Source organism: Calonectris borealis, unplaced genomic scaffold (genome assembly GCF_964195595.1).
Source record: "Calonectris borealis unplaced genomic scaffold, bCalBor7.hap1.2 HAP1_SCAFFOLD_68, whole genome shotgun sequence".
Lineage (NCBI taxonomy): Eukaryota > Metazoa > Chordata > Aves > Procellariiformes > Procellariidae > Calonectris > Calonectris borealis.
In genome coordinates, this window is record NW_027441472.1 from 748,640 (window position 1) to 819,647 (window position 71,008).

At 45.3% G+C, this 71,008-nt stretch overlaps 3 protein-coding genes and 1 pseudogene across 3 annotated transcripts; all 4 read right to left on the bottom strand.

Annotated features, from left to right (window-relative positions):
* Positions 1-7,825: 7,825 nt before the first annotated feature.
* Positions 7,826-14,810, bottom strand: LOC142076596 (E3 ubiquitin-protein ligase RBBP6-like). The gene is given in 4 exon segments (XM_075138890.1): positions 7,826-7,836; positions 13,254-13,448; positions 13,451-14,373; positions 14,710-14,810. Coding segments are annotated over 4 exon segments (1,230 nt in total).
* Positions 14,811-16,845: 2,035 nt separating this feature from the next.
* LOC142076597 (E3 ubiquitin-protein ligase RBBP6-like) lies at positions 16,846-33,999 on the bottom strand (annotated as a pseudogene).
* Positions 34,000-36,754: 2,755 nt separating this feature from the next.
* LOC142076599 (E3 ubiquitin-protein ligase RBBP6-like) lies at positions 36,755-39,802 on the bottom strand. Its single transcript, XM_075138892.1, has 3 exons — positions 39,466-39,802; positions 39,314-39,371; positions 36,755-37,838 (listed from the first exon to the last, which is right to left on the bottom strand). Exons 2-3 carry the CDS (start codon positions 39,361-39,363, stop codon positions 36,833-36,835), a joined length of 1,056 nt encoding a protein of 351 aa, XP_074994993.1. The 5' UTR covers positions 39,364-39,371; positions 39,466-39,802; the 3' UTR covers positions 36,755-36,832.
* Positions 39,803-60,485: 20,683 nt separating this feature from the next.
* On the bottom strand, positions 60,486-62,666 carry LOC142076598 (E3 ubiquitin-protein ligase RBBP6-like; the record flags this gene model as incomplete). Its single annotated transcript, XM_075138891.1, has 2 exons — positions 60,486-60,490; positions 61,543-62,666. Coding segments are annotated over 2 exons (1,129 nt in total), but the record flags the coding sequence as incomplete, so codon positions are not given.
* Positions 62,667-71,008: the final 8,342 nt, after the last annotated feature.

A 71,008-nucleotide genomic window follows, 5' to 3' on the forward strand; every position in this document is an offset into this window, starting at 1 on the left:
GTTTTCTTCCTCAGGATCTGGTTTTCTTCCTCGAGCTCTGGTTTTGTTCCTTGGGCACTGGGTTTGCTCCTCGGGCTCTCATTTTGTTCCTCGTGTTCTGGTTTTGTTCCTTGAGCTCTGGTTTTCTTCCTCGAGTTCTGGTTTTGTTCCTTGGGCACTGGTTTTGTTCCTTGGGCACTGGTTTTTTTCCTCGGGCGCTGGCTTGGTTCCTCGGGCCCTGGTTCTTTGCCTCGGGCTCTGGTTTTGTTCCTTGGGCTCTCGTTTTGTTCCTCGGTTTCTGGTTTGTTTCCCCGGGCCCTGGTTTTATTCCATGGGCTCCGGTTTTCTTCCTATGGCCCTCGTGTTGTTCTTCAGGCCCTCCTTTTTGTCCTTGGGCTCTGGTTTTGTTCCTCGAGCTCTGGTTTTCTTCCTTAGGATCTGGTTTTGTTCCTCGAGCTCTGGTTTTCTTCCTCAGGATCTGGTTTTATTCCTCGGGCTCTCGTTTTCTTCCTCGGACTCTCGTTTTTTTCCTTGGGTTCTGGTTTTGTTCCTCGGGATCTGGTTTTGTTCCTCGAGCTCTGGTTTTGTTCCTGGGGCTCTGGTTTTCTTTCACGGGCTCTGGTTTTGTTCCTCAGGCTCTGGTTTTATTCCTCAGGCCCTGGTTTTCTTCCTCGGGGTTTCGTTTTGTTCCTCGGGCTCTGCTTTATTTCCACGGGCTCTCGTTTTGTTCCTCGAGCTCTGTTTTTGTTCCTCGAGGGCTGGTTTTGTTCCTTGGGATATGGTTTTCTTCCTCAGGCTCTGGTTTTGTTCATGGAGGGTTGGTTTTGTTCCTCGGGCTCTGGCTTGGTTCCTCAGGCCCTGGGTCTTTGCCTCGGGCTCTGGTTTTGTTCCTCGGGCTCTCGTTTTGTTCCTCGGGCTCTGCTTTATTTCCACGGGCTCTGGTTTTGTTCCTCGAGCTCTGTTTTTGTTCCTCGAGGGCTGGTTTTGTTCCTTGGGATATGGTTTTCTTCCTCAGGCTCTGGTTGTTTTCATGGAGGGTTGGTTTTGTTCCTCGGGCTCTGGCTTGGTTCCTCGGGCCCTGGGTCTTTGCCTCGGGCTCTGGTTTTGTTCCTCGGGCTCTCGTTTTGTTCCTCGGGCTCTGGTTTGTTTCCCCGGGCCCTGGTTTTGTTCCATGGGCTCCGGTTTTCTTCCTATGGCCCTAGTGTTGTTCTTCAGGCCCTCCTTTTTGTCCTTGGGCTCTGGTTTTGTTCCTCGGGCTCTGGTTTTCTTCCTCAGGATCTGGTTTTGTTCCTCGAGCTCTGGTTTTGTTCCTTGGGCACTGGTTTTGTTCCTCGGGCTCTCGTTTTCTTCCTCGGACTCTCGTTTTTTTCCTTGGGTTCTGGTTTTGTTCCTCGGGATCTGGTTTTGTTCCTCGAGCTCTGGTTTTGTTCCTGGGGCTCTGGTTTTCTTTCACGGGCTCTGGTTTTGTTCCTCAGGCTCTGGTTTTATTCCTCAGGCCCTGGTTTTCTTCCTCGGGGTTTCGTTTTGTTCCTCGGGCTCTGCTTTATTTCCACGGGCTCTCGTTTTGTTCCTCGAGCTCTGTTTTTGTTCCTCGAGGGCTGGTTTTGTTCCTTGGGATATGGTTTTCTTCCTCAGGCTCTGGTTTTGTTCATGGAGGGTTGGTTTTGTTCCTCGGGCTCTGGCTTGGTTCCTCGGGCCCTGGGTCTTTGCCTCGGGCTCTGGTTTTGTTCCTCGGGCTCTCCTTTTGTTCCTCGGGCTCTGCTTTTGTTTCCCCGGGCCCTGGTTTTATTCCATGGGCTCCGGTTTTCTTCCTATGGCCCTAGTGTTGTTCTTCAGGCCCTCCTTTTTGTCGTTGGGCTCTGGTTTTGTTCCTCGGGCTCTGGTTTCTTCCTCAGGATCTGGTTTTGTTCCTCGAGCTCTGGTTTTGTTCCTTGGACACTGGTTTTGTTCCTCGGGCTCTCGTTTTCTTCCTCGGACTCTCGTTTTTTTCCTTGGGTTCTGGTTTTGTTCCTCGGGATCTGGTTTTGTTCCTCGGGCTCTCGTTTTCTTCCTCGGGTTCTGGTTTTGTTCCTTGAGCTCTGGTTTTCTTCCTCGGGCTCTGGTTTTCTTCCTCAAGATCTGGTTTTGTTCCTTGAGCTCTGGTTTTGTTCCTTGGGCACTGGGTTTGTTCCTTGGGCTCTCGTTTTATTCCTCGGGCTCTGGATTTCTTCCTCGAGCTCTCGTTTTCTTCTTCACGTGTTAGATTTGTTCCTCTGGCTCTGGTTTTGTTCCTCGGGATCTGGTTTTGTTCCTTGAGCTCTGGTTTTCTTCCTCGGGCTCTGGTTTTCTTCCTCAGGCTCTGGTTTTCGTGCTCGGCCTCTTTTTTCTTCCTCGGGCTCTGGTTGTGTTCCTCGGGCTCTGGTTTTTTCCTCGAGCTCTGGTTTTGATCCTCGGGCTCTGGTTTTGTTCCTTGGGCACTGGTTTTGTTCCTCGGGCTCCCGTTTTCTTCCTCGGCATCTGGTTTTGTTCCAAGAGCTTTAATTTACTTCCTCGGCCTCTGGTTTTCTTCCTCAGACTCCCTTTTTCTTCCTGAAGCTCTGCATTAGCTCCTCGGGCTCTGTTTTGTCCCTCTTACTCTCGTTTTGTTCCTTGACCTCTGGTGTTGTTCCTTGAGCTCTAGTTTTGTTCTTCGAGCTCTAGTTTTGTTCCTGGGGCTCTGGTTTTCTTTCACGGGCACTGGTTTTGTTCCTCGGGCTCTCGTTTTCTTCCTCGGACTCTCGTTTTGTTCCTCGGGTTCTGGTTTTGTTCCTTGAGCTCTGGTTTTCTTCCTCAGGCTCTGGTTTTCTTCCTCAGCATCTGGTTTTGTTCCTCGAGCTCTGGTTTTCTTCCTTCGGCACTGGTTTTGTTCCTCGGGCTCTCGTTTTCTTCCTCGGACTCTCGTTTTGTTCCTCGGGTTCTGGTTTTGTTCCTTGAGCTCTGGTTTTCTTCCTCGAGCTCTGGTTTTGTTCCTTGGGCACTGGTTTTGTTCCTTGGGCTCTCGTTTTCTTCCTCGTGCTCTGGTTTTCTTCCTCAGGCTCTGGTTTTCTTGCTCGGGCTCTGGATTTCTTCCTCGGACTCTCGTTTTCTTCTTCACGTGCTAGATTTGTTCCTCGGGCTCTGTTTTTTTTCCTCGGGTTCTGGTTGTGTTCCTCGGGCTCTGATTTTGTTCCTCCGGATCTCGTTTTGTTCCTTGAACTCTGGTTTTCTTCCTCGGGCTCTGGTTTTCTTCCTCAGGCTCTGGTTTTCCTGCTCCCGCTCTTTTTTGTTCCTCGGGCTCTGGTTGTGTTCCTCGGGCTCTGTTTCTTTCCTCAAGCTCTGGTTTTGATCCTCGGGCTCTGGTTTTCTTCCTGAGGTTCTGGTTTTGTTCCTCGGGCTCTGGTTTTGTTCCTTGACCTCTGGTGTTGTTCCTTGTGCTCTAGTTTTGTTCTTCGAGCTCTGGTTTTGTTCCTGGGGCTCTGGTTTTGTTTCACGGGCTCTGGTTTTGTTCCTTGGGCTCCGGTTTTCTTCCTCAGGATCTGGTTTTGTTCCTCGAGCTCTGGTTTTGTTCCTTGGGCACTGGTTTTGTACCTCGGGCTCTCGTTTTCTTCCTCGGACTCTCGTTTTCTTCCTCGGGTTCTGGTTTTGTTCCTTGAGCTCTGGTTTTGTTCCTGGGGCTCTGGTTTTCTTTCACGGGCTCTGGTTTTGTTCCTCGAGCTCTGATTTTGTTCTTCGGGCTCTGGTTTTCTTCCTCAGGATCTGGTTTGTTCCTCGAGCTCTGGTTTTCTTCCTTCGGCACTGGTTTTGTTCCTCGGGCTCTCGTTTTCTTCCTCGGACTCTCGTTTTGTTCCTCGGGTTCTGGTTTTGTTCCTTGAGCTCTGGTTTTCTTCCTCGAGCTCTGGTTTTGTTCCTTGGGCACTGGTTTTGTTCCTTGGGCTCTCGTTTTCTTCCTCGTGCTCTGGTTTTCTTCCTCAGGCTCTGGTTTTCTTGCTCGGGCTCTGGATTTCTTCCTCGGACTCTCGTTTTCTTCTTCACGTGCTAGATTTGTTCCTCGGGCTCTGTTTTTTTTCCTCGGGCTCTGGTTGTGTTCCTCGGGCTCTGATTTTGTTCCTCGGGATCTGGTTTTGTTCCTTGAACTCTGGTTTTCTTCCTCGGGCTCTGGTTTTCTTCCTCAGGCTCTGGTTTTCCTGCTCCCGCTCTTTTTTGTTCCTCGGGCTCTGGTTGTGTTCCTCGGGCTCTGTTTCTTTCCTCAAGCTCTGGTTTTGATCCTCGGGCTCTGGTTTTCTTCCTGAGGTTCTGGTTTTGTTCCTCGGGCTCTGGTTTTGTTCCTTGACCTCTGGTGTTGTTCCTTGTGCTCTAGTTTTGTTCTTCGAGCTCTGGTTTTGTTCCTGGGGCTCTGGTTTTGTTTCACGGGCTCTGGTTTTGTTCCTTGGGCTCCGGTTTTCTTCCTCAGGATCTGGTTTTGTTCCTCGAGCTCTGGTTTTGTTCCTTGGGCACTGGTTTTGTACCTCGGGCTCTCGTTTTCTTCCTCGGACTCTCGTTTTCTTCCTCGGGTTCTGGTTTTGTTCCTTGAGCTCTGGTTTTGTTCCTGGGGCTCTGGTTTTCTTTCACGGGCTCTGGTTTTGTTCCTCGAGCTCTGATTTTGTTCTTCGGGCTCTGGTTTTCTTCCTCAGGATCTGGTTTGTTCCTCGAGCTCTGGTTTTGTTCCTTGGGCACTGGTTTTGTTCCTCGGGCTCTCGTTTTCTTCCTCGTGCTCTGGTTTTCTTCCTCAGGCTCTGGTTTTCTTGCTCGGGCTCTGGATTTCTTCCTCGAGGTCTCATTTTCTTCTTCACACGCTAGATTTGTTCCTCGGGCTCTGTTTTTTTTCCTTGGGCACTGGGTTTGTTCCTCGGGCTCTCGTTTTCTTCCTCGGACTATCGTTTTGTTCCTCGGGTTCTTGTTTTTTTCCTTGAGCTCTTGTTTTCTTCCTCGTGCTCTGGTTTTCTTCCTCAGGCTCTGGTTTTCTTGCTCGGGCTCTGGATTTCTTCCTCGAGGTCTCGTTTTCTTCTTCACGCGCTAGATTTGTTCCTCGGGCTCTGTTTTTTTTCCTTGGGCACTGGTTTCGTTCCTCGGGCTCTCGTTTTCTTCCTCGGACTCTCGTTTTGCTCCTCGGGTTCTGGTTTTGTTCCTTGAGCTCTGGTTTTCTTCCTCGAGCTCTGGTTTTGTTCCTTGGGCTCTGGTTTTGTTCCTTGGGCTCTCGTTTTATTCCTCATGCTCTGGTTTTCTTCCTCAGGCTCTGGTTTTCTTGCTCGGGCTCTGGATTTCTTCCTCGGGCTCTCGTTTTCTTCTTCACGCGCTACATTTGTTCCTCGGGCTCTGTTTTTGTTCCTCCGGCTCTGGTTTTGTTCCTCGAGCTCTGGTTTTGTTCCTCGAGGGCTGGTTTTCTTCCTTGGGCTAAGGTTTTCTTTCTCGGGCTCTGTCTTGTTTCCTCAGGTCCTGTTTTTTTCCTCGGGCTCTTTTTTTGTTCCTCGGTCTCTTGTTTTCTTCCTCAGGTTCTGGTTTAGTTCATGGCGGGCTGGTTTTGTTCCTCGGGCTCTGGCTTGGTTCCTCGGGCCCTGGTTTTTTCCTCGGGCTCTGGTTTTGTTCCTCGGGCTCTCGTTTTCTTTCTCGGACTCTCGTTTTGTTCCTCGGGTTCTGGTTTTGTTCCTTGAGCTCTGGTTTTCTTCCTCGAGCTCTGGTTTTGTTCCTTGGGCACTGGTTTTGTTCCTTGGGCTCCCGTTTTCTTCCTCGTGCTCTGGTTTTCTTCCTCAGGCTCTGGTATTCTTGCTCGGGCTCTGGATTTCTTCCTCGGGCTCTCGTTTTCTTCTTCACGCACTAGATTTGTTCCTCGGGCTCTGTTTTTTTCCTCGGGCTCTGGTTGTGTTCCTCGGGCTCTGGTTTTGTTCCTCGAGATCTGGTTTCGTTCCTCGGGCTCTCGTTTTCTTCCTCGGAGTCTCGTTTTGTTCCTCGGGTTCTGGTTTTGTTCCTTGAGCTCTGGTTTTCTTCCTCAGACTCTGGTTTTCTTGCTCGGGCTCTTTTTTGTTCCTCGGGCTCTGGTTGTGTTCCTCGGGCTCTGGTTTTTTCCTCGAGCTCAGGTTTTGTTCCTCGGGCTCTGGTTTCCTTCCTCAGGATCTGGTTTTGTTCCTCGAGCTCTGGTTTTGTTCCTTGGGCACTGGTTTTGTTCCTCGGGCTCTCGTTTTCTTCCTCGGACTCTCGTTTTGCTCCTCGGGTTCTGGTTTTGTTCCTTGAGCTCTGGTTTTCTTCCTCGAGCTCTGGTTTTGTTCCTTGGGCTCTGGTTTTGTTCCTTGGGCTCTCGTTTTATTCCTCATGCTCTGGTTTTCTTCCTCAGGCTCTAGTTTTCTTGCTCGGGCTCTGGATTTCTTCCTCGGGCTCTCGTTTTCTTCTTCACGCGCTACATTTGTTCCTCGGGCTCTGTTTTTGTTCCTCCGGCTCTGGTTTTGTTCCTCGAGCTCTGGTTTTGTTCCTCGAGGGCTGGTTTTCTTCCTTGGGCTAAGGTTTTCTTTCTCGGGCTCTGTCTTGTTTCCTCAGGTCCTGTTTTTTTCCTCGGGCTCTTTTTTTGTTCCTCGGTCTCTTGTTTTCTTCCTCAGGTTCTGGTTTAGTTCATGGCGGGCTGGTTTTGTTCCTCGGGCTCTGGCTTGGTTCCTCGGGCCCTGGTTTTTTCCTCGGGCTCTGGTTTTGTTCCTCGGGCTCTCGTTTTCTTTCTCGGACTCTCGTTTTGTTCCTCGGGTTCTGGTTTTGTTCCTTGAGCTCTGGTTTTCTTCCTCGAGCTCTGGTTTTGTTCCTTGGGCATTGGTTTTGTTCCTTGGGCTCCCGTTTTCTTCCTCGTGCTCTGGTTTTCTTCCTCAGGCTCTGGTTTTCTTGCTCGGGCTCTGGATTTCTTCCTCGAGCTCTCGTTTTCTTATTCAGGCCCTAGATTTGTTCCTCAGGCTGTGGTTGTGTTCCTCGGGCTCTGGTTGTGTTCCTCGGACTCTGGTTTTGTTCCTCGAGCTCTAGTTTTGTTCCTTGGGCTCTGATTTTGTTCCTTGGGCTTTGGTTTTGTTCCTCGGGCTCCGGTTTTGTTCCTCGGGCTCTCGTTTTCTTCCTCGGCATCTGGTTTTTTTCCAAGCGCGCAAGTTTTCTTCCTTGGGCTCTGGTTTTGTTTCTCGGGCTCTGGTTTTCTTTCTTGGTCTCTGCTTTTCTTCCTCGGGCTCTGGATTTCTTCCTTGGTCTCTGGTTTTCTTCCTCCAGCTCTGCTTTTGTTCCTCACGCTCTGGTTTTCTTCCTGAAGCTCTGCATTAACTCCTCGGGCTCTGTTTTGTTCCTCGGGCTCTGGTTTTCTTCCGTGCCCTCTGGTTTTCTTCCTTGGGCTCTGATTTCGTTCCTCGAGGGCTGGTTTTGTTCCTCACTCTCTGGTTTTGTTCCTCGGGTTCTGGTTTAGGGTAAGGGTGAGGTCTTAGTGCTATGCATAGGGTTTACGGGTAACTTTAGGGGTTCAAGTTAGGGTGAGGGTTTGGTGTTAGTGTTAGGATTGAGGTTCTTATTCTTGATCCTCTCTCCCTCTCTTTCTCTCTCTCGTTGTTTTAATTACAAATTATTATTATTGTTATTATTATTATTCTATTATTATTATTATTGTTGTTATTATTGGTATTATTATGGTATTATTGGTATTACTATTATTACTGTTACTAGCATTACTATTATTGCTATTATTATTTTATTTCAAGTATTAAACTCTTCTTATCTCTACCCATGAGTTTTCTTGCTTTTGCTCTTCTGATTGTCTCCCCCATCCCATTGCTGGGGGGAGGGCGCGTGAGCGGCCATGTGGTGCTTAGTTGCCGACTGGGGTTAAACCACGACAGGGGTCCACCACAAAGATGGTTGCCATTCTGTCACATCCTGTGAGCTAAAACTGGCTCATCCTGGGACATGGTGCCACCCACGCACGCAACCTGCAGTCCAGAAGTACCCCTGAAAAGACCTCGACGGCCTGCATTAACACACCGGCATGCACTTCAGATGTAAACACTGTCAAGTCATCTCTTATTTGCAACAGATACGGAGGACCAAATTCTGCAAATCTAGCCTTACTTCTACTGAAACTTTCCTTACAGACAGCTCATCTTCTCTTTTTGTAAACTGTAGTGAAGACCTGTTCTAGCGCAAAGGCTTGAACCCTGCCTACGGTGAAGAAGCCCCAGTTTTCTTTCCTCACTGTCACTGCGGTTTTCCATTCTGTATCCCACTGGCCCTGTCCTTCTTCCTGTTCATCTCTCTTCTGTCTCTCTCTGCTGCTCCCTGACCCTTCCCCTCCCCGCTTCCTCCATCTCTCTGCAGGGCTCCTGAGACCTCTCTTTCTTTCCCCATCCCTCTGTGCTGCTCACTGTCCCTGTTGCTCTCTTTCTCTTCGTTGTTATTCTTGGCTGTCACTCTGTCCTTCTCCCTGCCCCTATTCCTTTTTACTCCCTCTCCTTTCTTCTGCCCACCGCAGGTTTTCTTGCGATCTCTATCCTGCCCCTAGCCCTTGGTTCTCTCTCTCTTCCTGCCTCCGTCTCCCTCTTTCTGCCTCTCTTCCTCTTTTCCTGCTGCTTCTTGCTCCATCTTTGTCCAGATCCCTGTCCTCTTTTTTCTCTTGCTGTCCTTCGGTCCTTTTTCTCTTTTCTCTCTTTCTCTCTGTCCCATTCCCTGCCCCACCCTTTCTCACTAAACCCCCCTGTCCAGCTGGCTGTGCCTTCTTTCCTCTCTCTCTTGCTCTCTAGTTTTCCTTTCTTCGTCTCTCTGTCCCACTGCCCATCACAGCTGGTTTTGTCCTCCAGTGGTGTCCTGCCCCCTCTTCCTTTTTTCTCTTGTTGTCATTCTGGCCTCTTCTTTTAAATTCCTCCATCTCGGTCCTGCACCCGTCACTGTTTTTTTCCTCTCCTGTCCCTTTGTCTTGCTCCCTGTTCCCCGTTCTTGTCTCTCCTTCCCTTTGTTCTGCCGCCCATCTCTGTTCCCCTTCTTGCTCCACCTCTCTGCCCTGCTCCCTGGCCCTCCAAGTCTCTCTTTGTTTCTCTGTCCCGCTCCCTGTCTCTCCCCCACCCTATTTTTCTGTCCTACTCCCTTTTCAGGTTCCCCCCCCCCTCACTTTGACCTGCTCCATGCCGCGGCTATTTCTCACTCCATCTCTGTCCTGCAGCCCAGTGCTGTTTTTTCCTTCCATCTCTCTGTCCTGCTGCCCAGCCCAGGCTCTTTTACCTCCTTCTGTGTCCTGCTCCCTGTCTCTTAGTTTTGCCTGTCTTTCCCTTTGTCCTGCCTCCCTGTGCCTTTCTTCTCTCTCTGTATCGCCCTGTCCTGCTCCCTGTCCTTGTCTTTCCCTGACAATCTGTGTCCTACTCCCTTTCCTTGTCTTTCCCTCTCTGCCCCCCATCCTTCTTCCTACCTTTCTTTTTCTTCTCTCTCCCCCTCTGTTCCTGCTGCTTCTTTTTCCACCTCTGTCCTGCTCCCTGCCCCTTTTTTCCTCTCGCTGTCCCTCTGCCCTGCTCCCTGTCCCCATCGTTTCTGTCTTTATTTCTCTGTCCCGCTGCCTGTCCCATCGTTTCTTGTTGTACTCCCCTGCCCCGTCCAGCTGGCTCTCCCTTTTATTCGTTCTCTCTTCCTCTTTTCTGCTTCTCAGTCCTCTTTTCCTCTTCCCCTGTCTCTGTCCTCCAGCCCGTTGCTGGCTTTTTCCCCCCTTCCTGGTCTCCATCAGGATCTGACCCTCTCTTTATTTCTCAGTCCCTTTGTCCTGCTCCCTGTCCTTCCTTCTCTCTCTCCATCTGGACGTCCTGCTCCCTGTCCCTGTCTTTCCCTAGCCCCCCCTTCCTTCTTCCTCTCCTTCCCCACGCCCATCTCTGCCTCTCTGTCCTGCTCCTTGACCCTACTTTTTCTTCCTCCATCTCTCTGCAGGGCTCCTCATCCCTATTTCTCTTGATTTCTCCATCTCCCTAGCCTTTTCCCCATACCTTTCTTTCTCTCTCAGCTCCTCAATCTTTTCTCTCATCATATTTTTCTCTTTCTAGTCCACTGTCCTTCTCCCCGTCAACTGAAGCTGAGTGACCAGGTGTCCCTGGGCTCTGGTATTTCCTTAGCATTGCCCTAGGGAAGATCTGTGGGTTTAGGGCTAGGGATCATTTAGGAGCTGGTCTCCTTACGTAGGCAGCGGAGCTAGGCATAGTTAAAGCAGAGGTTGTTCTCAGCTGGTGCTCTGTGCGTCCTGTTGAAAGAGCAGGCTGTGGGCCTTATTTTGAAGGAAGGTTTCTTGTTCTGCGCTTATTGCTCCTCGGGACGCTGCACAGAAGTGGTGGTGGGGTCTGGAGAGACAGATGGGACCTGCTGTGATTCCTAGTAAATGTGAACTTGAACGAGACCAGACTGACTGCATATGGTTTTCTTCTCAGCTCCAATTCCAACCTGCGTGCTCAGCGCTAATGAAAAAAGAGACCCTGAGCTGCAAATGAGCAGACAACGTCACTCACTTAGGTCACCGTGCAGTTGGTCTGTGATAAGGGATGTGTACTTCCATGACGATGCTTTCATGAACGTTCTCTGGTCTTGTCGCTTCAAAGCCCTCCCTTTTTCCAGAAATTTTAAGATGGCATTTCTTATTCTGGGGTTCAGGCTGGAGTTGGACTTAATGTTGAACAGCTGATATCATGGGCTCCGTAAAATGTGAGAGAGAACCCTGCTTTTTTGTTGTTGTTGTTGTTTTCTAACACGCCCTAAACTTTGCTAAGCAAAGGGAGGAGTGGTTGCAAGAGTCTGTTCTTTGAGAGTGACGTATTCCTGTAGCGTGCCTGTCTTTGTATGGTGAAGGTTTCCTACCTGCAGTATGATTTTGCTGAGCTGTGAGGCTGTATTGGCGTAGCAAAGGTAAGAAGTGGCGTCTTTAAAGGTCATGAAACTGTAGCAAAACTAGCAGGAGAAGCTAGTTCCTTCCCTGACAAAACTAGTAGCAAGTAAAAGCATTAGCTATTGGCTTTTTTATGCAATGTTCATACAGAGCTTTTGGTATTGATTGATTTTTGGGAAGCAAGACAGCAGTGAGGAAAGAAAACTGGGGCTTCTTCACCGTAGGCAGGGTTCAAGCCTTTGCGCTAGAACAGGTCTTCACTAGAGTTTACAAAAAGAGAAGATGAGCTGTCTGTAAGGAAGGTTTCAGTAGAAGTAAGGCTAGATTTGCAGAATTTGGTCCTCCGTATCTGTTGCAAATAAGAGATGACTTGACAGTGTTTACATCTGAAGTGCATGCCGGTGTGTTAATGCAGGCCGTCGAGGTCTTTTCAGGGGTACTTCTGGACTGCAGGTTGCGTGCGTGGGTGGCACCATGTCCCAGGATGAGCCAGTTTTAGCTCACAGGATGTGACAGAATGGCAACCATCTTTGTGGTGGACCCCTGTCGTGGTTTAACCCCAGTCGGCAACTAAGCACCACACAGCCGCTCACTCGCCCTCCCCCCAGCAATGGGATGGGGGAGAGAATCAGAAGAGCAAAAGCAAGAAAACTCACGGGTAGAGATAAGAAGAGTTTAATACTTGAAATAAAATAATAATAGCAATAATAGTAATACTAGTAACAGTAATAATAGTAATACCAATAATACCATAATAACACCATTAATAACACCAATAATAATAACAACAACAACAACAATAACAGTAATAATAATAATAACAATAATAATATTAACAATAATAATAATAACAATAATAATAATTTGTAATTAAAACAACGAGAGAGAGAAAGAGAGGGAGAGAGGATCAAGAATAAGAACCCCAATCCTAACACTAACACCAAACCCTCACCCTAACTCGAACCCCTAACGCTACCCGTAAACCCTATGCATAACACTAAAACCTCACCCTTACCCTAACCCTAACACCGAAACCTAAACCCTAAACCTGAACCCCAACCCTAATCCGAACCCTAACCCAAATGCTAACCCTAACTGTAAACCTAATCCTAACTCTAACCCTAACCCTATCCCTAACCCTAAACCCGAACCATCCTAAACCCAACCGTAAAACTAATGCTAACCGTAAGCCTAACCCTAACCCTAAACATAACCCTAACCTTAACCCTAAACCTAACCCCTAACCATAACCCTAACCTTAACCCCTAACCCTAACGTTAACCCCTAACCCTAATGCTAACCCTAACCCCGAACTCTAGCCCTAATTCTGAACCCTAACCCTAACCCTGAACCCCAACCTAACCCTAACCCCTAAACCTAACCCTAATGCTACCCGTAAACCCTACACATAACACTACGACCTCACCCTAATACTAACTCTAACCCCAATACCGAACCCTAACTCTAACCCTGAACCCCAATCCTAACCCTAAACCCTAACCCTAAACTTAACCCTAACACTAACCCTAAACCTAACCCTAATGCTACCCGTAAACCCTAAGAGTAACATTAAGACCTCACCCTAAACCTAACACTGAACCCTAACTCTAACCCTTAACTCCAGTCCTAAGCCTAACTCTAACCTTAACCCTAACCCTAACACTTAACCCTAAATCGAACACTTAACCCTAACCCTAGCCCTAACCTAACCTTAAGCCTAACCTGAATCATAAAGCTCTAACCCTAATGCTAACCCTAACCCCGAACCCTAACCCTAATCCCAAACCCTAACCCTAACCCTGAACCCCAACCCTAACCTTAACGTAATGACCCTAACCCTAACTCTAACCCTAACCCTAATGCTACCCGTAAACCCTAACTGTAACACTAAGACCTCACCCTTATACTAACGCTAACCCCAATACCGAACCCTATCTCTAACCCTGAACCCAGTCCTAAACCCTAACCCTAACCTTAATGCTAACACTAACCCTAAACCTAACCCTACCGCTACCTGTAAACCCTAAGTGTAACATTAAGACCTCACCCTAACCCTAACACTGAATCCTAACTCTAACCCTTCACTCTAATCCTAACCCTAACTCTAACCTTAACCCTAACCCTAACCCTAACGCTAACCCTAACCGTAACCCTAAGCCCTAACCCTAAGCCCTAACCCTAAGCCCTAACCCTAAACCTAACCCTAAAATGAAACCGTAACCCGATCCCTAACCCTAAACCCAAACCATAATCCTAACCCCAACCCTATCCCTAACCCTAACGATAACCCTAAGCCTAACCCTAACCCTAACCCTAAACTTAATCACAAACACCTATAACTGATGTAAATGAGCAATATCAGGGCAGCAAGTCAGGTTCTTTAAATCCTTGCTTTCTCTCTTCCCTTCTCTCTTCTTGCTTTCTCTCTTCCATTCGAGGAGATTTCCGTTCGAGGAAGCTTTAGCTAGTTTTATTATATTGTCTGTCTTAGGAGGAACAGCCACTTCTACTTTCCGCTTTGTCTTGTCAATTTTTGCTTTTGGCTTATCCTTCTCTTTTTTCTCCTTTTCAGACATCGGTTTGAAAAGATAGAATCTGCTTCCATAGGCTCATCTCTCACAGGGGTGGCATCATCTCTGCTTGGGACCATGAACAGGGAGTCCATTTTAACGTCTTCTGCTGGAACTGGCTCTCTTGGTTTTCTCGCACCTGCTAACAACTCAGCATTGGGAAATCCTTCATCCTCATCCCTTTTTCTTCTCTTTTTATGCTTATTTCCTTGGCTATCTCCCAGTGGATTTTTCACCTCCTTGTCTTTTGATTCTGTAGGATCCTTGATGCCATGGCTCTCTCTTTCAGAAGGTTTTTCAGGGTAATTTCCAGCTATATTGTGATTTTGGTGGCTCTGCCAAGCAGGATAATCCTCCCTACGTCCCCGAGCATATGGTGAATTCTCTTGTCTGGTCCCAGGTGGATCAAACCTACCTGGAGAAGAGTTCTCTCTGTTTACTGGAGGGTGAGGTTGAGCGCCAACAGCATAGCCCTTGTAAAACTTTCCATGCCATTCTCTGTAGTTCCTTTCCCATTTCCGGTACCTTGCCTTTTCAAATGGATCTCTAAAGTCAAGAGATCTGCCATAGTAAGCTTTCAGATCATATGGTGGAACTTCTCTGTATCTGTTAAAATACTCCCTTCCTCCTTCCTCTTGAGGTATAGTCTGTTTAGTGGGACACTGGCCTCTAAATGCTGGAGACCTTGACCGTGAATGGCATCTTCTGTATGGGGGTGACCTTGACCTTGAACGCTGATAACCGTGTGACCTTGACCTACAACAATAGTTACGCCTCTTCCCTTTGCCTCTTCTTGGATACGGCAGCAATCGTGAGTAGGAACGAGAATGGGAAGGACTAAATGAGCGAGAGTAGGAGAGAGTGCGGGAAGAACCTGATCTTGATGTGGAGCAGGTAGACGAACTTGTAGAGTAAGGGGAAGCACTATAAGGAGACTTGGACCTGAAAAAAACCACAACACACAAAAAAAGAAATGAAGTTAATTCAAAACAGTCATTCTCCCCAATGTTTTTCCTCCCAAATTTGGTTTGGGTTTTTTCTCCTCTCCATACGCTTATGTCAAAGCTTCCTTCAGCTGCTGACATAATGCTACTGCAAATTGAGGAATTTGATAAAATTTTTCAATTCCATTTGTCTTGTTTTAGTTATGCATGTTTACTATCTGCAACGAAAAATTCTATTGGAAAAAACACTGTCATTTTTCCTTATGTCAGATGCACTTTGGTGTAACTGCAGTCCGATATGCTGTTGAAATACAAACATGAAAACCAAGGCAACTTCATTGAGCCAAATACTTCCTCCTCTTTAAGTCTCCGTTGTTCTCTGTAAAACTCCTCCCTAGATAAGGGAGGCCAATGGCATCCTGCCAACGTAAGCATTTTTCTCCCTGCTTTCTGTTCATTAGAGACTACGCTCATTTCCTGATCCTCATACTTGCCTTCCACATCCTCACCCCCAACAGTTCATTCAGTCTTCTCTCCTTATACTCGGCTTTGCACCTGTGGATGGAGGCTGCCCACACTTGAAAGAGACTCCCATCTCCCGTGGGCCAAGTGCCCACTGCTCCTCTGCCACTCCTTGATACACTTAATACATCACACTTCTGATCTTCCAAGTACTGCACAGATATTAACTAATCTTCTCTGGCACTTCTTTTAACTTCTTCCACATACGCTTCCTATGTTGTTGCCTCATCATGAGGTATTTGGCCTGGTCCTGTCCCTGAATTGTTGTTTTCTTGCTGACTGAATTGGAGATATCAGATCCTGGTTTTTCTTTTGATTTACCTTTAAGATTTTATAAACACAATGCACTCTTACAATCTATCTATAACAAACATATAGCGAAAGGAAGGACTAGCTTGACGCTGCAGTAATAGGTAAAACAGACTCCTCTCTCTCCAACTGAGAGAAAGCACCTTGGCTATGTGAGATGACTAAATTGAAGAAATTCAAAATTGTCATAAAAGAACAGTGTTGACTTTTCCAACCAGTTGCTCATTCAGTATCAACTAAGTTGTTAAAAAAAGAATGTTGGAGGCTGATTCCTATTGGGAAATCAATTTCTTCAGCCCTGTTCAGCCAGTAATGGAAAAGGTGGCTTTCCATCTGATCCTTTAATTATCTTCAATTTTTATAGGTAATTATCGTTTCCTCAGAAAGCGTTCATTTTTCAGAGTCCTGTTTTCAGTCATGTACCGGAGTTTTATTTTAAATAACCTTAGTGGAAGCAGAGATGCCCTTTGTAAAAGCCAATTCAAATGAAGCCATTTAAAAATTAATTACCACTTGGATTCTCCACAACTATCTGTGCATACTTGCTTCATTATAAATCAGCTGTTGTATAAGTTATGCGTTATACAGCCTCTTTTAACAGGTGACAAGGAGTCATCTATTGAATTTCTGTAGAATACTTACACTTCCCAGCCTGGTCTGCCACCTGCTGAGCGAACTGGACTGGCTCTCATTGGATGACCTTTTGGAGCGGGGAGAGGAAAAAGAAAGAAATCCCATTCAGTTCCTCTGAAGGTAATTTTTTTTAAAGAAATTCTGAAGTTACAGTTACTTACCAGTTGTGGGTATTGCTTGTCCTTGGGGGCCCAGAAGACTTGGTAATGCTGGTTGTCTTTGTACGGGAACCTGATAGACATCTCAAAAAACCATTAGTAGGCTTGAGTTCTGAAGGTTTTAACCAACTCTCCCGTGGAGAAGAATGTGGATTAAATGCCTAACTATCCGTTTGTTGCAGACCACAGTAAGTCACCAGAGTTGGCTAGATCATTTTCTATGAGACAAATGAATCCCACCTCTCCTTTGCCAGAGGGTAAATGTAAATTGCAGGCTCAGGGTAAAGTTCGTCTCCGAGTAACTACATTTTATAAATGGAAGAAGTCTATGTTACAGCTCCTACAAAACGAGATCCATGACAGAAACACAGAAGTGCTACCAAGTGCATTTTAAAACAGCCGCTCGTGTCAGCACACAGCAGTATTTTCTTAGTTTATAGCAACAGGAAAACTTCAGTCTGTTTCACACATGGGATTTGATAAAAGTCAGAGGGGGCGGAAATCTCAGTCCAACAGCTACTTGTTAAATTTTGCAAGAAGCCTTTGAAACATAAACCAAAAGCAAAACGAGCTTTCAGAGAGAACGACTCCACTGCAAACACTACTGAAATGTTTTGCAGAAATACAGATTCTTAGCATACCACACGTTTAACCAACTTCCAGGGGCATGAACAGTAGGACCACCCTATTTTAATATTCAAAAGTATCACAGATTCTATGGTTAAGCACAATGACAGTGCTTCCTGCCCCGTAATTACAGATGCTGGCCAACTTGGTTGCATAGCCACTCAGACACGCACGCATGGTGTCTCTCGCTCACTTTTTGGCCAGTCCAATTAATTCCATACTTACGCATTAATAGTTGGTATTGCGTATTTTCCAGTGTTTGTCAGCATAGCACCCTTTGTATTGGGGTCTTTCACCTCCATCATGAAACTCCTTGGAATTCCTGTGCTCTTTAATTCTGGGAACAGGCTCAACATTTTTGTCCTGTTAAGAAAAGAAATGCAGACATATCTCCTTTTAAGACCCACACTTAAAATGACATTTCAATGATTATTTTAAGCAGCAAAAGCCTTTAATCCTCTCCTTTTACCTAGCATAAGGGTTGCTCGACTACAATACTTATTTTCCTAAATGAATATAGCCAGGATGTTCCAAAGGCTTGAGCAGTCTTTTGAACTCATTCCATTCTTTGGCTTAAGTTCAGGTTCTTTAAGGGTGAAATACCCCTTAGCTCACCATCCACTCAGAAAAGAGATACAAACCCGCTCCTCCTCCAAAGCGCAATTCAGAGCACAAATATTCAATGGATGGGGTCAACAGAAACATCTTGGTTTTACATTAAATACTAAAAACTGTGAACTGTCATTAAACAGAGTTAAAACCAGAAACATTTCCAGTAATATTGAAATATACAAAAATATGCACGAAAGTTCACAGAGCAAGATCTGTGGACATACTTAATGTCTATGACCTAGAAAATAGGTCATATAATGACCTAGAAAATAGGTCATATAATGTCAGGTTTCCCTTGGATTTTGAAGGGCTTTGCAACATTGCCATATGAACCTCTGTCTTTCACCCCAAGAGAAACAATTCTTAATATGAGTATTCATGGATTTGTTACGTAACTGCCAAGGTAAAAAAATGAAAAGCTAAGGAACACCAGAAGTCCCCCACAGTCTTACTCCATTTGTTGGGCAGTTCTTTATATAGTCGCCAGGTTTTCCGCAACGAAATCAAGCAGATGATGGTGGAGGTGGACCCCAGGGTTTCTGCATGTAACTAAAAGGGTTTGGGGCAAAGAAGAAAAAGGTATGCACGTGTCTCTCTCGTTAAAACAAACTTCTCTACAATCTTTCCATAATCTTCAAAGAACAGATTTGACATTATCAACACTTACTTGATTGGATCATATTCCTGGCAAGACTGTAGCATCATAGCTTTTATTTTATCTTCTTCGGAAGCATTGGCTTCAGCCAGATTGGCAGTCTGTTTAACAGGTAATTATTTGACACATACATTAGAAACACATTTAAGCCCACACTGCCAAAGAGAACACCACTCACCCAACCCTGTAAAGAGCAGCACAACGCCAGCTGAGGTTGCATGAAAACAGCTGCTTATATGAAACAGAGTTGTCCAAAAGATGTTCTGGAGAGTCCTTACATCATCACAGGATGTTTATGTGCCTGTTAACCTACTTGAAAAGAGCATTCCTGGGCACTCAAAACCTTAGGCTCTTCACGTTCCCCCCACTAACTTCTTCATGGAAGCAATTTAACTACAATAAGCAAAACCTGCAGTTTTTTCCAGTTGACCGTGTCCTTTTAACATACAAATTGTAATATAAACGTTATGCAGAACTGGATCTTCAAATTATTGAAGCCAGCTGATTTTTTTAAAGTAGTATTTGTTCAACTGTTTTTATTACACACTAGTACAGATAGAAGCAGGGTCTAAGGGAGTGACTGTAAATGATTTGGACCCTCAAGCACCTATCATTCAGATCAACCACTCATGGTTTTGGTTTTAGATGCATTCATTCACAAAAGCAACCAACTTGTTTCAGCATTTTGTTAAAGGGCTGTTTCATATACACAGCTTTTTCTCAACTGTAACATAATCCAGATCGACATCTATGAAATCATTTCCATTAACATTTACAGAAGACTTTACAGATACTTGACTAATTTGTTTGAACCCAAGCGGTTTACAAAACACATCCAAAACCCACAAGACATTACTAGGAATAGACCAAAATTCAATATGGCATTTAATGCATAATAAAACAGAAAACTTTTTACAACACATTGCCTCCATGCTAAGCCAGTCTGCACTGAGGAGGTTAGAGTAAGGAACCGTTTGGAGCTGCTTTATCTTATGTTCCTCTATTTTTCTGAAATACTTACATTTTCTCAAAAGCTTAAATGTGTACACCACTTGGACAGTTTTTCACATTTTAGAGTAAAACTTCACCTGAGTTTACAGAACCAAGGACATGTTTAGGGACAGCGCTAACAGAGACCAATTTCTCCTGGTGGCTACCTTCCAAACTATTTTTTTTTTCTTACCAAATGTCCACAATTTAATTTCTGCAGTGAGAGAGGGAAGAAGTTACCAGTGGGAAGAGATTTTTCTTTCTGGGAAAGGAACTCCAGCCTTTATTTTCAGAAGAAAGAACTAGCTCCTCTGCATTAGGCCCTGCCTTCTCTAATCTTTGTAACTTTAAAGACTAGTAATTTAATTGGCTAGCACTACGCCTTTTCACAAAGTGCAATCCCTAGTGCTTTCCCAGACAAAGTTACATGTTGTTGAGCAAAAAATGCAGGCAGTTCCATAGCAAAACATGGCATTACAACAGTTTCAGAAGGTCACGTTTGCTAATATGCCACACATACGCATCAGTATTTTCCTGTAAACAATTAGGTGCATTTACACAATTTACACAGTCTGCGATCAAACAAATTAGATTGTGTTGTCCACTGTATATATACTACAGTGTATGAAATTGTGCAGCATTCAAAGCATGGATCTATAACTGTAGTGCCTAGAAATTCAAAAATAGCCATGCAGTTGTCCGTGTTCCAGAAACGCTTCTATTTTGGCTCTTGCAACCCCCCCTGAAATGTCCGTCACTTACAGCCAATTAAATTCTTCTGTGAAAATTGTGTTAGTTTCCAGTGCAAAATGAACAAAAAGTATGAAAAACGGTAAACAGCTTCTGAAGTGCTTCTTCTTTGTGTCTTGAAGATGAGTAATACTGCAACATTACGTTGCGGCTGATAAGGTCCTCCCCCTTCTATCTTCCCAAACTGGCAACTACTCTTTACCAGGATAGTATCAAAATATACACACATTTTAAAGTTAAAAGAAATACTTTAAATTATTAAAAATTAAATTAAAGGTTTGGTCACATGACAACAGTTCTCCAGCTATAGATCACAGTATAAGATTTAAAAATACAAAGCAAACACTTTTTTTTTAAGAATATATATGTACCTTAGTCAGCTGGGCCAGAGAAAGAGATGCAGAAGAGTCATCAATCTGTTCACAAAAAATTAAACTCATATTCAAGTTCTACAATCAAAAACAGAGCAATAGTTAACCTCTACTATAGTCTGACAGTCTGCACTATATCCTCCGAGTGTCGCTGAAAGAGCCATTTCCAACCTAGTGTAGTTGGTATTTGTTCAAAACAAAGTCCAAACCTGTGACAGCTTAAGAGTGCCTATGTGGTTAAGGAGAAGAAGCTAAACTAACCAAACCCGCTGGAGATCAACTTCTTGCTCCAGAATATCTCAGAGAGGGACCCTTGTCAAATGCTCACAGCTGCTTAAAAGTCGAAGGGGTAAGGAAGCTATCAATTTTCAGCTAAAAAGGATTTTAAAAAAATATTTATTTGAGAAGGAAGCATCACTACAGGAAACTTCTTTTCAGTGTGGTTTGTAAACTAATCAGCCAAGTATTTCCTTGTGTTACTTATTTCTGTTTTAGCAGCAGAACGACAGTGTCTTCAAACCTGAAGAAAAACGCTGCCCCTTTTCCAAATGTAAATTCAAAGTGGCAGTATCCTAAAGAAAAGCTTAGCCTTTGGGAAATTAAAGCAGCATCCAGCCCTGAAGTCACCCAGATCCAAAAATGTACCGCAGGCGGAGGTTAAGAAAAATGACAGGGATTTTACCCTTTACAAATGCACCAGGCTCTAACCTTGTGCCAAAATTTGTACACTGGGTTTTACGTATTTTCATTTGCAGACAAACTATTAAACTAAACTGCTTCATCCGATAAAGCGGAAAGGTCAAATGTAGAACTTTAGAATACCACTTTGTGTAGCAACGATATTTAAATTGACAGCAATCTCTTAAAGACAGTTATGCACTCAGAGGGGCCCAAACAATATCACTTCAATTATACAGTTTCAGGAACAAATACCCAAGTCTTTAAGGACATGAAAAGGAAGCATTTAGCTGCACAGAACTGTCCTCAAAACGTGTGGGACATGTTGGTTTTGGTATTTGTTTGAACCCCCAAGGCAAAAGTAAGAAACAGTACCAAGTTTAACAATAATGGTTTCTCAGTGGTTTTTGATAACATTTTCAAAAACCATGTTCAGTTGTGCAGACCTTGAACCTACGTGATCTAAAAACGATTGTACATTATCTGTACAACACAAAGTCATTCAGGAAATAGTCTAGCCTATCCAGTATGAAATACAATGCATTACTAGGCACAAACACCAATATTCACATTAGATAGAACTGTGCCAATGATGGCAGTACTCCGTTTCCACTATGCTGAATCAAATACATTGTATTTACAACATACACTATGTTTTACTGGAAAATCTATTCAGTTAATGTTTGGAAAATTAATCCAAGGCTACCTTAAGTGCAGCGTGCAGCAAAAAGTGTGAGATTGTGTTTTTACATACTGCTTTTGATGTTCCACTTACTGGCTCAGTTTGACTTCTAGAAGAAGAAATAAAGGTGATCAGAACTTCAAATACAGCACTTGTACCAAAAACAGAAAGCACTGAAAACAGATTATAAAACCTGAACATCAAAACTTTATGTTCTGATAGTCGAGTGAATGTGGAAATTTATTCATATACATAAACCGTTCTCTCTTGGTACATTCAGTGCAACTAAAAAAAACCCCCAGAATCCCATTTCTACTTTGTCACAAATTACTCTAAGGCTTACGGATACAGAACACAACCGTGCAAGGGGAAGTCCTCAGATAGTTTGTCTCTGCTACATAAGTATCAAAACCAGGAAGTCTGTACTACAGTTTTGTGTTCATAAATAATCAACCATCAAAATACGAAGGTAACTTTAGCCAATCTGTGTATCGCTAGTATTACAAATAGGTACCAGATAGAGTCCTTTAGTTTCTAAGAAAGAACAGCGATAGTCTAGACACTTCCAAGTGCACGTTTACTTAAGTGAAAAAAATCAGTCATCTGACAAATAACAACAATGTCAGTAGCATCGTCTTTAGAACAGGGTTTCTCTGTGGAAGCCCAAGCACTGTGTTCAGATGTCTTAGCCATGAAAGTGCCAAAACACTAAATGTGTTACATATGCTATATGGACTAAAAACAGTAGTAGAAATGTCACCTGAAAGCAGGTCCTAGGCCTTTGTGCGATTTAGGAGACCTGTGACAAAAAAAAAAGGTCTTGGTTGCCAGAATTTGCTTCAAGATAATCTTGAAAATGCTACGATACTTTAGGAAATATTTATTAAATTTGAAAACTTGCTGAGATTCCACATACTCATTGATCTGTATCTGCACACTACTCATCATGAATCAGCCATGCAACCATTGATGTCGTTAACAAACAATTCACACATCATCCAAAGTGTCCCATGAGCAGAGGCAATTCAGAGGCTGCTGTGCAACTGGTGTACAAATAGAAAGGCGCACGCTCCCTGCCACTGCTAGAACACCACCGGGCTCGCAATGACAGCCACGTACCTCCTGAAGTTGAGGAAGGACAAGGACATCCTTTAGATTACCACAGCATGGATTCTTCATACATTTACCTTCAAGAGCGTACTAAAAGGAGAGTAACGCATTTTTGAAGGCCTCTCCACCATTACAGCATACATTCATCATTCCCAAACATCCACCACTCTACCAGTTGTTTCTGCAATGTTCACAGCTGAAAGACTAGAAAGCTAATCTGCCTGGTTAATTTTCAGCGCTAGAACAGCAGTGCCATTCCTTCCTTATCCCCTTATACATACAGGTATGTATCTGACCTTTGATGCTAGCAGCATCTATCCTCTCATTTTAGGGCAGCATTACAATACCAGGAGAGGGTGCCCGAAACACAGGATGCACTGACAAGACAGCACTAAGCAGACATGTTTAAATTAACCCCCAAAACAAGGCCATGGTTATAAGCACAGTGCTGCGGTGTCCAGAATTACTAGAGGGTGCCTGAAAACACTGCAACAACTACTGCAGGAATACGCCCAAAGTTGAGATGCAGAGCCACATAAATTCAGGGTTTTTTTGCTTGCAGATGCCTCGTGGGTACCGGGAGGCTGCTGTACTCTTTGTTCGAGACACAGTGTAACTCATCCGTCTACTTGATTTATTGAGAACCAACATTAGAAAGACATGGCAAAACCACAAGCTAATAATACCTACTAATTGTGGTGGAGAGACCTATCTTTAAGGCGGCTGGAAAACATGACCGTTCAAACAATGCTAATGTAGCTGATATAGAACTGGACTGTATGAATACATAAATGACAGCAGTAATCCTCTAGTCAGCACTGCGTTGGAATAGCTGTAATTTTAATCAATACACCTGATTCTCTGTCCTCCGTAAATCTTAGGAATACAGAACCAAAACCCGGAGCACAGATACCAGCTTAGGGTAAAAACAGACGTAGCAAGATAACTAGTAACATTTGGTAATGTGCTAAACTGCTTACTGAGTTTCAAGTTTGGAAAGGATTAACAATTCCTTCATCGTACTTGCACAAAAGGCAATACACTTTAGGATACTGTTCTTTTTCTCTTGCCTGAAACGGACATTGTCTTGAGGAAACGCATAGGAATCGCTTACGAATGGAACTTCTTGTTTGCATCGTTCGCCAACTGGTAAACCTTGGTCTTTCCTCTATAGCTAGTATGCAAAAAACCCAGATTCGGGGCGTAAGAATACCTGCCATATCCCCCCCAAATGCCAGAAATAGTCAAACACTGAGAATCAGACTCTTCTGAGACGGGAACAAAGTATGCGTTTACGCTACAGTGCGTATCTGTCTTTACTATAAAAGCCATAAAAGCAAACACATATAATAAGGAATCTCTGCACGTCGAGGAAACAGGATCTACAACTTGGCTCTCAGAACAATCAACCCCAAGAACAAACCCAACAGAATAATCTTAAAAGTTACCATGGTTGGAGTTCGAACCCCATGTCCCAGCAGGCCTAAAAATGTAAGTCCACTTTCGGACAGATACATTAAAATCTACCCCATGCCAACAAAAATTAACAGCAGCTTTAACAAGAAAGAATGCCTCTGTAAACTAATATCCATTTAAAAAGTTAACACACTGAAACCCCTAACAAAGAATACAATGCTTTATGGATACTTACATAACATCGGTTTTGCCGGTAGCTTTAACTCCTCCACCAGGGATTCTTCTAACAATTACCGATGAGTTCTTAGGAATCGGGGCATTCTCATCTGTGTATTCTGAAAACAACATAAATACAGAGAAAAACATCAGTCAATTCGTAAGAATGCATGCTCATATGTAATTACGTAGCACTTTGCAGAATCCCTTTACAGATACAAAAGCAAAATTTTATATGTAACATCACGCTTTCATCGTCTCAACACACTAACAGTATATTTCAAGAAATCTTGGGGTTTGAGAATCAAACACAAGCAGCCAAATCTTTTTCCTTTTTTTAAAACAGTTTGAATGCCAACAGCAAAATGGACTCAAAGGTCACTAAAGGAGAGTCTGCTAATGCACGAGGTTCTTTCCTGACCTCGCTTAAAGTTGCTTTTGCTTCCGTTAGGCTACAAAACCCATAGATCTTTGGAGAAAAACAAACCACAGCAAAGTCTCCCCTGCCTAAACCAGATTCTAAAGTCTGACTAGCTTGCCCTGCAACCAAACAGGCACTTAGCTAAAGCACGAGAACTCTGCGCCATTGCTTTCATAGCTGTTAACTAAAAACCAGTCACCTGTGCTGCCAGTGCTCAAGCCTGACAGAACACAGAAGAGAGCCTGCCGCCTCTGCCTGTTTCTTGGAGCTTAATCCATCAACAACCACACTTCTCAGCTGCTCAGGGCTTTACGTTTGAATGGAAACAGAACTGGCAGTGCTAGAATTTGGATCACAGACATTTTGGGGTTTTTTTGAGCTTGCTTTCACAAGTAGGGCAGAATTGGCTCAAACTCAAGTGGTATCTCCCCTCTTAAGCTAATCATCTAGTTTGAATTAACCAAAGGGACGTGAATTCGTTCGATCCATTCCCTTTTTGCAGAGCAGAGAGGCCCAAACGAAATTACTTAGGAAGACTTGAAAAGCCTTTCAGGAACAGCGTGTGCCTGAAGCTCTCCATGCTTTGCCTTGGCTTACACCCTGTTAGTCTTCTGAAGAGGAGGAAAGCCTTCTAACCTTTTACATCAGGCCCAAACAAAAAAAAACAACTACCTGAGACACTTGGACTGAGTAAGCTTAAAATGCAAAGATCTCTCCATGAGAATGCTTTTTCTATTGTACTTACACAAGCTGGATAGGACTAAATATTTTAAAGCACTATCAGCAGGCATCCCCTGTAATCTGCCTACACTTTTAAATATTCAAAGCCCTTACCTTTGCAGAGCGAATCAGAACAATGGTCTGAAAACCAAAGATACTGTATACCTCGTCAAGCCCTGTCAGGTGGCATCCCTAAGACCCCTAACGTTGTGCTGTTAAGGCTCTTCACAGACACTCTCCTGAAAATAGTTTAAGTATCTGTAGATAAACAGCAAGCTTTAGGTCCAACCACTTGAAAGGCTAGGGCTGAAGTTACAGTTACCGCACTGTACATACTACTCTGTTTAAGTTTTAACACGTGAAACAGGAAGAGGAAAAAAACACTAGTACACATTTTAAAGAAAAGCCTGTGGTAAGAGTGTCACAGAACCACAGGGGGAAAAAAAAAAAAAAAAGAAATGTTTAAGGAATGAAAACACTTTACAAGTCTCTTTATGTCTGAAAAGTCACATCCCAAAGTCTTTAATCACATTCAAACTTATCGAGATGGCAGATTACCAAACTGAAATCTCCTACTAAGTAATACGAAACCATTATCATCTCTAAGAATCAAGCACCATTTGTTAGATTTAAAAGAATTTATGATGTCTCTAAGAACATTTCTTACGTATATCCACCATAAATGTTCTGCCATAAAACTTCAGTACTGCCCTGATACGGTTAACATGTAGTACAGGAAAAAAAACCACCGTTAGAAACGAATGATGAAATGATGCTCAATAGCATCTGAATGACCATGGCTTTGGTGTGGAAAAGAAATTATATTAACAAGAAATTCCAAAGTATAATTTAGATACGGAGAACACTCATGCGCAAGACGGCTTTCAAGGGTCTGCACAGATTTTAACTCACAGATACGCTCCTGATCCAAAATGTTGCTAGTGGGCAGTTTCTGCAACAGCCGCAAAACCCATTTTCCAATGCAGTGGAGTAAAACAAGTTGAAGTCAAAATTAAGTCACGAAATTCACCAAATCCACGTGGATTCTTTTCTTCAAATTAGCCATCTCTTTTATTATTTCTATCACTTTCAGCTTTCTCCACCACATTTCAAAGAAATCTGGCAAGTTGGTTATTACAAGATATGCTCCCACATTTCCTTCTCATTTTACCTAGAAGAATTCCAGGAAACCAAAGCTTTTGTAAGCACCGTATGTCACACATCAACCACGTACTCTTCTACGCCTAGCTCCGTGTCTACAACACAGACCTGAAGGTAGTTGTCAGAACAGCAACTACAGAAGAACAGCTCTGTGAGGCCCCCAACACAAGTCACAGCTACCGATGGTGGCCGAATCGCATTATGGCTTCCCACCCCACTTAATGCCCAGCGCCGCTTGCCCTCCAGGTCCCGCCGCATGCTGGCGGCATGGGCCCCAGCCTGACTCACGCTACGTGGGGATGACCCACAAAGAGCAGAGCGCGGCTCCCGCAGGCCACGGCCGACGCAGGGTGGTCTGCGACGCCGCCAGCCGGGCGGTGCCCGAGGCCCCGCGCCCGCCGCCCCCACGCACCTTCTTTGGTCTGGGCGTTGGTGATCTGCAGGTCGCAGCTGGCCGCCTTCAGCTCCTCGCGGCCCATGATCTGGTGCTTGAGGTCACACAGGGAGATGTGGAGGCTGTTGAAGGTGACCATGTCATGGTTCAGCTTGGAGGCGAACTTGTAGTGGACGCACGACGTGGTTGGGGCCAGGAGGTGCCTGCTCCGTGATGGCGTCTACCGCGGCAGACAGCGTCGCGGCCGCTGTGCCAGGTGAGGGCCCGTGGCGGTTCCTCCTCCACCGAGGAGGCCAGGGCAAGCAGCGCGGGCTGAGCTCGAGCGGGCCGGCGGCGCTCAGAGGCTGCGGCGCTCCGCCATGGCCTTCCTGGCCGACAACCACACGGGCCGCTGCGAGCGTGTCACTGTGCACACGCAACGGCACACTGCACCCACCCCCCGCCTCACGTGACCCAGCGCATTATGACAAAAGGCCTGCGTCACGTGGGCGTGGCGGCCCCGCGCTCTTCATCCTAACACCAAGCGCCCCCGAGGGGAGGGGGGGCCCGTCAGCCCCGGGCCTGTCACCACCCCGGGCCGCTGGTCTCCCTGCTGTCCCCTGGCCTGTCACCACCCGGTGTCCTGCCACCCCCCAGGCCTGTCACTGCCTGGTGTCCCTCCTGTCACCCCCCAGGCCTGTCCCTGCCCAGTGTCCCTCCTGTCACCCCCCAGGCTGTCACCACCTGATGTCCCTCCTGTCACCCCCCAGGCCTGTCACTGCCCGGTGTCCCTCCTGTCACCCCCCGGGCCCATCACTGCCTGGTGTCCTGTCACCCCCAGGCTGTCACCACCTGATGTCCCTCCTGTCACCCCCCAGGCCTGTCACTGCCCGGTGTCCCTCCTGTCACCCCCCGGGCCCATCACTGCCTGGTGTCCTGTCACCCCCCAGGCTGTCACCACCTGATGTCCCTCCTGTCACCCCCCAGGCTGTCACCACCTGGTGTCCCTCCTGTCACCCCCCAGGCGGTCACCACCTGGTGTCCCCTCCTGTCAGCAGCCAGCCAGGGCAAGACAGCCTGGGGCAGATGCAGCGGGCTTGGCCGTGTGGCGCTCGGCTGCCCGCGGTGCAGGGCCGGCAAAGGGAGGGGACATCTCAGGGTGCTTGAGTGTATCTGGTGGCATTCATGGAAAGTTCAGTCAAAGAAGCCAAGGACCATTTATGTTTATGGCCACAGACCAGTCCCCTGCCCCCATTTTTTAACTCCTCCCTCTCTGCCTTTAGCCCATCACTATTTTTTGCTTTCTCTTTCTCTGTCTCTCTCCCTGTCTGTAGTTTCTAATTCCTCCCTGTCTGTCCTATAGCCTGCTGCTATTTTTTCCTTTCTCTCCATCTCTTTCTCCTGCTCCCTCTCCTTCTCTTTTTTCTATCGCCGTGTCCTGCTTCCTGGCCTTATCTTAATGTTAGGCTTAGGGGCTAGGGTTAGGGTTAGGCTTAGGGTATCGTTAGGGTTAGGGTTAGGGTCGGGGTTAGGATTATGGTTCGGGTTTAGGCTTAGGGATAGGCTTAGGGTTTCGTTTTAGGGTTAGGCTTAGGGCTTAGGGCTTAGAAGTAAAACTGTCCCAAGCACTTACGCCTCCATCAAGGACCACATGCCCTGAGGCTTGTGATGACTGTTGGATGGCTTTCCCTCCCCCCGATGGAAACACCTCTCAGTTCTCTGTGCTCACACCAGGGAAGGAAAGGCAATACGCCCCCATATCTAAAGGCATGGCACTCCAAGCAAAGGTAACGTTTCGTTTCTTTAGATGAACTGCCTGGCCAGTTACAACACCTGCTTATACTGACTTCATCCACCCTTACCCGCAAAACATTGTGACAGGCTGAGTCAGCGTGGAGAGTCAGGTGAACTTTGACGCACACACTGCTACCAGAGGACTGGATTTTTAACCTATTTACATTTATCCGTCGCTTTGAAGCTGCCCAAGGGTCAGCATGCCCTTGCTACTGGAGGTTCTTGCTCTGTGCAGGCACTAAGGAAGACATTTCTGGTGACAGATTATTTCCAACGGGTGAAGCACAGCAGAACACACTGTTTATGAGCTGCTGAGAACCGTCCCCCAGGCATAGCGGGAACAACGGCAAAGCTTGTATATTTAAGATGCATTTGAGTTACATTACCATTAAAATACACCACCACCAGACAGTGCTCTAGACGGAAGGCTGACAGCAGTGTACAAGGACAGTCCCTTCTGGACATCTCACTCCTGGGTAGAAATCCTAGAGACTTCCTTTAAGGACAGAAATCCAAAGAGCTACAATAAGCCTTTTAAATTCAGCACAGCAAACAAAAAGAAAACAAACAAAAAATGACAGGAAACCCCTGAGGCACTGATGAGGAACACAAGGTCTCCCCTTGAGTCCACTACCCCTCACAAGACTTACTCAAAATTACTCAGTTGCTTACTCAAAAGCAATAACCAACAAGCCATGTACCCTTGGGGAAGCCCTTGTCCTTCTGTGCCGCTGGTGGCATCCCACCATTTCTTTGGGAGTCCACTCAAATTCAGAAGTACACTTAGTCCTCCGGCAGTCATTACCTATGGACCCGAACTCCTCCCACATCCCAGAAGTGGCTGTCGGTCGTCTGGCAGTCATTCTCCACAAACTGCAAGCCCTCCATACCTAACCACCTACCTAGTGACTCAGTGGAAAGGAGCTGGACCACAACAGAAGTGACACTGCCCAGCCCGGTCACACAGATTAGACCACAAACGGTGGTTACAAGACAGAAAATGCAACACAAACCACAAGGACAGCAAAAAAACAAGCAGAAGACACATCACACAAAAACCAAAGACCCCTCTCCAAACCCTAAAAATGCAAGCAAGCTACAAAAGGACTTTCCAAAAAAAAGACCACCCAGAAGACAACATAAGGCAAAACCAACCCAACCCCAGGAACCCAGCGCTTGCAAACCCAGATCCTGACCATAACAATAACATGCTTTAATCCTAAGTCGCGTAAACTCCCATAACCCTCAAACCCCATAACCCTAGCACGCTGGAACCCTAGCGCCCCATATCCCTAGCACATTGTAGCCCCAAGATATCAAAACATTGAACACAAACTCCCTGGAGGTCTCTCTCTTCAGGTGGCCCCAGATCTCAGACACCACAACTCTGAAGCGGGGGTGCCCACCGTGCCCAAGTGGAAGATCCACCAGGACAGCACCAGCATCCATCTTCACATCATCCGTCACGCCCTGAGAAAGTGCCCAGGCTGGACACTCCTGGGGAGAAAGGCGGAGGCACTCGGAGACTTTGAACCGGCCAGCCATGGCCACAGGGCTTCAGCTCATCATGTCTGTGTCAGAGCCACCAGGCAGGTGACCCCGTCCCCCCTGCGAAGACCCCTTGGGGTAGCCGTACCCAGCACCAGCTGGCTGGATACGGCCTTTGCTCTATGGGGAGGTGCTCCCTGGGAGCAGGGTCTCTCACGGGGGAACTCACAGCTCACCTGGGCTGCTCTGCGGCCACCGGACGCCTTTGCTGTCAGGTGGCTCTCAGCACCTCTCTGCCAACGGCTGTCACCTCCCTGCAGGACGCTCTCCAGCACACGGTCTGTCTCCACTGGGTCTCCCTGGGGACAAAGATCGGAAGGGAGGGATGGGGTTTGCTCTGTCCCCGTTCCCAGGGTGCTTCAGGAGAGACCTGCCACCCCCAAATGAGCTGTCTGACGTGGACACCACAGACGAGCTGCAGACGTGGGTCAGCATGGTGGCGGGGAGTGGGCAAGATGTCCTGCGGAGCCCCCGGCGCTGGCAGAAAGCAGAGCTGGAGACAACGGGGAGAAGCCCCAGGCAGCCGGCAGCTGGCGGTGGGGCCTGGCAGGGAGCAGCGCCCGCAGAAATGCCCGGCTCCTGGAGCCTCGGCCCCAGGGCTGCAGCCTCGGCACCTCCTGGGGCTTCGCTGGGAAAAACCAGGCAGGGGTGACCCTGACAGCCCGCACACGTACCTGGCCCCGGGATCTGGCAGCCTGTCCCTGTGCCCATCGCTGCCACGGGATCCAGGAAGCAGCGCCCCAGCCCTGGCGTGGCCCTGAGCCGCCTCTCAGGCCAGGCAGCAGGAAGCCGCGCCCCATGGCATGCTGGGAGCTGTAGGCCCGGGGCATGGGCTGCCGGGCGGCCATGTTGGTTCCCAGGGCATGCTGGGAGCTGTAGGCCCGGGGCACAGGCTGCCGGGCGGCCATGTTGGTTCCCGGGGCATGCCGGGAGCTGTAGGCCTGGGGCACGGGGCTGCTGGGCAGCCATGTTGGTCTTGGGAGGTGCGGGCTCTGCTCCAGCTGCGGCCCAGCTGAGGTGAGGACAGGCACGCAAGTGGAGCTACCGAAGAGGAAGGGAGGAGAGCACAGACGGACAGAGAAAGAAGTGCTTGAACTGTAACATTTGCCTGGCAATGCAGAGAGCGGGAGCTGCGGTGAGTCCCAGCCCCTCGGGGCCGTGTCACCCCTCTTCTGCATCGCAGTCCCTCCCAGCCCCCCCCTCCCATTTCCCTCTGTGTCATTTTTTTCACTTCCCCATACCTCTCTTCTTCTATTGCTGTGTTCTGCTCCCCGTCCTCTCTTCTCCAAGTCCCTCTTTCCCTGTCGCTCTACCTGCCCCTGTCTTTTGCTTGCTGCCCCTCCCTCCTGCTCCCTGTCCCTCTTTTTGCCTTCCTCTCTCTCTGCCCTGCAGCACACTGCTGTTGTTTCTTCTCTGTCTCTTTGTCCTGGTCTGCATCCCGCTCTGTTTTTCACAGTCTCTCTCGCCTGTTCCCTGTCGTGATTTGTCTCTCTCTGCCTGTATGTCCCGCTCCCTGTCCTTGTCTTCCCTTCTCCCTCCTTCTGCTTCTCTCTCTCTCTGCCTCCCTCCCCGCCCTGCTCACTGTCACTGCGGTTTTCCATTCTGTATCCCACTGGCCCTGTCCTTCTTCCTGTTCATCTCTCTTCTGTCTCTCTCTGCTGCTCCCTGACCCTTCCCCTCCCCGCTTCCTCCATCTCTCTGCAGGGCTCCTGAGACCTCTCTTTCTTTCCCCATCCCTCTGTGCTGCTCACTGTCCCTGTTCCTCTCTTTCTCTTCGTTGTTATTCTTGGCTGTCACTCTGTCCTTCTCCCTGCCCCTATTCCTTTTTCCTCCCTCTCCTTTCTTCTGCCCACCGCAGGTTTTCTTGCGATCTCTATCCTGCCCCTAGCCCTTAGCTCTCTCTCTCTTCCTGCCTCCGTCTCCCTCTTTCTGCCTCTCTTCCTCTTTTCCTGCTGCTTCTTGCTCCATCTTTGTCCAGATCCCTGTCCTCTTTTTTCTCTTGCTGTCCTTCGGTCCTTTTTCTCTTTTCTCTCTTTCTCTCTGTCCCGTTCCCTGCCCCACCCTTTCTCACTAAACCCCCCTGTCCAGCTGGCTGTGCCTTCTTTCCTCTCTCTCTCTCTCTCTAGTTTTCCTTTCTTCGTCTCTCTGTCCCACTGCCCGTCACAGCTGGTTTTGTCCTCCAGTGGTGTCCTGCCCCCTCTTCCTTTTTTCTCTTGTTGTCATTCTGGCCTCTTCTTTTAAATTCCTCCATCTCGGTCCTGTCCCTTTGTCTTGCTCCCTGTTCCCTGTTCTTGTCTCTCCTTCCCTTTGTTCTACCGCCCATCTCTGTTCCCCTTCTTGCTCCATCTCTCTGCCCTGCTCCCTGGCCCTCTAAGTCTCTCTCTGTTTCTCTGTCCCGCTCCCTGTCTCTCCCCCACCCTATTTTTCTGTCCTACTCCCTTTTCAGGTTCCCCCCGCCCTCACTTTGTCCTGCTCCCTGCCGTGGCTATTTCTCACTCCATCTCTGTCCTGCAGCCCAGTGCTGTTTTTTCCTTCCATCTCTCTGTCCTGCTGCCCAGCCCAGGCTCTTTTACCTCCTTCTGTGTCCTGCTCCCCGTCCCTTAGTTTTGCCTGTCTTTCCCTTTGTCCTGCCTCCCTGTGCCTTTCTTCTCTCTCTGTATCGCCCTGTCCTGCTCCCTGTCCTTGTCTTTCCCTGACAATCTGTGTCCTACTCCCTTTCCTTGTCTTTCCCTCTCTGCCCCCCATCCTTCTTCCTACCTTTCTTTTTCTTCTCTCTCCCCCTCTGTTCCTGCTGCTTCTTTTTCCACCTCTGTCCTGCTCCCTGCCCCTTTTTTCCTCTCGCTGTCCCTCTGCCCTGCTTCCTGTCCCCATCGTTTCTGTCTTTATTTCTCTGTCCCGCTGCCTGTCCCATCGTTTCTTGTTGTACTCCCCTGCCCCGTCCAGCTGGCTCTCCCTTTTATTTGTTCTCTCTTCCTCTTTCTGCTTCTCAGCCCTCTTTTCCTCTTCCCCTGTCTCTGTCCTCCAGCCCGTTGCTGGCTTTTTCCCCCCTTCCTGGTCTCCATCAGGATCTGACCCTCTCTTTATTTCTCAGTTCCTTTGTCCTGCTCCCTGTCCTTCCTTCTCTCTCTCCATCTGGACGTCCTGCTCCCTGTCCCTGTCTTTCCCTAGCCCCCCCTTCCTTCTTCCTCTCCTTCCCCACGCCCATCTCTGCCTCTCTGTCCTGCTCCTTGACCCTACTTTTTCTTCCTCCATCTCTCTGCAGGGCTTCTCATCCCTGTTTCTCTTGATTTCTCCATCTCTCTAGCCTTTTCCCCATACCTTTCTTTCTCTCTCAGCTCCTCAATCTTTTCTCTCATCATATTTTTCTCTTTCTAGTCCACTGTCCTTCTCCCCGTCAACTGAAGCTGAGTGACCAGGTGTCCCTGGGCTCTGGTATTTCCTTAGCATTGCCCTAGGGAAGATCTGTGGGTTTAGGGCTAGGGATCATTTAGGAGCTGGTCTCCTTACATAGGCAGCGGAGCTAGGCATAGTTAAAGCAGAGGTTGTTCTCAGCTGGTGCTCTGTGCGTCCTGTTGAAAGAGCAGGCTGTGGGCCTTATTTTGAAGGAAGGTTTCTTGTTCTGCGCTTATTGCTCCTCGGGACGCTGCACAGAAGTGGTGGTGGGGTCTGGAGAGACAGATGGGACCTGCTGTGATTCCTAGTAAATGTGAACTTGAACGAGACCAGACTGACTGCATATGGTTTTCTTCTCAGCTTCAATTCCAACCTGCGTGCTCGGCGCTAATGAAAAAAGAGACCCTGAGCTGCAAATGAGCAGACAACGTCACTCACTTAGGTCACCGTGCAGTTGGTCTGTGATAAGGGATGTGTACTTCCATGACGATGCTTTCATGAACGTTCTCTGGTCTTGTCGCTTGAAAGCCCTCCCTTTTTCCAGAAATTTTAAGATGGCATTTCTTATTCTGGGGTTCAGGCTGGAGTTGGACTTAATGTTGAACAGCTGATATCATGGGCTCCGTAAAATGTGAGAGAGAACCCTGCTTTTTTGTTGTTGTTGTTGTTTTCTAACACGCCCTAAACTTTGCTAAGCAAAGGGAGGAGTGGTTGCAAGAGTCTGTTCTTTGAGAGTGACGTATTCCTGTAGCGTGCCTGTCTTTGTATGGTGAAGGTTTCCTACCTGCAGTATGATTTTGCTGAGCTGTGAGGCTGTATTGGCGTAGCAAAGGTAAGAAGTGGCGTCTTTAAAGGTCATGAAACTGTAGCAAAACTAGCGGGAGAAGCTAGTTCCTTCCCTGACAAAACTAGTAGCAAGTAAAAGCATTTGCTATTGGCTTTTTTATGCAATGTTCATACAGAGCTTTTGGTATTGATTGATTTTTGGGAAGCAAGACAGCAGTGAGGAAAGAAAACTGGGGCTTCTTCACCGTAGGCAGGGTTCAAGCCTTTGCGCTAGAACAGGTCTTCACTAGAGTTTACAAAAAGAGAAGATGAGCTGTCTGTAAGGAAGGTTTCAGTAGAAGTAAGGCTAGATTTGCAGAATTTGGTCCTCCGTATCTGTTGCAAATAAGAGATGACTTGGCAGTGTTTACATCTGAAGTGCATGCCGGTGTGTTAATGCAGGCCGTCGAGGTCTTTTCAGGGGTACTTCTGGACTGCAGGTTGCGTGCGTGGGTGGCACCATGTCCCAGGATGAGCCAGTTTTAGCTCACAGGATGTGACAGAATGGCAACCATCTTTGTGGTGGACCCCTGTCGTGGTTTAACCCCAGTCGGCAACTAAGCACCACACAGCCGCTCACTCGCCCTCCCCCCAGCAATGGGATGGGGGAGAGAATCAGAAGAGCAAAAGCAAGAAAACTCACGGGTAGAGATAAGAAGAGTTTAATACTTGAAATAAAATAATAATAGCAATAATAGTAATACTAGTAACAGTAATAATAGTAATACCAATAATACCATAATAACACCATTAATAACACCAATAATAATAACAACAACAACAACAATAACAGTAATAATAATAATAACAATAATAATATTAACAATAATAATAATAACAATAATAATAATTTGTAATTAAAACAACGAGAGAGAGAAAGAGAGGGAGAGAGGATCAAGAATAAGAACCCCAATCCTAACACTAACACCAAACCCTCACCCTAACTCGAACCCCTAACGCTACCCGTAAACCCTATGCATAACACTAAAACCTCACCCTTACCCTAACCCTAACACCGAAACCTAAACCCTAAACCTGAACCCCAACCCTAATCCGAACCCTAACCCAAATGCTAACCCTAACTGTAAACCTAATCCTAACTCTAACCCTAACCCTATCCCTAACCCTAAACCCGAACCATCCTAAACCCAACCGTAAAACTAATGCTAACCGTAAGCCTAACCCTAACCCTAAACATAACCCTAACCTTAACCCTAAACCTAACCCCTAACCATAACCCTAACCTTAACCCCTAACCCTAACGTTAACCCCTAACCCTAATGCTAACCCTAACCCCGAACTCTAGCCCTAATTCTGAACCCTAACCCTAACCCTGAACCCCAACCTAACCCTAACCCCTAAACCTAACCCTAATGCTACCCGTAAACCCTACACATAACACTACGACCTCACCCTAATACTAACTCTAACCCCAATACCGAACCCTAACTCTAACCCTGAACCCCAATCCTAACCCTAAACCCTAACCCTAAACTTAACCCTAACACTAACCCTAAACCTAACCCTAATGCTACCCGTAAACCCTAAGAGTAACATTAAGACCTCACCCTAAACCTAACACTGAACCCTAACTCTAACCCTTAACTCCAGTCCTAAGCCTAACTCTAACCTTAACCCTAACCCTAACACTTAACCCTAAATCGAACACTTAACCCTAACCCTAGCCCTAACCTAACCTTAAGCCTAACCTGAATCATAAAGCTCTAACCCTAATGCTAACCCTAACCCCGAACCCTAACCCTAATCCCAAACCCTAACCCTAACCCTGAACCCCAACCCTAACCTTAACGTAATGACCCTAACCCTAACTCTAACCCTAACCCTAATGCTACCCGTAAACCCTAACTGTAACACTAAGACCTCACCCTTATACTAACGCTAACCCCAATACCGAACCCTATCTCTAACCCTGAACCCAGTCCTAAACCCTAACCCTAACCTTAATGCTAACACTAACCCTAAACCTAACCCTACCGCTACCTGTAAACCCTAAGTGTAACATTAAGACCTCACCCTAACCCTAACACTGAATCCTAACTCTAACCCTTCACTCTAATCCTAACCCTAACTCTAACCTTAACCCTAACCCTAACCCTAACGCTAACCCTAACCGTAACCCTAAGCCCTAACCCTAAGCCCTAACCCTAAGCCCTAACCCTAAACCTAACCCTAAAATGAAACCGTAACCCGATCCCTAACCCTAAACCCAAACCATAATCCTAACCCCAACCCTATCCCTAACCCTAACGATAACCCTAAGCCTAACCCTAACCCTAACCCTAAACTTAATCACAAACACCTATAACTGATGTAAATGAGCAATATCAGGGCAGCAAGTCAGGTTCTTTAAATCCTTGCTTTCTCTCTTCCCTTCTCTCTTCTTGCTTTCTCTCTTCCATTCGAGGAGATTTCCGTTCGAGGAAGCTTTAGCTAGTTTTATTATATTGTCTGTCTTAGGAGGAACAGCCACTTCTACTTTCCGCTTTGTCTTGTCAATTTTTGCTTTTGGCTTATCCTTCTCTTTTTTCTCCTTTTCAGACATCGGTTTGAAAAGATAGAATCTGCTTCCATAGGCTCATCTCTCACAGGGGTGGCATCATCTCTGCTTGGGACCATGAACAGGGAGTCCATTTTAACGTCTTCTGCTGGAACTGGCTCTCTTGGTTTTCTCGCACCTGCTAACAACTCAGCATTGGGAAATCCTTCATCCTCATCCCTTTTTCTTCTCTTTTTATGCTTATTTCCTTGGCTATCTCCCAGTGGATTTTTCACCTCCTTGTCTTTTGATTCTGTAGGATCCTTGATGCCATGGCTCTCTCTTTCAGAAGGTTTTTCAGGGTAATTTCCAGCTATATTGTGATTTTGGTGGCTCTGCCAAGCAGGATAATCCTCCCTACGTCCCCGAGCATATGGTGAATTCTCTTGTCTGGTCCCAGGTGGATCAAACCTACCTGGAGAAGAGTTCTCTCTGTTTACTGGAGGGTGAGGTTGAGCGCCAACAGCATAGCCCTTGTAAAACTTTCCATGCCATTCTCTGTAGTTCCTTTCCCATTTCCGGTACCTTGCCTTTTCAAATGGATCTCTAAAGTCAAGAGATCTGCCATAGTAAGCTTTCAGATCATATGGTGGAACTTCTCTGTATCTGTTAAAATACTCCCTTCCTCCTTCCTCTTGAGGTATAGTCTGTTTAGTGGGACACTGGCCTCTAAATGCTGGAGACCTTGACCGTGAATGGCATCTTCTGTATGGGGGTGACCTTGACCTTGAACGCTGATAACCGTGTGACCTTGACCTACAACAATAGTTACGCCTCTTCCCTTTGCCTCTTCTTGGATACGGCAGCAATCGTGAGTAGGAACGAGAATGGGAAGGACTAAATGAGCGAGAGTAGGAGAGAGTGCGGGAAGAACCTGATCTTGATGTGGAGCAGGTAGACGAACTTGTAGAGTAAGGGGAAGCACTATAAGGAGACTTGGACCTGAAAAAAACCACAACACACAAAAAAAGAAATGAAGTTAATTCAAAACAGTCATTCTCCCCAATGTTTTTCCTCCCAAATTTGGTTTGGGTTTTTTCTCCTCTCCATACGCTTATGTCAAAGCTTCCTTCAGCTGCTGACATAATGCTACTGCAAATTGAGGAATTTGATAAAATTTTTCAATTCCATTTGTCTTGTTTTAGTTATGCATGTTTACTATCTGCAACGAAAAATTCTATTGGAAAAAACACTGTCATTTTTCCTTATGTCAGATGCACTTTGGTGTAACTGCAGTCCGATATGCTGTTGAAATACAAACATGAAAACCAAGGCAACTTCATTGAGCCAAATACTTCCTCCTCTTTAAGTCTCCGTTGTTCTCTGTAAAACTCCTCCCTAGATAAGGGAGGCCAATGGCATCCTGCCAACGTAAGCATTTTTCTCCCTGCTTTCTGTTCATTAGAGACTACGCTCATTTCCTGATCCTCATACTTGCCTTCCACATCCTCACCCCCAACAGTTCATTCAGTCTTCTCTCCTTATACTCGGCTTTGCACCTGTGGATGGAGGCTGCCCACACTTGAAAGAGACTCCCATCTCCCGTGGGCCAAGTGCCCACTGCTCCTCTGCCACTCCTTGATACACTTAATACATCACACTTCTGATCTTCCAAGTACTGCACAGATATTAACTAATCTTCTCTGGCACTTCTTTTAACTTCTTCCACATACGCTTCCTATGTTGTTGCCTCATCATGAGGTATTTGGCCTGGTCCTGTCCCTGAATTGTTGTTTTCTTGCTGACTGAATTGGAGATATCAGATCCTGGTTTTTCTTTTGATTTACCTTTAAGATTTTATAAACACAATGCACTCTTACAATCTATCTATAACAAACATATAGCGAAAGGAAGGACTAGCTTGACGCTGCAGTAATAGGTAAAACAGACTCCTCTCTCTCCAACTGAGAGAAAGCACCTTGGCTATGTGAGATGACTAAATTGAAGAAATTCAAAATTGTCATAAAAGAACAGTGTTGACTTTTCCAACCAGTTGCTCATTCAGTATCAACTAAGTTGTTAAAAAAAGAATGTTGGAGGCTGATTCCTATTGGGAAATCAATTTCTTCAGCCCTGTTCAGCCAGTAATGGAAAAGGTGGCTTTCCATCTGATCCTTTAATTATCTTCAATTTTTATAGGTAATTATCGTTTCCTCAGAAAGCGTTCATTTTTCAGAGTCCTGTTTTCAGTCATGTACCGGAGTTTTATTTTAAATAACCTTAGTGGAAGCAGAGATGCCCTTTGTAAAAGCCAATTCAAATGAAGCCATTTAAAAATTAATTACCACTTGGATTCTCCACAACTATCTGTGCATACTTGCTTCATTATAAATCAGCTGTTGTATAAGTTATGCGTTATACAGCCTCTTTTAACAGGTGACAAGGAGTCATCTATTGAATTTCTGTAGAATACTTACACTTCCCAGCCTGGTCTGCCACCTGCTGAGCGAACTGGACTGGCTCTCATTGGATGACCTTTTGGAGCGGGGAGAGGAAAAAGAAAGAAATCCCATTCAGTTCCTCTGAAGGTAATTTTTTTTAAAGAAATTCTGAAGTTACAGTTACTTACCAGTTGTGGGTATTGCTTGTCCTTGGGGGCCCAGAAGACTTGGTAATGCTGGTTGTCTTTGTACGGGAACCTGATAGACATCTCAAAAAACCATTAGTAGGCTTGAGTTCTGAAGGTTTTAACCAACTCTCCCGTGGAGAAGAATGTGGATTAAATGCCTAACTATCCGTTTGTTGCAGACCACAGTAAGTCACCAGAGTTGGCTAGATCATTTTCTATGAGACAAATGAATCCCACCTCTCCTTTGCCAGAGGGTAAATGTAAATTGCAGGCTCAGGGTAAAGTTCGTCTCCGAGTAACTACATTTTATAAATGGAAGAAGTCTATGTTACAGCTCCTACAAAACGAGATCCATGACAGAAACACAGAAGTGCTACCAAGTGCATTTTAAAACAGCCGCTCGTGTCAGCACACAGCAGTATTTTCTTAGTTTATAGCAACAGGAAAACTTCAGTCTGTTTCACACATGGGATTTGATAAAAGTCAGAGGGGGCGGAAATCTCAGTCCAACAGCTACTTGTTAAATTTTGCAAGAAGCCTTTGAAACATAAACCAAAAGCAAAACGAGCTTTCAGAGAGAACGACTCCACTGCAAACACTACTGAAATGTTTTGCAGAAATACAGATTCTTAGCATACCACACGTTTAACCAACTTCCAGGGGCATGAACAGTAGGACCACCCTATTTTAATATTCAAAAGTATCACAGATTCTATGGTTAAGCACAATGACAGTGCTTCCTGCCCCGTAATTACAGATGCTGGCCAACTTGGTTGCATAGCCACTCAGACACGCACGCATGGTGTCTCTCGCTCACTTTTTGGCCAGTCCAATTAATTCCATACTTACGCATTAATAGTTGGTATTGCGTATTTTCCAGTGTTTGTCAGCATAGCACCCTTTGTATTGGGGTCTTTCACCTCCATCATGAAACTCCTTGGAATTCCTGTGCTCTTTAATTCTGGGAACAGGCTCAACATTTTTGTCCTGTTAAGAAAAGAAATGCAGACATATCTCCTTTTAAGACCCACACTTAAAATGACATTTCAATGATTATTTTAAGCAGCAAAAGCCTTTAATCCTCTCCTTTTACCTAGCATAAGGGTTGCTCGACTACAATACTTATTTTCCTAAATGAATATAGCCAGGATGTTCCAAAGGCTTGAGCAGTCTTTTGAACTCATTCCATTCTTTGGCTTAAGTTCAGGTTCTTTAAGGGTGAAATACCCCTTAGCTCACCATCCACTCAGAAAAGAGATACAAACCCGCTCCTCCTCCAAAGCGCAATTCAGAGCACAAATATTCAATGGATGGGGTCAACAGAAACATCTTGGTTTTACATTAAATACTAAAAACTGTGAACTGTCATTAAACAGAGTTAAAACCAGAAACATTTCCAGTAATATTGAAATATACAAAAATATGCACGAAAGTTCACAGAGCAAGATCTGTGGACATACTTAATGTCTATGACCTAGAAAATAGGTCATATAATGACCTAGAAAATAGGTCATATAATGTCAGGTTTCCCTTGGATTTTGAAGGGCTTTGCAACATTGCCATATGAACCTCTGTCTTTCACCCCAAGAGAAACAATTCTTAATATGAGTATTCATGGATTTGTTACGTAACTGCCAAGGTAAAAAAATGAAAAGCTAAGGAACACCAGAAGTCCCCCACAGTCTTACTCCATTTGTTGGGCAGTTCTTTATATAGTCGCCAGGTTTTCCGCAACGAAATCAAGCAGATGATGGTGGAGGTGGACCCCAGGGTTTCTGCATGTAACTAAAAGGGTTTGGGGCAAAGAAGAAAAAGGTATGCACGTGTCTCTCTCGTTAAAACAAACTTCTCTACAATCTTTCCATAATCTTCAAAGAACAGATTTGACATTATCAACACTTACTTGATTGGATCATATTCCTGGCAAGACTGTAGCATCATAGCTTTTATTTTATCTTCTTCGGAAGCATTGGCTTCAGCCAGATTGGCAGTCTGTTTAACAGGTAATTATTTGACACATACATTAGAAACACATTTAAGCCCACACTGCCAAAGAGAACACCACTCACCCAACCCTGTAAAGAGCAGCACAACGCCAGCTGAGGTTGCATGAAAACAGCTGCTTATATGAAACAGAGTTGTCCAAAAGATGTTCTGGAGAGTCCTTACATCATCACAGGATGTTTATGTGCCTGTTAACCTACTTGAAAAGAGCATTCCTGGGCACTCAAAACCTTAGGCTCTTCACGTTCCCCCCACTAACTTCTTCATGGAAGCAATTTAACTACAATAAGCAAAACCTGCAGTTTTTTCCAGTTGACCGTGTCCTTTTAACATACAAATTGTAATATAAACGTTATGCAGAACTGGATCTTCAAATTATTGAAGCCAGCTGATTTTTTTAAAGTAGTATTTGTTCAACTGTTTTTATTACACACTAGTACAGATAGAAGCAGGGTCTAAGGGAGTGACTGTAAATGATTTGGACCCTCAAGCACCTATCATTCAGATCAACCACTCATGGTTTTGGTTTTAGATGCATTCATTCACAAAAGCAACCAACTTGTTTCAGCATTTTGTTAAAGGGCTGTTTCATATACACAGCTTTTTCTCAACTGTAACATAATCCAGATCGACATCTATGAAATCATTTCCATTAACATTTACAGAAGACTTTACAGATACTTGACTAATTTGTTTGAACCCAAGCGGTTTACAAAACACATCCAAAACCCACAAGACATTACTAGGAATAGACCAAAATTCAATATGGCATTTAATGCATAATAAAACACAAAACTTTTTACAACACATTGCCTCCATGCTAAGCCAGTCTGCACTGAGGAGGTTAGAGTAAGGAACCGTTTGGAGCTGCTTTATCTTATGTTCCTCTATTTTTCTGAAATACTTACATTTTCTCAAAAGCTTAAATGTGTACACCACTTGGACAGTTTTTCACATTTTAGAGTAAAACTTCACCTGAGTTTACAGAACCAAGGACATGTTTAGGGACAGCGCTAACAGAGACCAATTTCTCCTGGTGGCTACCTTCCAAACTATTTTTTTTTTCTTACCAAATGTCCACAATTTAATTTCTGCAGTGAGAGAGGGAAGAAGTTACCAGTGGGAAGAGATTTTTCTTTCTGGGAAAGGAACTCCAGCCTTTATTTTCAGAAGAAAGAACTAGCTCCTCTGCATTAGGCCCTGCCTTCTCTAATCTTTGTAACTTTAAAGACTAGTAATTTAATTGGCTAGCACTACGCCTTTTCACAAAGTGCAATCCCTAGTGCTTTCCCAGACAAAGTTACATGTTGTTGAGCAAAAAATGCAGGCAGTTCCATAGCAAAACATGGCATTACAACAGTTTCAGAAGGTCACGTTTGCTAATATGCCACACATACGCATCAGTATTTTCCTGTAAACAATTAGGTGCATTTACACAATTTACACAGTCTGCGATCAAACAAATTAGATTGTGTTGTCCACTGTATATATACTACAGTGTATGAAATTGTGCAGCATTCAAAGCATGGATCTATAACTGTAGTGCCTAGAAATTCAAAAATAGCCATGCAGTTGTCCGTGTTCCAGAAACGCTTCTATTTTGGCTCTTGCAACCCCCCCTGAAATGTCCGTCACTTACAGCCAATTAAATTCTTCTGTGAAAATTGTGTTAGTTTCCAGTGCAAAATGAACAAAAAGTATGAAAAACGGTAAACAGCTTCTGAAGTGCTTCTTCTTTGTGTCTTGAAGATGAGTAATACTGCAACATTACGTTGCGGCTGATAAGGTCCTCCCCCTTCTATCTTCCCAAACTGGCAACTACTCTTTACCAGGATAGTATCAAAATATACACACATTTTAAAGTTAAAAGAAATACTTTAAATTATTAAAAATTAAATTAAAGGTTTGGTCACATGACAACAGTTCTCCAGCTATAGATCACAGTATAAGATTTAAAAATACAAAGCAAACACTTTTTTTTTAAGAATATATATGTACCTTAGTCAGCTGGGCCAGAGAAAGAGATGCAGAAGAGTCATCAATCTGTTCACAAAAAATTAAACTCATATTCAAGTTCTACAATCAAAAACAGAGCAATAGTTAACCTCTACTATAGTCTGACAGTCTGCACTATATCCTCCGAGTGTCGCTGAAAGAGCCATTTCCAACCTAGTGTAGTTGGTATTTGTTCAAAACAAAGTCCAAACCTGTGACAGCTTAAGAGTGCCTATGTGGTTAAGGAGAAGAAGCTAAACTAACCAAACCCGCTGGAGATCAACTTCTTGCTCCAGAATATCTCAGAGAGGGACCCTTGTCAAATGCTCACAGCTGCTTAAAAGTCGAAGGGGTAAGGAAGCTATCAATTTTCAGCTAAAAAGGATTTTAAAAAAATATTTATTTGAGAAGGAAGCATCACTACAGGAAACTTCTTTTCAGTGTGGTTTGTAAACTAATCAGCCAAGTATTTCCTTGTGTTACTTATTTCTGTTTTAGCAGCAGAACGACAGTGTCTTCAAACCTGAAGAAAAACGCTGCCCCTTTTCCAAATGTAAATTCAAAGTGGCAGTATCCTAAAGAAAAGCTTAGCCTTTGGGAAATTAAAGCAGCATCCAGCCCTGAAGTCACCCAGATCCAAAAATGTACCGCAGGCGGAGGTTAAGAAAAATGACAGGGATTTTACCCTTTACAAATGCACCAGGCTCTAACCTTGTGCCAAAATTTGTACACTGGGTTTTACGTATTTTCATTTGCAGACAAACTATTAAACTAAACTGCTTCATCCGATAAAGCGGAAAGGTCAAATGTAGAACTTTAGAATACCACTTTGTGTAGCAACGATATTTAAATTGACAGCAATCTCTTAAAGACAGTTATGCACTCAGAGGGGCCCAAACAATATCACTTCAATTATACAGTTTCAGGAACAAATACCCAAGTCTTTAAGGACATGAAAAGGAAGCATTTAGCTGCACAGAACTGTCCTCAAAACGTGTGGGACATGTTGGTTTTGGTATTTGTTTGAACCCCCAAGGCAAAAGTAAGAAACAGTACCAAGTTTAACAATAATGGTTTCTCAGTGGTTTTTGATAACATTTTCAAAAACCATGTTCAGTTGTGCAGACCTTGAACCTACGTGATCTAAAAACGATTGTACATTATCTGTACAACACAAAGTCATTCAGGAAATAGTCTAGCCTATCCAGTATGAAATACAATGCATTACTAGGCACAAACACCAATATTCACATTAGATAGAACTGTGCCAATGATGGCAGTACTCCGTTTCCACTATGCTGAATCAAATACATTGTATTTACAACATACACTATGTTTTACTGGAAAATCTATTCAGTTAATGTTTGGAAAATTAATCCAAGGCTACCTTAAGTGCAGCGTGCAGCAAAAAGTGTGAGATTGTGTTTTTACATACTGCTTTTGATGTTCCACTTACTGGCTCAGTTTGACTTCTAGAAGAAGAAATAAAGGTGATCAGAACTTCAAATACAGCACTTGTACCAAAAACAGAAAGCACTGAAAACAGATTATAAAACCTGAACATCAAAACTTTATGTTCTGATAGTCGAGTGAATGTGGAAATTTATTCATATACATAAACCGTTCTCTCTTGGTACATTCAGTGCAACTAAAAAAAACCCCCAGAATCCCATTTCTACTTTGTCACAAATTACTCTAAGGCTTACGGATACAGAACACAACCGTGCAAGGGGAAGTCCTCAGATAGTTTGTCTCTGCTACATAAGTATCAAAACCAGGAAGTCTGTACTACAGTTTTGTGTTCATAAATAATCAACCATCAAAATACGAAGGTAACTTTAGCCAATCTGTGTATCGCTAGTATTACAAATAGGTACCAGATAGAGTCCTTTAGTTTCTAAGAAAGAACAGCGATAGTCTAGACACTTCCAAGTGCACGTTTACTTAAGTGAAAAAAATCAGTCATCTGACAAATAACAACAATGTCAGTAGCATCGTCTTTAGAACAGGGTTTCTCTGTGGAAGCCCAAGCACTGTGTTCAGATGTCTTAGCCATGAAAGTGCCAAAACACTAAATGTGTTACATATGCTATATGGACTAAAAACAGTAGTAGAAATGTCACCTGAAAGCAGGTCCTAGGCCTTTGTGCGATTTAGGAGACCTGTGACAAAAAAAAAAGGTCTTGGTTGCCAGAATTTGCTTCAAGATAATCTTGAAAATGCTACGATACTTTAGGAAATATTTATTAAATTTGAAAACTTGCTGAGATTCCACATACTCATTGATCTGTATCTGCACACTACTCATCATGAATCAGCCATGCAACCATTGATGTCGTTAACAAACAATTCACACATCATCCAAAGTGTCCCATGAGCAGAGGCAATTCAGAGGCTGCTGTGCAACTGGTGTACAAATAGAAAGGCGCACGCTCCCTGCCACTGCTAGAACACCACCGGGCTCGCAATGACAGCCACGTACCTCCTGAAGTTGAGGAAGGACAAGGACATCCTTTAGATTACCACAGCATGGATTCTTCATACATTTACCTTCAAGAGCGTACTAAAAGGAGAGTAACGCATTTTTGAAGGCCTCTCCACCATTACAGCATACATTCATCATTCCCAAACATCCACCACTCTACCAGTTGTTTCTGCAATGTTCACAGCTGAAAGACTAGAAAGCTAATCTGCCTGGTTAATTTTCAGCGCTAGAACAGCAGTGCCATTCCTTCCTTATCCCCTTATACATACAGGTATGTATCTGACCTTTGATGCTAGCAGCATCTATCCTCTCATTTTAGGGCAGCATTACAATACCAGGAGAGGGTGCCCGAAACACAGGATGCACTGACAAGACAGCACTAAGCAGACATGTTTAAATTAACCCCCAAAACAAGGCCATGGTTATAAGCACAGTGCTGCGGTGTCCAGAATTACTAGAGGGTGCCTGAAAACACTGCAACAACTACTGCAGGAATACGCCCAAAGTTGAGATGCAGAGCCACATAAATTCAGGGTTTTTTTGCTTGCAGATGCCTCGTGGGTACCGGGAGGCTGCTGTACTCTTTGTTCGAGACACAGTGTAACTCATCCGTCTACTTGATTTATTGAGAACCAACATTAGAAAGACATGGCAAAACCACAAGCTAATAATACCTACTAATTGTGGTGGAGAGACCTATCTTTAAGGCGGCTGGAAAACATGACCGTTCAAACAATGCTAATGTAGCTGATATAGAACTGGACTGTATGAATACATAAATGACAGCAGTAATCCTCTAGTCAGCACTGCGTTGGAATAGCTGTAATTTTAATCAATACACCTGATTCTCTGTCCTCCGTAAATCTTAGGAATACAGAACCAAAACCCGGAGCACAGATACCAGCTTAGGGTAAAAACAGACGTAGCAAGATAACTAGTAACATTTGGTAATGTGCTAAACTGCTTACTGAGTTTCAAGTTTGGAAAGGATTAACTATTCCTTCATCGTACTTGCACAAAAGGCAATACACTTTAGGATACTGTTCTTTTTCTCTTGCCTGAAACGGACATTGTCTTGAGGAAACGCATAGGAATCGCTTACGAATGGAACTTCTTGTTTGCATCGTTCGCCAACTGGTAAACCTTGGTCTTTCCTCTATAGCTAGTATGCAAAAAACCCAGATTCGGGGCGTAAGAATACCTGCCATATCCCCCCCAAATGCCAGAAATAGTCAAACACTGAGAATCAGACTCTTCTGAGACGGGAACAAAGTATGCGTTTACGCTACAGTGCGTATCTGTCTTTACTATAAAAGCCATAAAAGCAAACACATATAATAAGGAATCTCTGCACGTCGAGGAAACAGGATCTACAACTTGGCTCTCAGAACAATCAACCCCAAGAACAAACCCAACAGAATAATCTTAAAAGTTACCATGGTTGGAGTTCGAACCCCATGTCCCAGCAGGCCTAAAAATGTAAGTCCACTTTCGGACAGATACATTAAAATCTACCCCATGCCAACAAAAATTAACAGCAGCTTTAACAAGAAAGAATGCCTCTGTAAACTAATATCCATTTAAAAAGTTAACACACTGAAACCCCTAACAAAGAATACAATGCTTTATGGATACTTACATAACATCGGTTTTGCCGGTAGCTTTAACTCCTCCACCAGGGATTCTTCTAACAATTACCGATGAGTTCTTAGGAATCGGGGCATTCTCATCTGTGTATTCTGAAAACAACATAAATACAGAGAAAAACATCAGTCAATTCGTAAGAATGCATGCTCATATGTAATTACGTAGCACTTTGCAGAATCCCTTTACAGATACAAAAGCAAAATTTTATATGTAACATCACGCTTTCATCGTCTCAACACACTAACAGTATATTTCAAGAAATCTTGGGGTTTGAGAATCAAACACAAGCAGCCAAATCTTTTTCCTTTTTTTAAAACAGTTTGAATGCCAACAGCAAAATGGACTCAAAGGTCACTAAAGGAGAGTCTGCTAATGCACGAGGTTCTTTCCTGACCTCGCTTAAAGTTGCTTTTGCTTCCGTTAGGCTACAAAACCCATAGATCTTTGGAGAAAAACAAACCACAGCAAAGTCTCCCCTGCCTAAACCAGATTCTAAAGTCTGACTAGCTTGCCCTGCAACCAAACAGGCACTTAGCTAAAGCACGAGAACTCTGCGCCATTGCTTTCATAGCTGTTAACTAAAAACCAGTCACCTGTGCTGCCAGTGCTCAAGCCTGACAGAACACAGAAGAGAGCCTGCCGCCTCTGCCTGTTTCTTGGAGCTTAATCCATCAACAACCACACTTCTCAGCTGCTCAGGGCTTTACGTTTGAATGGAAACAGAACTGGCAGTGCTAGAATTTGGATCACAGACATTTTGGGGTTTTTTTGAGCTTGCTTTCACAAGTAGGGCAGAATTGGCTCAAACTCAAGTGGTATCTCCCCTCTTAAGCTAATCATCTAGTTTGAATTAACCAAAGGGACGTGAATTCGTTCGATCCATTCCCTTTTTGCAGAGCAGAGAGGCCCAAACGAAATTACTTAGGAAGACTTGAAAAGCCTTTCAGGAACAGCGTGTGCCTGAAGCTCTCCATGCTTTGCCTTGGCTTACACCCTGTTAGTCTTCTGAAGAGGAGGAAAGCCTTCTAACCTTTTACATCAGGCCCAAACAAAAAAAAACAACTACCTGAGACACTTGGACTGAGTAAGCTTAAAATGCAAAGATCTCTCCATGAGAATGCTTTTTCTATTGTACTTACACAAGCTGGATAGGACTAAATATTTTAAAGCACTATCAGCAGGCATCCCCTGTAATCTGCCTACACTTTTAAATATTCAAAGCCCTTACCTTTGCAGAGCGAATCAGAACAATGGTCTGAAAACCAAAGATACTGTATACCTCGTCAAGCCCTGTCAGGTGGCATCCCTAAGACCCCTAACGTTGTGCTGTTAAGGCTCTTCACAGACACTCTCCTGAAAATAGTTTAAGTATCTGTAGATAAACAGCAAGCTTTAGGTCCAACCACTTGAAAGGCTAGGGCTGAAGTTACAGTTACCGCACTGTACATACTACTCTGTTTAAGTTTTAACACGTGAAACAGGAAGAGGAAAAAAACACTAGTACACATTTTAAAGAAAAGCCTGTGGTAAGAGTGTCACAGAACCACAGGGGGAAAAAAAAAAAAAAAAGAAATGTTTAAGGAATGAAAACACTTTACAAGTCTCTTTATGTCTGAAAAGTCACATCCCAAAGTCTTTAATCACATTCAAACTTATCGAGATGGCAGATTACCAAACTGAAATCTCCTACTAAGTAATACGAAACCATTATCATCTCTAAGAATCAAGCACCATTTGTTAGATTTAAAAGAATTTATGATGTCTCTAAGAACATTTCTTACGTATATCCACCATAAATGTTCTGCCATAAAACTTCAGTACTGCCCTGATACGGTTAACATGTAGTACAGGAAAAAAAACCACCGTTAGAAACGAATGATGAAATGATGCTCAATAGCATCTGAATGACCATGGCTTTGGTGTGGAAAAGAAATTATATTAACAAGAAATTCCAAAGTATAATTTAGATACGGAGAACACTCATGCGCAAGACGGCTTTCAAGGGTCTGCACAGATTTTAACTCACAGATACGCTCCTGATCCAAAATGTTGCTAGTGGGCAGTTTCTGCAACAGCCGCAAAACCCATTTTCCAATGCAGTGGAGTAAAACAAGTTGAAGTCAAAATTAAGTCACGAAATTCACCAAATCCACGTGGATTCTTTTCTTCAAATTAGCCATCTCTTTTATTATTTCTATCACTTTCAGCTTTCTCCACCACATTTCAAAGAAATCTGGCAAGTTGGTTATTACAAGATATGCTCCCACATTTCCTTCTCATTTTACCTAGAAGAATTCCAGGAAACCAAAGCTTTTGTAAGCACCGTATGTCACACATCAACCACGTACTCTTCTACGCCTAGCTCCGTGTCTACAACACAGACCTGAAGGTAGTTGTCAGAACAGCAACTACAGAAGAACAGCTCTGTGAGGCCCCCAACACAAGTCACAGCTACCGATGGTGGCCGAATCGCATTATGGCTTCCCACCCCACTTAATGCCCAGCGCCGCTTGCCCTCCAGGTCCCGCCGCATGCTGGCGGCATGGGCCCCAGCCTGACTCACGCTACGTGGGGATGACCCACAAAGAGCAGAGCGCGGCTCCCGCAGGCCACGGCCGACGCAGGGTGGTCTGCGACGCCGCCAGCCAGGCGGTGCCCGAGGCCCCGCGCCCGCCGCCCCCACGCACCTTCTTTGGTCTGGGCGTTGGTGATCTGCAGGTCGCAGCTGGCCGCCTTCAGCTCCTCGCGGCCCATGATCTGGTGCTTGAGGTCACACAGGGAGATGTGGAGGCTGTTGAAGGTGACCATGTCATGGTTCAGCTTGGAGGCGAACTTGTAGTGGACGCACGACGTGGTTGGGGCCAGGAGGTGCCTGCTCCGTGATGGCGTCTACCGCGGCAGACAGCGTCGCGGCCGCTGTGCCAGGTGAGGGCCCGTGGCGGTTCCTCCTCCACCGAGGAGGCCAGGGCAAGCAGCGCGGGCTGAGCTCGAGCGGGCCGGCGGCGCTCAGAGGCTGCGGCGCTCCGCCATGGCCTTCCTGGCCGACAACCACACGGGCCGCTGCGAGCGTGTCACTGTGCACACGCAACGGCACACTGCACCCACCCCCCGCCTCACGTGACCCAGCGCATTATGACAAAAGGCCTGCGTCACGTGGGCGTGGCGGCCCCGCGCTCTTCATCCTAACACCAAGCGCCCCCGAGGGGAGGGGGGGCCCGTCAGCCCCGGGCCTGTCACCACCCCGGGCCGCTGGTCTCCCTGCTGTCCCCTGGCCTGTCACCACCCGGTGTCCTGCCACCCCCCAGGCCTGTCACTGCCTGGTGTCCCTCCTGTCACCCCCCAGGCCTGTCCCTGCCCAGTGTCCCTCCTGTCACCCCCCAGGCTGTCACCACCTGATGTCCCTCCTGTCACCCCCCAGGCCTGTCACTGCCCGGTGTCCCTCCTGTCACCCCCCGGGCCCATCACTGCCTGGTGTCCTGTCACCCCCAGGCTGTCACCACCTGATGTCCCTCCTGTCACCCCCCAGGCCTGTCACTGCCCGGTGTCCCTCCTGTCACCCCCCGGGCCCATCACCGCCTGGTGTCCTGTCACCCCCCAGGCTGTCACCACCTGGTGTCCCTCCTGTCACCCCCCAGGCGGTCACCACCTGGTGTCCCCTCCTGTCAGCAGCCAGCCAGGGCAAGACAGCCTGGGGCAGATGCAGCGGGCTTGGCCGTGTGGCGCTCGGCTGCCCGCGGTGCAGGGCCGGCAAAGGGAGGGGACATCTCAGGGTGCTTGAGTGTATCTGGTGGCATTCATGGAAAGTTCAGTCAAAGAAGCCAAGGACCATTTATGTTTATGGCCACAGACCAGTCCCCTGCCCCCATTTTTTAACTCCTCCCTCTCTGCCTTTAGCCCATCACTATTTTTTGCTTTCTCTTTCTCTGTCTCTCTCCCTGTCTGTAGTTTCTAATTCCTCCCTGTCTGTCCTATAGCCTGCTGCTATTTTTTCCTTTCTCTCCATCTCTTTCTCCTGCTCCCTCTCCTTCTCTTTTTTCTATCGCCGTGTCCTGCTTCCTGGCCTTATCTTAATGTTAGGCTTAGGGGCTAGGGTTAGGGTTAGGCTTAGGGTATCGTTAGGGTTAGGGTTAGGGTCGGGGTTAGGATTATGGTTCGGGTTTAGGCTTAGGGATAGGCTTAGGGTTTCGTTTTAGGGTTAGGCTTAGGGCTTAGGGCTTAGAAGTAAAACTGTCCCAAGCACTTACGCCTCCATCAAGGACCACATGCCCTGAGGCTTGTGATGACTGTTGGATGGCTTTCCCTCCCCCCGATGGAAACACCTCTCAGTTCTCTGTGCTCACACCAGGGAAGGAAAGGCAATACGCCCCCATATCTAAAGGCATGGCACTCCAAGCAAAGGTAACGTTTCGTTTCTTTAGATGAACTGCCTGGCCAGTTACAACACCTGCTTATACTGACTTCATCCACCCTTACCCGCAAAACATTGTGACAGGCTGAGTCAGCGTGGAGAGTCAGGTGAACTTTGACGCACACACTGCTACCAGAGGACTGGATTTTTAACCTATTTACATTTATCCGTCGCTTTGAAGCTGCCCAAGGGTCAGCATGCCCTTGCTACTGGAGGTTCTTGCTCTGTGCAGGCACTAAGGAAGACATTTCTGGTGACAGATTATTTCCAACGGGTGAAGCACAGCAGAACACACTGTTTATGAGCTGCTGAGAACCGTCCCCCAGGCATAGCGGGAACAACGGCAAAGCTTGTATATTTAAGATGCATTTGAGTTACATTACCATTAAAATACACCACCACCAGACAGTGCTCTAGACGGAAGGCTGACAGCAGTGTACAAGGACAGTCCCTTCTGGACATCTCACTCCTGGGTAGAAATCCTAGAGACTTCCTTTAAGGACAGAAATCCAAAGAGCTACAATAAGCCTTTTAAATTCAGCACAGCAAACAAAAAGAAAACAAACAAAAAATGACAGGAAACCCCTGAGGCACTGATGAGGAACACAAGGTCTCCCCTTGAGTCCACTACCCCTCACAAGACTTACTCAAAATTACTCAGTTGCTTACTCAAAAGCAATAACCAACAAGCCATGTACCCTTGGGGAAGCCCTTGTCCTTCTGTGCCGCTGGTGGCATCCCACCATTTCTTTGGGAGTCCACTCAAATTCAGAAGTACACTTAGTCCTCCGGCAGTCATTACCTATGGACCCGAACTCCTCCCACATCCCAGAAGTGGCTGTCGGTCGTCTGGCAGTCATTCTCCACAAACTGCAAGCCCTCCATACCTAACCACCTACCTAGTGACTCAGTGGAAAGGAGCTGGACCACAACAGAAGTGACACTGCCCAGCCCGGTCACACAGATTAGACCACAAACGGTGGTTACAAGACAGAAAATGCAACACAAACCACAAGGACAGCAAAAAAACAAGCAGAAGACACATCACACAAAAACCAAAGACCCCTCTCCAAACCCTAAAAATGCAAGCAAGCTACAAAAGGACTTTCCAAAAAAAAGACCACCCAGAAGACAACATAAGGCAAAACCAACCCAACCCCAGGAACCCAGCGCTTGCAAACCCAGATCCTGACCATAACAATAACATGCTTTAATCCTAAGTCGCGTAAACTCCCATAACCCTCAAACCCCATAACCCTAGCACGCTGGAACCCTAGCGCCCCATATCCCTAGCACATTGTAGCCCCAAGATATCAAAACATTGAACACAAACTCCCTGGAGGTCTCTCTCTTCAGGTGGCCCCAGATCTCAGACACCACAACTCTGAAGCGGGGGTGCCCACCGTGCCCAAGTGGAAGATCCACCAGGACAGCACCAGCATCCATCTTCACATCATCCGTCACGCCCTGAGAAAGTGCCCAGGCTGGACACTCCTGGGGAGAAAGGCGGAGGCACTCGGAGACTTTGAACCGGCCAGCCATGGCCACAGGGCTTCAGCTCATCATGTCTGTGTCAGAGCCACCAGGCAGGTGACCCCGTCCCCCCTGCGAAGACCCCTTGGGGTAGCCGTACCCAGCACCAGCTGGCTGGATACGGCCTTTGCTCTATGGGGAGGTGCTCCCTGGGAGCAGGGTCTCTCACGGGGGAACTCACAGCTCACCTGGGCTGCTCTGCGGCCACCGGACGCCTTTGCTGTCAGGTGGCTCTCAGCACCTCTCTGCCAACGGCTGTCACCTCCCTGCAGGACGCTCTCCAGCGCACGGTCCGTCTCCACTGGGTCTCCCTGGGGACAAAGATCGGAAGGGAGGGATGGGGTTTGCTCTGTCCCCGTTCCCAGGGTGCTTCAGGAGAGACCTGCCACCCCCAAATGAGCTGTCTGACGTGGACACCACAGACGAGCTGCAGACGTGGGTCAGCACGGTGGCGGGGAGTAGGCAAGATGTCCTGCGGAGCCCCCGGCGCTGGCAGAAAGCAGAGCTGGAGACAACGGGGAGAAGCCCCAGGCAGCCGGCAGCTGGCGGTGGGGCCTGGCAGGGAGCAGCGCCCGCAGAAATGCCCGGCTCCTGGAGCCTCGGCCCCAGGGCTGCAGCCTCGGCACCTCCTGGGGCTTCGCTGGGAAAAACCAGGCAGGGGTGACCCTGACAGCCCGCACACGTACCTGGCCCCGGGATCTGGCAGCCTGTCCCTGTGCCCATCGCTGCCACGGGATCCAGGAAGCAGCGCCCCAGCCCTGGCGTGGCCCTGAGCCGCCTCTCAGGCCAGGCAGCAGGAAGCCGCGCCCCATGGCATGCTGGGAGCTGTAGGCCCGGGGCATGGGCTGCCGGGCGGCCATGTTGGTTCCCAGGGCATGCTGGGAGCTGTAGGCCCGGGGCACAGGCTGCCGGGCGGCCATGTTGGTTCCCGGGGCATGCCGGGAGCTGTAGGCCTGGGGCACGGGGCTGCTGGGCAGCCATGTTGGTCTTGGGAGGTGCGGGCTCTGCTCCAGCTGCGGCCCAGCTGAGGTGAGGACAGGCACGCAGGTGGAGCTACCGAAGAGGAAGGGAGGAGAGCACAGACGGACAGAGAAAGAAGTGCTTGAACTGTAACATTTGCCTGGCAATGCAGAGAGCGGGAGCTGCGGTGAGTCCCAGCCCCTCGGGGCCGTGTCACCCCTCTTCTGCATCGCAGTCCCTCCCAGCCCCCCCCTCCCATTTCCCTCTGTGTCATTTTTTTCACTTCCCCATACCTCTCTTCTTCTATTGCTGTGTTCTGCTCCCCGTCCTCTCTTCTCCAAGTCCCTCTTTCCCTGTCGCTCTACCTGCCCCTGTCTTTTGCTTGCTGCCCCTCCCTCCTGCTCCCTGTCCCTCTTTTTGCCTTCCTCTCTCTCTGCCCTGCAGCACACTGCTGTTGTTTCTTCTCTGTCTCTTTGTCCTGGTCTGCATCCCGCTCTGTTTTTCACAGTCTCTCTCGCCTGTTCCCTGTCGTGATTTGTCTCTCTCTGCCTGTATGTCCCGCTCCCTGTCCTTGTCTTCCCTTCTCCCTCCTTCTGCTTCTCTCTCTCTCTGCCTCCCTCCCCGCCCTGCTCACTGTCACTGCGGTTTTCCATTCTGTATCCCACTGGCCCTGTCCTTCTTCCTGTTCATCTCTCTTCTGTCTCTCTCTGCTGCTCCCTGACCCTTCCCCTCCCCGCTTCCTCCATCTCTCTGCAGGGCTCCTGAGACCTCTCTTTCTTTCCCCATCCCTCTGTGCTGCTCACTGTCCCTGTTCCTCTCTTTCTCTTCGTTGTTATTCTTGGCTGTCACTCTGTCCTTCTCCCTGCCCCTATTCCTTTTTCCTCCCTCTCCTTTCTTCTGCCCACCGCAGGTTTTCTTGCGATCTCTATCCTGCCCCTAGCCCTTAGCTCTCTCTCTCTTCCTGCCTCCGTCTCCCTCTTTCTGCCTCTCTTCCTCTTTTCCTGCTGCTTCTTGCTCCATCTTTGTCCAGATCCCTGTCCTCTTTTTTCTCTTGCTGTCCTTCGGTCCTTTTTCTCTTTTCTCTCTTTCTCTCTGTCCCATTCCCTGCCCCACCCTTTCTCACTAAACCCCCCTGTCCAGCTGGCTGTGCCTTCTTTCCTCTCTCTCTCTCTCTCTAGTTTTCCTTTCTTCGTCTCTCTGTCCCACTGCCCGTCACAGCTGGTTTTGTCCTCCAGTGGTGTCCTGCCCCCTCTTCCTTTTTTCTCTTGTTGTCATTCTGGCCTCTTCTTTTAAATTCCTCCATCTCGGTCCTGTCCCTTTGTCTTGCTCCCTGTTCCCTGTTCTTGTCTCTCCTTCCCTTTGTTCTACCGCCCATCTCTGTTCCCCTTCTTGCTCCATCTCTCTGCCCTGCTCCCTGGCCCTCTAAGTCTCTCTCTGTTTCTCTGTCCCGCTCCCTGTCTCTCCCCCACCCTATTTTTCTGTCCTACTCCCTTTTCAGGTTCCCCCCGCCCTCACTTTGTCCTGCTCCCTGCCGTGGCTATTTCTCACTCCATCTCTGTCCTGCAGCCCAGTGCTGTTTTTTCCTTCCATCTCTCTGTCCTGCTGCCCAGCCCAGGCTCTTTTACCTCCTTCTGTGTCCTGCTCCCCGTCCCTTAGTTTTGCCTGTCTTTCCCTTTGTCCTGCCTCCCTGTGCCTTTCTTCTCTCTCTGTATCGCCCTGTCCTGCTCCCTGTCCTTGTCTTTCCCTGACAATCTGTGTCCTACTCCCTTTCCTTGTCTTTCCCTCTCTGCCCCCCATCCTTCTTCCTACCTTTCTTTTTCTTCTCTCTCCCCCTCTGTTCCTGCTGCTTCTTTTTCCACCTCTGTCCTGCTCCCTGCCCCTTTTTTCCTCTCGCTGTCCCTCTGCCCTGCTTCCTGTCCCCATCGTTTCTGTCTTTATTTCTCTGTCCCGCTGCCTGTCCCATCGTTTCTTGTTGTACTCCCCTGCCCCGTCCAGCTGGCTCTCCCTTTTATTTGTTCTCTCTTCCTCTTTCTGCTTCTCAGCCCTCTTTTCCTCTTCCCCTGTCTCTGTCCTCCAGCCCGTTGCTGGCTTTTTCCCCCCTTCCTGGTCTCCATCAGGATCTGACCCTCTCTTTATTTCTCAGTTCCTTTGTCCTGCTCCCTGTCCTTCCTTCTCTCTCTCCATCTGGACGTCCTGCTCCCTGTCCCTGTCTTTCCCTAGCCCCCCCTTCCTTCTTCCTCTCCTTCCCCACGCCCATCTCTGCCTCTCTGTCCTGCTCCTTGACCCTACTTTTTCTTCCTCCATCTCTCTGCAGGGCTTCTCATCCCTGTTTCTCTTGATTTCTCCATCTCTCTAGCCTTTTCCCCATACCTTTCTTTCTCTCTCAGCTCCTCAATCTTTTCTCTCATCATATTTTTCTCTTTCTAGTCCACTGTCCTTCTCCCCGTCAACTGAAGCTGAGTGACCAGGTGTCCCTGGGCTCTGGTATTTCCTTAGCATTGCCCTAGGGAAGATCTGTGGGTTTAGGGCTAGGGATCATTTAGGAGCTGGTCTCCTTACATAGGCAGCGGAGCTAGGCATAGTTAAAGCAGAGGTTGTTCTCAGCTGGTGCTCTGTGCGTCCTGTTGAAAGAGCAGGCTGTGGGCCTTATTTTGAAGGAAGGTTTCTTGTTCTGCGCTTATTGCTCCTCGGGACGCTGCACAGAAGTGGTGGTGGGGTCTGGAGAGACAGATGGGACCTGCTGTGATTCCTAGTAAATGTGAACTTGAACGAGACCAGACTGACTGCATATGGTTTTCTTCTCAGCTTCAATTCCAACCTGCGTGCTCGGCGCTAATGAAAAAAGAGACCCTGAGCTGCAAATGAGCAGACAACGTCACTCACTTAGGTCACCGTGCAGTTGGTCTGTGATAAGGGATGTGTACTTCCATGACGATGCTTTCATGAACGTTCTCTGGTCTTGTCGCTTCAAAGCCCTCCCTTTTTCCAGAAATTTTAAGATGGCATTTCTTATTCTGGGGTTCAGGCTGGAGTTGGACTTAATGTTGAACAGCTGATATCATGGGCTCCGTAAAATGTGAGAGAGAACCCTGCTTTTTTGTTGTTGTTGTTGTTTTCTAACACGCCCTAAACTTTGCTAAGCAAAGGGAGGAGTGGTTGCAAGAGTCTGTTCTTTGAGAGTGACGTATTCCTGTAGCGTGCCTGTCTTTGTATGGTGAAGGTTTCCTACCTGCAGTATGATTTTGCTGAGCTGTGAGGCTGTATTGGCGTAGCAAAGGTAAGAAGTGGCGTCTTTAAAGGTCATGAAACTGTAGCAAAACTAGCGGGAGAAGCTAGTTCCTTCCCTGACAAAACTAGTAGCAAGTAAAAGCATTTGCTATTGGCTTTTTTATGCAATGTTCATACAGAGCTTTTGGTATTGATTGATTTTTGGGAAGCAAGACAGCAGTGAGGAAAGAAAACTGGGGCTTCTTCACCGTAGGCAGGGTTCAAGCCTTTGCGCTAGAACAGGTCTTCACTAGAGTTTACAAAAAGAGAAGATGAGCTGTCTGTAAGGAAGGTTTCAGTAGAAGTAAGGCTAGATTTGCAGAATTTGGTCCTCCGTATCTGTTGCAAATAAGAGATGACTTGACAGTGTTTACATCTGAAGTGCATGCCGGTGTGTTAATGCAGGCCGTCGAGGTCTTTTCAGGGGTACTTCTGGACTGCAGGTTGCGTGCGTGGGTGGCACCATGTCCCAGGATGAGCCAGTTTTAGCTCACAGGATGTGACAGAATGGCAACCATCTTTGTGGTGGACCCCTGTCGTGGTTTAACCCCAGTCGGCAACTAAGCACCACAGAGACGCTCACTCGCCCTCCCCCCAGCAATGGGATGGGGGAGAGAATCAGAAGAGCAAAAGCAAGAAAACTCACGGGTAGAGATAAGAAGAGTTTAATACTTGAAATAAAATAATAATAGCAATAATAGTAATACTAGTAACAGTAATAACAGTAATACCAATAATACCATAATAATACCAATAATAACACCAATAAAAACACCAATAATAATAATAATAATAATAATAATAGTAATAATAGTAATAATAACTATAATAATATCAACAACAACAATAATAATAATAATAATAATTTGTAATTAAAACGAAAGAGAGAAAGACAGGGAGAGAGGATCAAGAATAAGAACCCCAATCCTAACACTAACACCAAACCTTCACCCTAACTCGAACCCCTAACGCTACCCGTAAACCCTATGCGTAACACTAAGACATCACCCTTACCCTAACCCTAACACTGAAACCTAAACCCAAACCTGAACCCTAACCCTAATCCGAACCCTAACCCAAATGCTAACCCTAACCTTAAACCTAACCCTAACTCTAACCCTAACCCTATCCCTAACCCTAACCCCGAACCATCCTAAACTCAACCGTAAAACTAATGCTAACCCTAAGCCTAACCCTAACCCTAAACATAACCCTAACCTTAACCCTAAACCTAACCCCTAACCATAACCCTAACCTTAACCCCTAACCCTAACGTTAACCCCTAACCCTAATGCTAACCCTAACCCCGAACTCTAGCCCTAATTCTGAACCCTAACCCTAACCCTGAACCCCAACCTAACCCTAACCCTTAAACTTAACCGTAATGCTACCCATAAACCCTACGCATAACACTACAACCTCACCCTAATACTAACTCTAACCCCAATACCGCACCCTAACTCTAACCCTGAACCCCAATCCTAACCCTAAACCCTAACCCTAAACTTAACCCTAACACTAACCCTAAACCTAACCATAATGCTACCCGTAAACCCTAAGCGTAACATTAAGACCTCACCCTAAACCTAACACTGAACCCTAACTCTAACCCTTAACTCCAGTCCTAAGCCTAACTCTAACCTTAACCCTAACCCTAACACTTAACCCTAAATCGAACACTTAACCCTAACCCTGACCCTAAACTAACCTTAAGCCTAAACTGAATCATAAAGCTCTAACTCTAACGCTAACGCTAACCCCGAACCCTAACCCTAATCCCAAACCCTAACCCTAACCCTGAACCCCAACCCTAACCTTAACGTAATGACCCTAACCCTAACTCTAACCCTAACCCTAATGCTACCCGTAAACCCTAACTGTAACACTAAGACCTCACCCTTATACTAACGCTAACCCCAATACCGAACCCTATCTCTAACCCTGAACCCAATCCTAAACCCTAACCCTAACCTTAACGCTAACACTAACCCTAAACCTAACCCTAACGCTACCTGTAAACCCTAAGTGTAACATTAAGACCTCACCCTAACCCTAACACTGAATCCTAACTCTAACCCTTAACTCTAATCCTAACCCTAACTCTAACCTTAACCCTAACCCTACCCCTAAACCTAACACTTAACCCTAACCCTAAGCCTAACACTTAACCCTAAACCGAACACTTAACCCTAACCGTAACCTAACCTTAAGCCTAACCTGAATCATAAAGCTAACCCTAGCCCTAACCCTAACCCTAAGGCGAAACCTCACCCTAAAACAAAATCCTAACGCTAACCCTAACCCCAAACCGTAACCCTAACCCTAACATCAAACCGTAACACTAACACTTCGGCATAACCCTAACGTTAAACCTAAACGGAACCATAAAACTAACCCTCACATAACACCGAACCCCTAATTCTAACCGTAACCCTAATGCTAACTCAACCTCAAACCGTAATCTTAAGACATCACCATAACCCTACCCCTACCCCTACCCCAACCCCTACCCCTAACCCTAAAACTAAACCCTAACCCTAACCCCTAACCCAAACCCTAACCCTAACGCTAAGCCTATCCCTAACTGTAACCCTACGCCCTAACCCTAACGCTAACCCTAACCCTAAAAGGAAACCCTAACCCTATCCCTAACACTAAACCTGAACCATAATCCTAACCCCAACGATAAACCTAGGCCTAACGCTAACCCAAACCATAACCCTAACCTTAACCCCAACCATAACCCTAGCCTTAACCCCTAATCCTAATTTTAAGCACTAACCCTGATGCTAATCCTAACCCCGACCCCTAACCGTAATCCCGAACCCTAATCCTAACCCTGAACCCCAACCTGAACCCTAATGACCCTAACCCTAACTCTAACCCTAACCCTAACCCTAATGCTACCCCAAACCTAATACCGTAACCATAACACCTCACCCTAAACCTAATGCGAAACCTAATCCTAAAATTAAACCGCAACTCTAAACCTAAACCCTAACCCTAAAAATTAATGCTAACCCTAACCCAAACTGAAATCCTAACCCATAAGCATAAACCCAACCGTAATCCCTAACTCTAACCCTAACCCTAACCCAACCCCTAACCATAACCCTACTGATAAGCCCTAACCCTAATGCTAACCCTAACCCCAAACCCTAACCCGTATCCCGAAGTCTAACCCTAACCCTGAACCCCAGCCCTAACTCTAACCTTAACCCTAACCCTAACCCTAACCCTAATGATAAGCCCTAACCCTAATGCTAACCCTAACCCCAAACCCTAACCCATATCCCGAACTCTAACCCTAACCCTGAACCCCAGCCCTAACTCTAAGCTTAACCCTAACCCTAACCCTAAAACTAAAACCTAACCCTAAACCCTAACCCAAACCCTAACCCTAACCCTAAAACTAACCCTAACCCTAACCGTAACCCTAAGCCCTAACCCTAACCCTAACCCTAAAATGAAACCCTAACCCGATCCCTAACCCTAAACCCAAACCATAATCCTAACCCCAACCCTATCCCTAACCCTAACGATAACCCTAAGCCTAACCCTAAACCTAACCCTAACCCTAACCTTAAACCTAACCCCTGCCCCTAACCATAACCCTAATGATAAGCCCTAACCCTAATGTTAACCCTAACCCTAAACCTAACCCTCACCGTAACACTGAGCCCTAACCCTAACCCTAACCCTAAACTTAATCACAAACACTATAACTGATGTAAATGAGCAATATCAGGGCAGCAAGTCAGGTTCTTTAAATCCTTGCTTTCTCTCTTCCCTTCTCTCTTCTTGCTTTCTCTCTTCCGTTCGAGGAGATTTCCGTTCGAGGAAGCTTTAGCTAGTTTTATTATATTGTCTGTCTTAGGAGGAACAGCCACTTCTACTTTCCGCTTTGTCTTGTCAATTTTTGCTTTTGGCTTATCCTTCTCTTTTTTCTCCTTTTCAGACATCGGCTTGAAAACAATAGAATCTGCTTCCATAGGCTCATCTCTCACAGGGGTGGCATCATCTCTGCTTGGGACCATGAACAGGGAGTCCATTTTAACGTCTTCTGCTGGAACTGGCTCTCTTGGTTTTCTCGCACCTGCTAACAACTCAGCATTGGGAAATCCTTCATCCTCATCCCTTTTTCTTCTCTTTTTATGCTTATTTCCTTGGCCATCTCCCAGTGGATTTTTCACCTCCTTGTCTTTTGATTCTGTAGGATCCTTGATGCCATGGCTCTCTCTTTCAGAAGGTTTTTCAGGGTAATTTCCAGCTATATTGTGATTTTGGTGGCTCTGCCAAGCAGGATAATCCTCCCTACGTCCCCGAGCATATGGTGAATTCTCTTGTCTGGTCCCAGGTGGACCAAACCTACCTGGAGAAGAGTTCTCTCTGTTTACTGGAGGGTGAGGTTGAGCGCCAACAGCATAGCCCTTGTAAAACTTTCCATGCCATTCTCTGTAGTTCCTTTCCCATTCCCGGTACCTTGCCTTTTCAAATGGATCTCTCAAGTCAAGAGATCTGCCATAGTAAGCTTTCAGATCATATGGTGGAACTTCTCTGTATCTGTTAAAATACTCCCTTCCTCCTTCCCCTTGAGGTATAGTCTGTTTAGTGGGAGACTGGCCTCTAAATGCTGGAGATCTTGACCATGAATGGCATCTTCTGTATGGGGGTGACCTTGACCTTGAATGCTGATAACCGTGTGACCTTGACCTAGAACGATAGTTACGCCTCTTCCCTTTGCCTCTTCTTGGATACGGCAGCAATCGCGAGTAGGAACGAGAATGGGAAGGACTAAATGAGCGAGAGTAGGAGCAGCGAGTGCAGGAAGAACCTGATCTTGATGTGGAGCACGTAGACGAACTTGTAGAGTAAGGGGAAGCACTATAAGGAGACTTGGACCTGAAAAAAACCACAACACACAAAAAAAGAAATGAAGTTAATTCAAAACAGTCATTCTCCCCAATGTTTTTCCTCCCAAATTTGGTTTGGGTTTTTTCTCCTCTCCATACGCTTATGTCAAAGCTTCCTTCAGCTGCTGACATAATGCTACTGCAAATTGAGGAATTTGATAAAATTTTTCAATTCCATTTGTCTTGTTTTAGTTATGCATGTTTACTATCTGCAACGAAAAATTCTATTGGAAAAAACACTGTCATTTTTCCTTATGTCAGATGCACTTTGGTGTAACTGCAGTCCGATATGCTGTTGAAATACAAACATGAAAACCAAGGCAACTTCATTGAGCCAAATACTTCCTCCTCTTTAAGTCTCCGTTGTTCTCTGTAAAACTCCTCCCTAGATAAGGGAGGCCAATGGCATCCTGCCAACGTAAGCATTTTTCTCCCTGCTTTCTGTTCATTAGAGACTACGCTCATTTCCTGATCCTCATACTTGCCTTCCACATCCTCACCCCCAACAGTTCATTCAGTCTTCTCTCCTTATACTCGGCTTTGCACCTGTGGATGGAGGCTGCCCACACTTGAAAGAGACTCCCATCTCCCGTGGGCCAAGTGCCCACTGCTCCTCTGCCACTCCTTGATACACTTAATACATCACACTTCTGATCTTCCAAGTACTGCACAGATATTAACTAATCTTCTCTGGCACTTCTTTTAACTTCTTCCACATACGCTTCCTATGTTGTTGCCTCATCATGAGGTATTTGGCCTGGTCCTGTCCCTGAATTGTTGTTTTCTTGCTGACTGAATTGGAGATATCAGATCCTGGTTTTTCTTTTGATTTACCTTTAAGATTTTATAAACACAATGCACTCTTACAATCTATCTATAACAAACATATAGCGAAAGGAAGGACTAGCTTGACGCTGCAGTAATAGGTAAAACAGACTCCTCTCTCTCCAACTGAGAGAAAGCACCTTGGCTATGTGAGATGACTAAATTGAAGAAATTCAAAATTGTCATAAAAGAACAGTGTTGACTTTTCCAACCAGTTGCTCATTCAGTATCAACTAAGTTGTTAAAAAAAGAATGTTGGAGGCTGATTCCTATTGGGAAATCAATTTCTTCAGCCCTATTCAGCCAGTAATGGAAAAGGTGGCTTTCCATCTGATCCTTTAATTATCTTTAATTTTTATAGGTAATTATGGTTTCCTCAGAAAGCGTTCATTTTTCAGAGTCCTGTTTTCAGTCATGTACCGGAGTTTTATTTTAAATAACCTTAGTGGAAGCAGAGATGCCCTTTGTAAAAGCCAATTCAAATGAAGCCATTTAAAAATTAATTACCACTTGGATTCTCCACAACTATCTGTGCATACTTGCTTCATTATAAATCAGCTGTTGTATAAGTTATGCGTTATACAGCCTCTTTTAACAGGTGACAAGGAGTCATCTACTGAATTTCTGTAGAATACTTACACTTCCCAGCCTGGTCTGCCACCTGCTGAGCGAACTGGACTGGCTCTCATTGGATGACCTTTTGGAGCGGGGAGAGGAAAAAGAAAGAAATCCCATTCAGTTCCTCTGAAGGTAATTTTTTTAAAGAAATTCTGAAGTTACAGTTACTTACCAGTTGTGGGTATTGCTTGTCCTTGGGGGCCCAGAAGACTTGGTAATGCTGGTTGTCTTTGTACAGGAACCTGATAGACATCTCAAAAAACCATTAGTAGGCTTGAGTTCTGAAGGTTTTAACCAACTCTCCCGTGGAGAAGAATGTGGATTAAATGCCTAACTATCCGTTTGTTGCAGACCACAGTAAGTCACCAGAGTTGGCTAGATCATTTTCTATGAAAGAAATGAATCCCACCTCTCCTTTGCCAGAGGGTGAATGTAAATTGCAGGCTCAGGGTAAAGTTCGTCTCCGAGTAACTACATTTTATAAATGGAAGAAGTCTATGTTACAGCTCCTACAAAACGAGATCCATGACAGAAACACAGAAGCGCTACCAAGTGCATTTTAAAACAGCCGCTCGTGTCAGCACACAGCAGTATTTTCTTAGTTTATAGCAACAGGAAAACTTCAGTCTGTTTCACACATGGGATTTGATAAAAGTCAGAGGGGGCGGAAATCTCAGTCCAACAGCTACTTGTTAAATTTTGCAAGAAGCCTTTGAAACATAAACCAAAAGCAAAACGAGCTTTCAGAGAGAACGACTCCACTGCAAACACTACTGAAATGTTTTGCAGAAATACAGATTCTTAGCATACCACACGTTTAACCAACTTCCAGGGGCACGAACAGTAGGACCACCCTATTTTAATATTCAAAAGTATCACAGATTCTATGGTTAAGCACAATGACAGTGCTTCCTGCCCCGTAATTACAGATGCTGGCCAACTTGGTTGTATAGCCACTCAGACACGCACGCATGGTTTCTCTCGCTCACTTTTTGGCCAGTCCAATTAATTCCATACTTACGCATTAATAGTTGGTATTGCGTATTTTCCAGTGTTTGTCAGCATAGCACCCTTTGTATTGGGGTCTTTCACCTCCATCATGAAACTCCTTGGAATTCCTGTGCTCTTTAATTCTGGGAACAGGCTCAACATTTTTGTCCTGTTAAGAAAAGAAATGCAGACATATCTCCTTTTAAGACCCACACTTAAAATGACATTTCAATGATTATTTTAAGCAGCAAAAGCCTTTAATCCTCTCCTTTTACCTAGCATAAGGGTTGCTCGACTACAATACTTATTTTCCTAAATGAATATAGCCAGGATGTTCCAAAGGCTTGAGCAGTCTTTTGAACTCATTCCATTCTTTGGCTTAAGTTCAGGTTCTTTAAGGGTGAAATACCCCTTAGCTCACCATCCACTCAGAAAAGAGATACAAACCCGCTCCTCCTCCAAAGCGCAATTCAGAGCACAAATATTCAATGGATGGGGTCAACAGAAACATCTTGGTTTTACATTAAATACTAAAAACTGTGAACTGTCATTAAACAGAGTTAAAACCAGAAACATTTCCAGTAATATTGAAATATACAAAAATATGCACGAAAGTTCACAGAGCAAGATCTGTGGACATACTTAATGTCTATGACCTAGAAAATAGGTCATATAATGACCTAGAAAATAGGTCATATAATGTCAGGTTTCCCTTGGATTTTGAAGGGCTTTGCAACATTGCCATATGAACCTCTGTCTTTCACCCCAAGAGAAACAATTCTTAATATGAGTATTCATGGATTTGTTACGTAACTGCCAAGGTAAAAAAATGAAAAGCTAAGGAACACCAGAAGTCCCCCACGGTCTTACTCCATTTGTTGGGCAGTTCTTTATATAGTCGCCAGGTTTTCCGCAACGAAATCAAGCAGATGATGGTGGAGGTGGACCCCAGGGTTTCTGCATGTAACTAAAAGGGTTTGGGGCAAAGAAGAAAAAGGTATGCACGTGTCTCTCTCGTTAAAACAAACTTCTCTACAATCTTTCCATAATCTTCAAAGAACAGATTTGACATTATCAACACTTACTTGATTGGATCATATTCCTGGCAAGACTGTAGCATCATAGCTTTTATTTTATCTTCTTCGGAAGCATTGGCTTCAGCCAGATTGGCAGTCTGTTTAACAGGTAATTATTTGACACATACATTAGAAACACATTTAAGCCCACACTGCCAAAGAGAACACCACTCACCCAACCCTGTAAAGAGCAGCACAACGCCAGCTGAGGTTGCATGAAAACAGCTGCTTATATGAAACAGAGTTGTCCAAAAGATGTTCTGGAGAGTCCTTACATCATCACAGGATGTTTATGTGCCTGTTAACCTACTTGAAAAGAGCATTCCTGGGCACTCAAAACCTTAGGCTCTTCACGTTCCCCCCACTAACTTCTTCATGGAAGCAATTTAACTACAATAAGCAAAACCTGCAGTTTTTTCCAGTTGACCGTGTCCTTTTAACATACAAATTGTAATATAAACGTTATGCAGAACTGGATCTTCAAATTATTGAAGCCAGCTGATTTTTTTAAAGTAGTATTTGTTCAACTGTTTTTATTACACACTAGTACAGATAGAAGCAGGGTCTAAGGGAGTGACTGTAAATGATTTGGACCCTCAAGCACCTATCATTCAGATCAACCACTCATGGTTTTGGTTTTAGATGCATTCATTCACAAAAGCAACCAACTTGTTTCAGCATTTTGTTAAAGGGCTGTTTCATATACACAGCTTTTTCTCAACTGTAACATAATCCAGATCGACATCTATGAAATCATTTCCATTAACATTTACAGAAGACTTTACAGATACTTGACTAATTTGTTTGAACCCAAGCGGTTTACAAAACACATCCAAAACCCACAAGACATTACTAGGAATAGACCAAAATTCAATATGGCATTTAATGCATAATAAAACAGAAAACTTTTTACAACACATTGCCTCCATGCTAAGCCAGTCTGCACTGAGGAGGTTAGAGTAAGGAACCGTTTGGAGCTGCTTTATCTTATGTTCCTCTATTTTTCTGAAATACTTACATTTTCTCAAAAGCTTAAATGTGTACACCACTTGGACAGTTTTTCACATTTTAGAGTAAAACTTCACCTGAGTTTACAGAACCAAGGACATGTTTAGGGACAGCGCTAACAGAGACCAATTTCTCCTGGTGGCTACCTTCCAAACTATTTTTTTTTTCTTACCAAATGTCCACAATTTAATTTCTGCAGTGAGAGAGGGAAGAAATTACCAGTGGGAAGAGATTTTTCTTTCTGGGAAAGGAACTCCAGCCTTTATTTTCAGAAGAAAGAACTAGCTCCTCTGCATTAGGCCCTGCCTTCTCTAATCTTTGTAACTTTAAAGACTAGTAATTTAATTGGCTAGCACTACGCCTTTTCACAAAGTGCAATCCCTAGTGCTTTCCCAGACAAAGTTACATGTTGTTGAGCAAAAAATGCAGGCAGTTCCATAGCAAAACATGGCATTACAACAGTTTCAGAAGGTCACGTTTGCTAATATGCCACACATACGCATCAGTATTTTCCTGTAAACAATTAGGTGCATTTACACAATTTACACAGTCTGCGATCAAACAAATTAGATTGTGTTGTCCACTGTATATATACTACAGTGTAAATGAAATTGTGCAGCATTCAAAGCATGGATCTATAACTGTAGTGCCTAGAAATTCAAAAATAGCTATGCAGTTGTCCGTGTTCCAGAAACGCTTCTATTTTGGCTCTTGCAACCCCCCCTGAAATGTCCGTCACTTACAGCCAATTAAATCCTTCTGTGAAAATTGTGTTAGTTTCCAGTGCAAAATGAACGAAAAGTATGAAAAACGGTAAACAGCTTCTGAAGTGCTTCTTCTTTGTGTCTTGAAGATGAGTAATACTGCAACATTACGTTGCGGCTGCTAAGGTCCTCCCCCTTCTATCTTCCCAAACTGGCAACTACTCTTTACCAGGATAGTATCAAAATATACACACATTTTAAAGTTAAAAGAAATACTTTAAATTATTAAAAATTAAATTAAAGGTTTGGTCACATGACAACAGTTCTCCAGCTATAGATCACAGTATAAGATTTAAAAATACAAAGCAAACACTTTTTTTTTAAGAATATATATGTACCTTAGTCAGCTGGGCCAGAGAAATAGATGCAGAAGAGTCATCAATCTGTTCACAAAAAATTAAACTCATATTCAAGTTCTACAATCAAAAACAGAGCAATAGTTAACCTCTACTGTAGTCTGACAGTCTGCACTATATCCTCCGAGTGTCACTGAAAGAGCCATTTCCAACCTAGTGTAGTTGGTATTTGTTCAAAACAAAGTCCAAACCTGTGACAGCTTAAGAGTGCCTATGTGGTTAAGGAGAAGAAGCTAAACTAACCAAACCCGCTGGAGATCAACTTCTTGCTCCAGAATATCTCAGAGAGGGACCCTTGTCAAATGCTCACAGCTGCTTAAAAGTCGAAGGGGTAAGGAAGCTATCAATTTTCAGCTAAAAAGGATTTTAAAAAAATATTTATTTGAGAAGGAAGCATCACTACAGGAAACTTCTTTTCAGTGTGGTTTGTAAACTAATCAGCCAAGTATTTCCTTGTGTTACTTATTTCTGTTTTAGCAGCAGAACGACAGTGTCTTCAAACCTGAAGAAAAACGCTGCCCCTTTTCCAAATGTAAATTCAAAGTGGCAGTATCCTAAAGAAAAGCTTAGCCTTTGGGAAATTAAAGCAGCATCCAGCCCTGAAGTCACCCAGATCCAAAAATGTACTGCAGGCGGAGGTTAAGAAAAATGACAGGGATTTTACCCTTTACAAGTGCACCCGTTTCTAACCTTGTGCCAAAATTTGTACACTGGGTTTTACGTATTTTCATTTGCAGACAAACTATTAAACTAAACTGCTTCATCCGATAAAGCGGAAAGGTCAAATGTAGAACTTTAGAATACCACTTTGTGTAGCAACGATATTTAAATTGACAGCAATCTCTTAAAGACAGTTATGCACTCAGAGGGGCCCAAACAATATCACTTCAATTATACAGTTTCAGGAACAAATACCCAAGTCTTTAAGGACATGAAAAGGAAGCATTTAGCTGCACAGAACTGTCCTCAAAACGTGTGGGACATGTTGGTTTTGGTATTTGTTTGAACCCCCAAGGCAAAAGTAAGAAACAGTACCAAGTTTAACAATAATGGTTTCTTAGTGGTTTTTGATAACATTTTCAAAAACCATGTTCAGTTGTGCAGACCTTGAACCTACGTGATCTAGAAACGATTGTACATTATCTGTACAACACAAAGTCATTCAGGAAATAGTCTAGCCTATCCAGTATGAAATACAATGCATTACTAGGCACAAACACCAATATTCACATTCGATAGAACTGTGCCAATGATGGCATTACTCCGTTTCCACTATGCTGAATCAAATACATTGTATTTACAACATACACTATGTTTTACTGGAAAATCTATTCAGTTAATGTTTGGAAAATTAATCCAAGGCTACCTTAAGTGCAGCATGCAGCAAAAAGTGTGAGATTGTGTTTTTACATACTGCTTTTGATGTTCCACTTACTGGCTCAGTTTGACTTCTAGAAGAAGAAATAAAGGTGATCAGAACTTCAAATACAGCACTTGTACCAAAAACAGAAAGCACTGAAAACAGATTATAAAACCTGAACATCAAAACTTTACGTTCTGATAGTCTAGTGAATGTGGAAATTTATTCATATACATAAACCGTTCTCTCTTGGTACATTCAGTGCAACTAAAAAAAACCCCCAGAATCCCATTTCTACTTTGTCACAAATTACTCTAAGGCTTACGGATATAGAACACAACAGTGCAAGGGGAAGTCCTCAGATAGTTTGTCTCTGCTACATAAGTATCAAAACCAGGAAGTCTGTACTACAGTTTTGTGTTCATAAATAATCAACCATCAAAATACGAAGGTAACTTTAGCCAATCTGTGTATCGCTAGTATTACAAATAGGTACCAGATAGAGTCCTTTAGTTTCTAAGAAAGAACAGCGATAGTCTAGACACTTCCCAGTGCACGTTTACTTAAGTGAAAAAAATCAGTCATCTGACAAATAACAACAATGTCAGCAGCATCGTCTTTAGAACAGGGTTTCTCTGTGGAAGCCCAAGCACTGTGTTCAGATATCTTAGCCATGAAAGTGCCAAAACACTAAATGTGTTACATATGCTATATGGACTAAAAATAGTAGTAGAAATGTCACCTGAAAGCAGGTCCTAGGCCTTTGTGCGATTTAGGAGACCTGTGACAAAAAAAAAAAGGTCTTGGTTGCCAGAATTTGCTTCAAGATAATCTTGAAAATGCTACGATATTTTAGGAAATATTTATTAAATTTGAAAACTTGCTGAGATTCCACATACTCATTGATCTGTATCTGCACGCTACTCGTCATGAATCAGCCATGCAACCATTGATATCGTTAACAAACAATTCACACATCATCCAAAGTGTCCCATGAGCAGAGGCAATTCAAAGGCTGCTGTGCAATTGGTGTACAAATAGAAAGGCGCACGCTCCCTGCCACTGCTAGAACACCACCAGGCTCGCAATGACAGCCACGTACCTCCTGAAGCTGAGGAAGGACAAGGACATCCTTTAGATTACCACAGCATGGTTTCTTCATATATTGACCTTCAAGAGCGTACTAAAAGGAGAGTAACGCATTTTTGAAGGCCTCTCCACCATTACAGCATACATTCATCATTCCCAAACATCCACCACTCTACCAGTTGTTTCTGCAATGTTCACAGCTGAAAGACTAGAAAGCTAATCTGCCTGGTTAATTTTCAGCGCTA

Excerpts from the sequence above, each read along its gene's own strand:
- LOC142076599 (XM_075138892.1), bottom strand. The coding sequence starts at position 39,363 with ATGAGAGCCAGTCCAGTTCGCTCAGCAGGTGGCAGACCAGGCTGGGAA. Across the intron at positions 37,839-39,313 it reads GGCAGACCAGGCTGGGAAGT|GTCCAAGTCTCCTTATAGTG; the intron begins GTAAGTATTCTA and ends GGTTTTTTTCAG.